Raw genomic sequence first — 72,089 nt, forward strand, 5'->3', positions numbered from 1 at the left:
AAGAGCTGTTTGCTTTTCAGTAAGTAGATTTGCCACCTCAAATTTCTTAGGAAATAAATGGAATTTATTTAAAATGCCCCCCCAAAGGTTCATCATATTTCACCAGTTTCAGGAATTGCATGCTAATGATTTTTTTTTTAATAAGGCTTGCAAGAAAACTTTTAAGGAAAGCCTGAGCACTGGCTATATAGGTCTGTTTTATATTTCAGTAAGATGGCGGACTTTCTGACCCTTGGGAAAATCTTTTAAAAAATGGCAGCTCAGAGTTTTCTCAGAGGTCAGCCATTCTGCCAGAATAATTAAATCAGTTCTACAGCAAGTGGCTCTTTTTTTTCTCTTTTCTTTTCAAATAGCAGTTGGGAAAATAATGTTTTTTCTCCTATTGAGAAATGTTAAGGTGAGCTGTCTCTTTTTCTTATTGAGATGCCCCGTCTTAATGACGCCAAGTGCTTGCAAGGGGAGGGTGAATCTCTCCCCCCCTTTTGGTAAATGCAGATTCTTTTGCTCCACCAGGGCCTCAGCCAGTGCTATGAATCAGCACCTGCATGCCAGATTGAGAGATAACAGGGCTGGGTTTAATTGCTGGCTGATTAGTTCGGTCCCTCCTCCCCCCTCCTTTTTTTTAAAAAAACTGGTCAGTTGCATCTTCTCTCAGCTTTTCACCTGGGTCATTTTGAAAGTGGGACGGAGTGGGTACTTTTCAACTTTCCGGCGCTCCAATCTTATCTTCCACTGCTTCGGGAAGAAGCAATATTTTTTGATTGGGTGACATGTTTAATAAACAGGGGGAAGCAGAGTGAAACCATCAATGTTAGTGAAACTGGTTTGGAGTTCCTGCAAAGAGATTCCCCAGAAAGACAGCTGGGAAAAAATGTTTGAAGCCACTAGGCAACCATGTAGGATTGTGATGGGGTTTACTAAATGTGGTACACAGTGGGCAGTTTCACACATCATGTTCAATCCCTAATTCTGGTTTAGCCAAAGGCCATTCTCAGCATTGTCATAAGATGCTACACCCGAAGGAAGGAACCAAGTGATGGCTTGTGCATTATATGGCTTGGCTGCTCGCAGCTAAACCATCAATTAGCCCTGATTTTAGCTTAGTATCTTTGAAGAGCCCTGCCAAAGTTTTGGTTATCTTGGGTGATTTAATAAACCATGGTTTAAGTTAACCATGGATTCATAGAACATAAATCATAATTCAAGAATGGCTCTTAATGGAACATTTCTCTCCTTGAAGCTTAAAAAATGAAGATGGAGAAACATTAAAATGTTTAATGCCCTAATCCTGTGCAGTTCCATTCTAAGTTATGTTTCATGAAGTTTACTCAAGAGAAAATAAGCTACAGAATGGACATCTAAGAAGGATTCTAGCATGAATCATTTCCAACCAATTTTATTAAAACACATAAGCTTTCACATATAAAATTTGTTAGACACTACCAGATTCTTCCTGGTTTTAGCACCAAATCTGTAAAGGGGGTTGGCGACTTGTATAGAATTGCTTTTAAAATACAAGGAAATCCTTTTACATGTTGCCTAGCAATAGTTTGAACCAGGCAAAATTTAACACTCTCTGTATGTAATTTCAATCTCATACATTCAAAGTGGAAGCAATCCTGATCCTTCATATTCCCCCTAAAGTCAGGTATAATAAAACTAACTTCCTCAACTCTCCATATGCCTTCCAAGCATGGTGAGAAGTTAGTAACTTTATCTGGAACTCAGCCCGCAAAGCTTGCAACATTTAGGAGGACAAATCTAATACAAAGTGCACTCCTTTTCCTCTCTTACCAAAAGGAAATCTGTATGTATGTGTGTGCTGATAAATCTTTCAATGGAAAGTGGTTGGTTTAAAAAAAAAAAATTCCCCAGGACCGAGAAACTACTTTCTTAATCTGTTTCCATTGATTTCAGTGCAACTCTCTTCCAAATAAGTCTACTTTGCACTGCACACAGGGAAGTTTGTATGTTTCTTTTTTTTTAAAGACAAATAAATGCAAACAGAACTTGAGTAACCAACCTACCTGTCGGTCCTCCCTGCATTTTATGGCTCCAGTATTTCGTTGAAAGCTTCTAGAGGTCAAAAGGATGGACTCTCCCCTCCTATTTTTACAGATGGCAAAACTGGGTCAGGAAAGTGCCTTGCCTCACTGTTTAGATAGACAGACAGACCCAGACAAGACAGACAGACAGCCACCTCCTTTGTAGGTTGGGAAGAGCAACTACATCTGGACTTGGGTGCCTCCACAGGCAAGCTGAACAGGCAGAATTGGTTTTTGTAAATCTCAGCACCCTCTTCCCTATGGATGGGAATATTCCCGGTGGTGGACCTGAAATGAGGATCGGGTGGTGGTGGCGGCGGCAGATTTTTTTCTTCCTTTTTGGGGGACTAAGGGAGGATCTCACTCAGTAACCAAGATCCTAAAGCTAGAGCAACTTAGCCAAGGCTTTCTTTGACTGATTGCAACTCTTGCCATTCCATCAACGGTCGGAGAGTTTTAGCCAGGTTGGCAAGGAAGGCGAGAACCCATGTCGAGAGATAAGCGGCATTTTCAGCTACGCATTTATTCCCAATAAATGAGTGAGGCGGATTCTGCGACGGTAACAAATAACATATCATACTGTAAAAACCAAGGCAGGCTTTTCCCCACCGATCTGCTTTTTCCTTCGCCGCTCGCTCGGAAGGCGGCGTGGGCGTAAAAAAGGAAGCTTTAGAATCGCTTGCCAGCCACCTCGAAGGCTTTATATTATGATGCTAAATCGATTTCATAAGGCGACGGGCGTCCCTGCAATCGCCGAGCCGCTTCGGGGAAAGGTTGACTGCTTTTTCTTTATAGGCACTACGGAGCTCCCGCTGGAGGAGTTAAACATTCATTTCTGGAGAGCAGGATCAGAATAAAAAGGCGATCGGCATCGGAGGCAACTGGAGATGGGGGGGGGGGGAGTTCCAGGAGATCCCCTTCCCACGGACAAGATTATTTTTCTAGGAAATAAAAAATAAAAAAATTAATTAAATAGTTAAGTGTAGAAAATGGGTCTTCTGCAATTCCTCCAGGGATCGGCGCCCTTTTCTTCATCTTCCCCCGGCTGAGAATCGGGTCTCCCCGAGACTTGCACCCCGCAGAGCGGATGGTTGCCTGTCCAGGCTAGGGGGGCTGAGCAAAGGAGCGAACCCGACTCCTTCCCAACTAGCGAAACGATCTGCCTCTCGCTGCTACGGAGCCCCGAGCAAAAGAGATCCCAGAAGGTGCATCGAGCTCTGCCGCCCGAACGGATCCTTTGGGAGCTTCGGCTGCACCGTTTGGCGAGGAAGCGCTGCTCCTTTACAAGGGGGATTTAAATAAAAGGGTCGCAGGGCAGCGGATACCCCCTAAACGGTTTCCAAGGTGCACAAACGCCGCGCTCCCAAACGCAGGTTGCGTTAAAGCACCAGGCGATCCGGTCTCGGGAGAGGTTTTCCAAGCTGAACTCGGGGGGAAAACGGGAAATATTCGGCTTTAGTTTCGTCTTCTCGTTTGCTGCGAAACATTTACTCGCATAGAGTTTGCGACTGTAAATCTAGACAGACTAGAATAGGATTCTTTATTGGCCAAGGGTGATTGGACACACAAGGAATCTGTCTTTGGTGCTTATGCTCAGTGTACATAAAAAGACAAGATAATACATTCGTCAAGAATCATAAGGCACAGCAGATAATGCTAGTCATGGGGTACAAATAAGCAATCTCAAAAGATCATCTCCGATTTTTATTTAGGAATTAGGCAACGAGCCACGGGCAGCCTCTTCTCTTCGTTTCCCTTATTTATTCTTTTAAATCTCGGTTTTACTACGGATAGGGGTGATCCTTGCACAACTCCCGTAAGCCGGCAGCCGGGTTCGTTCGTTTTATGGCGAGTTCGCCCTACAGATCGCGCCTCCCGAGGAAGCAAATGGATAGGACTCGCACCAGGGGCTAAACCACCCACAAAATAAAACCCACCCTAAACCGAGGTGGAGAACCGGCAGAGGCCGCTGACCCGAGTTAACGGGTCGTGTGAACGCATTGGGAGAATTTCCCCCTCTCCCCAATCACCCACCCATTCCCAAACCCCACTACCTTGGCACTCTCAATTTGGGTAGGTTAAGTTTTTTTTTTGGGGGGGGGAGAATCCCCCGTGGAGCTTGCATGCGCGGCGAGAGAGGCTTTCTCTCTCTCTCTCTCTCTCTCTCCCCCCAATCGTTCTTGAACCTGGCGGTCGTGTCTTCCCAACTCCGGTGGGTGGGTGAGTGGTGGGGGGAGAAGGGGGGGGGAGAGAGACATCCAGCCAAGGGAGCGCCTCCAAGGGGTTAAATTTTCCCCGCCGCGCGGGGGTCCAGCTGGAAGTGTGCGCCGCAGCATGGAGCTCTCCCAGCCAGGTTGCTTGCGTGCGCGCAATGGAGAGCGCTTCTAATGCCCCCCCCCCCCGCCTCCGTTGCTAGCCATGCGTGTGAGTTCGCCTTCAGGCAGGCTGGCGCTTTCCCAGGCGCGCGTGTGTGCGCTTTTGGCAAGGCTCCAAAAACAAGCCCGAGCCCCAGCGGCGGGCGGGGCTTCTCAAAGCTCACGGCTGCTTCCCCATTGGCTGAACCCGCTCGCCGCCTGTCAGGGGGAAGCCTCCTCCCCCTTCTGGGCGGAGCTATTCCAGTCCATTAAGGCTGGCGGGATGGGAAAAAGAAGACTCAGTTATTAAAATTCTCGGGCGGAATTCCACTCCCCGCTAACTTTTGTTTCTCTCTCTCTCTCTATGCCTGTCTTTAAAGCAGCTCCTTGAAGGTTGGGGGAGAGAGTCCTGCTTTTTCCAGCGCCCTCCCTCTCTCCCTCCTTGGATTTACCAATACTTGGTGGGGCTGGGCCGCTTTATGAGCCCTTCGGGTTCATATCCTTATTATAGAAATTGAACTTTTTTATTTTTTTAAACATTTTTAATTTTGGGAAATACTGGACGCCATGTTGTGGAAACTAGCAGACAATGTCAAGTACGAAGAAGACTGCGAGGTGAGAATTTTTACAAAGCTGTGCATGTGGCTAGTCCTCATTGATCAGACGGGGGAGGGAGGTGAGAGTTGCTGCTTTGATTACCGGCTTTCCGTTCGCGTCTATGTAGAAATTAGTGGGGGGGGGGAACAGGACAGATTAAGGGACTTTACGTGAACGATCGCCTTAGTTACTCGGAGCTATTGGAAGGGGAAACGTTCCTCCAGATTGTATTTGGGGGTATAGTAAATTGACTTTTAGGAGCGCTGCGTCCCGGGCATGTGTCCGGGGTTTCCTTGACATCCATAAGGCTTGATTTAGTTAATAATTGAAGGTGCAAGTCCTAAAGTACGTTGAAGTCAAGCTATTGCTTAAAAGGGCTACCTTGCAAGTTCAGTCGCGTCCTCGTATAAGGGTTCTGGGGAAATCGGATCAGCCTTATTTACTCACTCCCGGGCACGTCCTTTTTTTGTTTGTTTTAAGGAGCGCTCCCTAGATCTCATCCCCGGATCTCCGAAATGTGAGTTTTTCTGCTTTTAATCAGGTTCACTGTATTAAAGTGATGCCCACACTTTTTTTAATCCTGGTAAAAAAAATATAATGGAGACGGTGCGTGCAAAATCTCGGTGCGATACAGAACTTAAGCGGGATGCGCTTTTTCCCATGCGTTGCAAAAAAAAAGGTGGGGGGTCGGTTATTTTTTGGTTCCCCCCCGCATTTTGTTTTTCAACCCTGGGGGTGGTGCTCTCGAGGTCTTCGGCCTTGAACATTTGGCCTCTTCTGCCTCTTTCGTGGCTCCTGGACAAGTTTCCCCCGGGGTCAGAAATAAGGCTTTTAAAAAAGTTTCAGCGGGACTTTGAGAGGGAGGGGTAGGATTTCTCTCGCATCCCAGCCGGCGTCCGCTCCAAGGCGGCTTCGGGGATTGAAGAAAGCAGCTTGCTCGCATTAAAATAACTGCTTGACTTCCTCCAAAAAGTAAAGGGTCTCCCTTTGACCCTGTGCGTTGTTATCCCTAGAGGTTTTCCCACCCCACCCCAGGAGCATCCTTCGGATCCATCTCGCGTCCCCCGAAGCCCCCCCCCAGGGGGCAACTTTTTGTGCAGAGCCTGGGCCAGGCGCCCAAGGGCTCCCGCGAGAGACGGTCCAGGCGCTTATTTCGCGTGGGACCGACCGACCGGCCTGATAGCTATCGTCCTTCCCGGAGGAAGATCGTGAAAACCCGGCAAAGAGTATGGAGAAACCCTAAATTTTAAAAAAGAAAATCCCTTCTCCCTTGAGCCAGCCAGATACCAGTCTTCGGTGGCGATCGCTTTAGAGCCGCGTAAACTGGGTATTGCTATAAAATCCTTACATCGCGCGCGCGCGCACACACACACACGATATATGTATGTAGTATATATATATGTGTGTGTGTGTGTGTTTGTATATATATATATACATATGTATATAATATATATATGCGTGTGTGTATGTATGCATGTGTATATACGTGTATTTGTGTGTGTTTGTATATAATATATATGTGTATAATATATATGCGTATATATGTGTATGTGTCTCAACTTTTATTTGCAAGATTCCCGTCTGAATTAGCTTATTACTTGAAAAAAAAAAACAACGGTTTTTTGCCCTCCCCGCCCAATAACCGGGTTAAATGTGTTGTGAGAACGCAGCCGTTGGTAAGTCGGCAAAGAAGTGCTCTTGAACTCAACGTGGCTTATAGCCGGTATAGGGTTGTAAATCCCTGACGCTTCCCCACCCTCCTAGCCGATCCCGGTCCCTCTGAAGGAAAAGGAAATCTGCTTCCTTCTTTGAAAAAGCTTTTTCTTCCCGGCCTGCCCATCGCTTTTCCTCGCGAGGAGTTTGGGAAAGAGGAGGAAGGGGGGGGGGAGAAGAAAAAAGAAAAAAAGCCGTTGCTTGGCTTTTGCCGAGGAACGGAAATGATTAATCGCTGCCGGTTCTCTCCAACACCCCCCCCCCTCCAAAAATATAAAACCCTTCTCAATCCCGCCCCGCGCGGAAATCTAGGCAAACTTTTACACGCTTCCAGGCCGAGGTGCGCGCAGGGCTTCCAAGTCCTCCCACGCGGCGGGGCGGGGAGGAGGAGAAACGGGGGTGGTGGTGGAAGCGAGGGCCTGGGCGAATGGAGCCTCCGAAGCCGGCGCTCCAGCCTGTTGGACTGGTTCTACTGGGAAGGGCAGGAGGGAGCAAGAGAAGCAGCCTCGGGAAGGGCAGGAAGTGGACGATCTTGGCATCCGAAGGGCACCGCAGCGCCTTCCCCCTCTTGCGCGCCTCTTTAACTGTAGCATCAAGCAGACAAGCGCACCTGGGGGAAGGGCGAGGGAAAAAAAAAGGGGTGCCGGAGGGTTTGGAAATCCTAGCCGGACTGTTTCTCTTTGGAAAGATCCGTAAGAAATTTGGCCCTGGACTAGTTTTTACCTCTTGTTCTCAGAGGTTGCTTGCTTGCTCGCTTAGTTTGACAAGCCCTGGCCCCACTGGAGAAGGGCCGTCCCAGTGATGGACAGGACTTTCCCAAAAAAAAGCGTGTGTTCCCTCCGCTTTGGTGAACAAAAGCATCTGTCTTCCCTCTTTTTTTCCCAGTGAATGGGATATTTAAAGCCTTGTGAAAAAGAATTCGGGAGTTAATGGGTATCGATTACTCTGCAGTAGAAAAGCTTTTCTCAATCGCAGCTTAAGCCTGGCCTGGCCCTCCCTTTTGTTTCCCCAAGGTTTCTCCCCACCCAAGTAATTTATTCATGAGTAGGCCTGCTTTTGACTGCACATTTTTATAATGGGGAGGGGGAGGGGGCAAGGTAGGTTTTGGTTAAATGGAGCTTCCTGCAAGTTGTTTTTTATCAGAGATCAGCTCCACAGGAGGCTTTTGGCTTAAGCAGAAATAATAACTGGGATGTCTCACCCCCACTTCCTAAATGTCCCCTACCCCTCACTATTTGAGGAACCCAACCAGATCGCAGTCCTCTTTTCCTGGCCATAGGAAAATGAAGAGCCCCAGTGATAATGCTGGGAAAGATTGAGGGCAAAAGAAGAACTGGACCATAAGAGAATGAGGTTGGCTGGATGGAGTCACTGAAGCAGTCCTGTGAGCTTAAATGGATTCCGGGGGATGGTAGAGGACAGGAACATTGTCCATGGGGTCTTGATGGGTTGGATACAATTTCATAACTAACAAGTGATTCTTAAAATGTGCTGAGATCACACAACAGCCTTGGCTGAGATCTGACTAGCTGAGTAGTGGGTGAACGTAGACAAATGCGTAGCCATAGCAAACTATGGTTTGAGTAAGCAAGATTAGTGCATTTGTGTTCTGGCAACCAGTGTGTCTTGAGTAATTCCCCTCCAAGGTATATTTTCCATCAAAATGATGAGCCTTTTCCTTGATTAGGAATATATTTCAAGATCGCAGTGATTGTATTGGCAGGGCACGTTTACCCAAGCAAGATAAAGAGATGCCAGATGCATTTGTAGAACATTTATAGTTGATTAGTTTTTTTATGGTTTAACATGTGTGAGTGTGAATCTAACACATGTTTGATCAGTTTGTGGTTCAGCGCAAACTCACAATGAGGGTTAAATCGTTTAAGCCAGTTAAGTGTGCTGTGCTTCTGTTTGCATTTAGACACTTGAGGATTTCACAGGCTGAGCAGGGACATTTCTGATTTCTATAGTGTTGGGAGTGAGGCCAACAGGTTTGATAGAGTTTTTTTTTGCTAAGTAAATTGGGTACATGATTACAACCTCGAGTAAATTGGGGGATTCCTTCTTGATCCTAAATTCACTTGCCTTTAAGGATTATAGGGGGAAAATGCCCTGGCAAGGGAGGAGGGGGTTTATCGTGATGCAAATCAAAACAAAAACAGATTTAATGATCTGGAATCAGATTTAAGACAGTTCAAAACAAGATTCTATAGAGACAATATTTAATCATTAAAGATGCAATGAGACTGAGAAGTCAGCCCTCTGGGATAGAGACTAGCTGTCTGGTAACAGACCAAGCTAAAAAGAAGCATCGGTTAAAAAAAATCTGACAAGAAGATTAGCTCATCTTTTCTGGGCTGCAAATTACTTTTTTCTTTGTTTTAACATCTTTGGTGGAATTAAATTAACAAGTCAGAGAATCTTAATTGCAGCACAAATCTAAATATATATGTGACTGGTTGGATGAGCTTTACCGCTAGGAAAAAGTCCTGGCCTCTCTCTGAACAAGACTTATGTGACTCTAGAGCTGGCTACCCAATGCCAGTATGGGAAGATTTAAGAGTACTCAAGATTAAAAAGAGCAAGAAAATAAACCTAATTTGTTGGGTGGGAGAAGGAGAGTGATTTTTCCTATTTAAAAGAAAATCGAGGCGGGGTTAATTTAAACTTTTTTTGGGGGGCGGGTAAGTTTTCAAGATTGACATGTTGTTGGATACAGTCTGTGGCTTCTTGAGAATCTCATAGCCATATTAAATCTGACGCCTCTATTGCCCTATAGTTAATCTGTCAGAAGCCCTAGACTTTTTTCCTCTTGCCTCCATTTCCAATTTTTCCTTGTTCTCCCCCCCACTTTTTTTTTTAACAGGGAAGAAAGCTGCATAACTCCCAGCAGCCTAGCATTGAGATATTATGCTGGTTGTGCTTTTCACACTTAATTTTAACTAATTCTGTAATCCATGATTGGTGACCTGTAGCAGCCTTGAAGATATGTACCACTTGACTGGTTAGGTTTCATAGTGCATGCATTTTTTAAAACCTCTGAATGCTGGTAGACTATCGATATTAATATTATTACATATACACACATACACACATGCACTGTCTTATATGTAAAAGTCTGTCCCCCCCTTCCTTTTGATTGTGAGCCGCCCTGAGTCCCCCCAGGGAAAAGGGCGGCATACAAATAAATAAACTATAAACTATAAACTATAAACACACACACTAGAATCCTCCTATAGCTCCATGCCAGAAGCTCTGGCTAATGAGTTAATTAACTTTTCAGTTGCTAAAAGGGTGTCTAGTGTTTTATGCAGCAACGAGTGGGCAAAGGGATGGTTGTTATTGAGAGGCATAATTTTGTAAATTCCATAGTACGTTAAAAACTGATATATCTTTATTAAAAAAAACAAAATAATTTGGAAGTTGTGATTATATTTTGGATGGAGACCGAAAGCCCATTGAAATAAAAATGAGATTTGGTCCCAATATCTGTAGAATCAATGGCCAAGTTATGTATTGAACTTCTTGAATTCCATGGTACTTTATTCTGATTAATCAAAGTATATGGTTAGATTGCAAGCCAAATATTTCAGGATGATACATGCATTTCTGAATAGCTGCCAGTGATTGAATGCAGCATATCAGGATCCCAAGAGCTCACATTCTCTGTTGTAGCAGTGTCTGCCCTTTGGAATGAGATACTCTGGGTCTTATTCCCTGGAATTCGAAGGATTCCCATTCTACTAGAATTTTAAGGGACATGAAAGACATGGCTATTCACCCAGGTTTTTTTCTTTCCCCTGCATTTATTTTCTTTGTCATCTTGTTTTGGTTTCACATTTTTTTATTTTTTTATATTCTGTGTTTTTTTAATGTTTTAACAATTGTAAACCACTGAGAGTCAGGTGGCATCTACATTTAATAAATTAGTGAGCTGCCTAGAGTCATCATATGAGATAGGTGATCAATATGACTTTGTAACTCAATAAATCAAACAGTGCTGCAAATTCAGGTGGTTTCCCCCCCATTTATTATGGAGTGTGGTTTGATATTATGTTTGTGTATGAGGTATTAGATTCCCCTCCCCCCGCTTGACTGGCCCCAAAATATAGTAGCTGAAATAAAACTTGGTATTTTTGTTTCATAAAACATTTTATTAGATGAGAGAATAAAATACAATACAGCTTAAATAAACCTTGGTATTGATTGGTTTGTAATTTGTTGCATTTAAGATTAAAATAGCAGGTTTTAATTTAAGTAATGCCATATTTAATTGATCTCTGCCATAGTTGAGTACTGATCTTCCATCTCAAGTGGGATTAGGGGGCTGTCTTTAAATTGTTTACTCCAAAGCAAATGCTTTTATTTTAAAGGGAAAATACAGGAATTAGCGGAAAGTGGGAGGTCATAGTTCTGCAGTCTCATAATATTCAGAGCACTTGGTTTGGTCCTATTGAAGATACTTCCAGTTGGACTCCTTGAAGGTTGTAGCTAAATTCAGGTGTTTGGGTTTTTTTTTTCATTTATTTTGGAGTATGGTTTGATATATGTGTGTATGAGATATTAGATTTTTTTTCTCCACTTGACTGGCCCCAAAATACTTGGATAGTAATTTTCCTGATTCTTAAAAGTAAAAGAAAAAAAACCCCACCAAACCACCAGGATATATCAATGGGGCTTACTTCTCAGTCATGTCCTTCAACTGCCAGAATTTCACTAACTGGGGTTCCATTCATTTTCCCCCCTCAGGACCGCCATGATGGAAGCAGCAACGGGAATCCTAGATTGCCTCACCTCTCCGCTGTCAGCCAGCATCTCTACAGTCCAGCTCCCCCTCTTTCCCACTCGGGGACCTCTGATTTCCAGCCACCTTATTTCCCTCCCCCCTATCAGCCTCTGCCTTACTCCCAGTCCAGTGATCCTTACTCGCACCTCGGGGATCCTTTTTCTATCAATCCACTCCATCAGCCGCCACCTCCTCCTCCCAGCCAGCAGCAAACCAGCTGGCCCAACCGTCAGACCAGCCAAGATCCTTCCGGTTTATCCCACCATGCCCGCTCTGGCTTGGTGCCTCATCTCCCAGCTCTGGAAAGCGGCTCCCTTGGAGCAAGAAGGGAAACCTACAGGCGATCTGAGCTGCTCCTGCCCCACGGCCATGGGCTCGATGCTTCCAGCCTAGCAGAGAACTTAGGACTTCATGACATGGCCCACCAGATGGAAGAAGTTCAGGTAACATTTCTGGGGTCAGAATAGAATGCCATGAATGGGGAGGATAGCTACGGCAGCTTTTGCTAATGTGGAGGTCCTTGATGATCTCTGAGCTTGGATGTTTTCCTGCAGATGTTTCATTAAACCAAACTAGGGCTGATGATGTTACCTAGTTTGGGTAATGAAACGTCTGCAAGAAAACAACCGAGGTCAGAGAGCACCAAGGATCCTTCTCTTCAACCCTTAGCTACAATTATTCTCCTTCCATCAGCTTTTGCTAACTAATAGCTTGGGCAAACGTAGGCTATCTTATTAAAGAAAGCTTTACAGGTAGTCCTCAAAATACAACCATTCATTTAGTGATTGTTTGAAGATACAATGTCACTGACAAAAGTGAGTTATGTCCATTTTTCACACTTAACAGCCCTTGCAGCCTCTCCATGGTCGTGTGATCAAATTGGATGCTTTCTGGCACATGACATTCACTTCATATTTATGATGAAGCCAGATTCATTTAACAAACCACGCTACTAATTTTAACAACTGCAGTGATTCACCGTGGCAAGAAATGTTGTGAAATGGGGCAAAAAGTCACTTAACTGTCTCACTGAGCCACAGAAATTTTGGGCCCAATTGTAGTTGTAAGTCGAGGACTACATGTATTGGGAGAGGTTGAAATTCCCAATTCTGGGTAAAGCTTGCTCTATCAACCAGAATCTTGAAGTCTCTCTGAACCCTGCCCTGAGTTGAGCATTATAGCCTCAAGTTTGAGGAAAAAAAAGATGCTTAGTTGTTTAGCACTTGATTAAAATTAAAATCATTTGTCTTTGGGTTCATCCACGGATTTTGCCTTTGTGGTGACGATCTAGAGTGAATAGATTAATAGATATAAGATGTACCCAGTCAGTGCAATAACATGAATGCTAAAATAAAGGGTGGAGTTGGGCAGCACAAAGGATCCACTCAGAGAATTTCATGCTCATAAAATGATTCCTGCATGTTGTGCAAGGGAGCGGAAGGCGTTACAAGCATTTTCTGTTTGCTGAGAAAACGCTCCTAGAGAGGCTGGTAGAATGGACGGTTTTGTTCAGCCACGCATGCTTATTTTTCTTTATATCAAAATCTATATGAGAAGCCCGGTAGGGGTGAATCGAGTTTGAAACCGAACACTGCTTTCACCCTGAAGTGTGTATATCATTTGGGCATGAAAGAGGCATTGCACAAGCACCGAGGTGTGAGAATCTGTTTTTCCTCCATTGCTTCATAACCTGTGCAATCCTGTTATGGAACAATCCTACATGAATGACACAGCTTCCTACCTCTGCTTCATCATTCCAAGGAAGGAAGCTTGATTTGCTAACATTGCTTTCTCCAACCTAATGTTTCTCCAGCTGTTCTCAATCAGTTCCCAGCCAATGAGGGCCAATAGCATTCCATATTTGTGAGCCACCAGGTGTTGGGGAAAGTCATAGCAATGAGCATTTTATTTTCATTTTATTTTTCCATTTGCATCCTGCCTTCTTGGTTAACCAAACAGCCAAAGTGGTTCATTTCATTAGTTCAGAAATCCTCCATGCCGGAAGGGAAATTACCTAAGCGAATCCATTTATAGGTAGTCATCAATTTTGGGCCACAATTGAGGCCAAAATTGACGTTGCTGAGTGAGGAATTTATTAAATGAGTTTTATGCCCCATGTTATCACTTTTCTGGCCACATTTGTCAAGTGAATCACTGCAGTTCTTAAATCAGTAACACGGTTGTTCAGTGAATCCAGTTTCCCCATTGACTTTGATATAATCAGAAGGTTGGAAAAGGTGATCCCATGACTCCAGGACACTGCAACAATCGTCATAAATATGAGTCAGCTTTCAAGCATCCGAATGTAAATCACCTGACTATGAGGATTCTACAACCATCCTAAATGCGAAAAATGGTCATAAGTCTCTTTTTTCAGTGCCGTTATAACTTTGATCGGTCACTATGTGGACTGTTGTAAGTCAAGGATTATCTGTATTCAGTTTTGGTTCCAAAATAAAACTGCCTCACGGATTGCAGATTTTAACTAGTGGGATAGAAGGCCTGCATTATTAACAAGGTGTTCTTTTAGACACTTAAACTGACACTTCCCCAGCTCAGTAATCCAAGAATCACATTCTGTAGTCTTATAGTAATTTTATAGCTTGGTCCCAAAATTGTTGGTCTTTCACTGTCATGGTTAGGTCATTTTTCGTGTCCCTTTGAGTCAGGTTTTGATTCTCGATGACTGCATAGATAAGTCCCTGCACAGACAAGGGTTTTCACAAGTGAATTGCTGTTGTCTTTTTCCTCAGAGAAAATGACCGGCTCAAGGTCACCAAGCCAGCTGGCTTTGGGTCTAAGGCAAGATTGGAACTCGCGGTCTCCCAATTTCTAGCAGGGTGCCTTAACCTCTACACCAGATTAGCTCAGGTTATCTAGAATAATTCTTTGAAAATAAATACAGGTAGTTCTCAACTTACATCAGTTCGTTTAGTAACTATTCAAAGTTAACCGGTACAATGACACTGAAAAAAGGGACTGTTTTTTACAGTTAACGACCATTGTGGCATCCCAGTGGTCTTGTGATCAAAATTCAGAGGCTTGGCAACTGATTCCTATTTATGACGGTTGCAGTGTCCTGGGGACTTTGTGACCTTCTGACAAGCAAAGTCAATGTGGAAAACCAGATTCACTTAACAACTGTGTTACTAACTTAACAACTGCATTCACTTCAGAAATGTGGCAGAAAAGATCATAAAATGGGGAAAATTTACTGAATAGGTGTCTCACTTAGCAACCTGAGGCTCAATTGTGGTTGTAAGTCGAGGACTGCCTGTAGACCAGAGGCAAGGCCCAAATGCTCAGATGTTGGTGCAGTTCACACACAATGCTCAGCCTCATGATTTATTTTTGCCATGAGGCGTGCTCCCTTCCCTTGTCATCTGTAAATCAGGGTTTGTCTTGGACATCTATTCACACATCACAGCTGGTCTCAAGCAGGCTGACCATATGATAGCTTAACATGATGTTACGAACCACTTTTCCTGAACTATTTTAAGGTCAGCTCGAAAAAGTTCTGAGTTATGACGATCGTTGCCCTTTGGCAATGGAGAACTACAGATTCTGTGTTTGCACGCACCACCATCCTAAATGCCTCAGTCATGAATAAACTTCCTCACTTGCTTAACTGGGGATTTAAGTAGATCTACGAATGCCGTGACAACGATGCCCTTTTTGAAGTCAGTAGATCATAATTCTAAATATGCACAGGAACGAAGGCAGCATGTTGACTGAATAGCAGAAGTTGCTGACTTGCTTCCTTGAATAAACTGACAGGCATTGGAGCTTTTTGTATGATTATCCATCCCATTGGTCTCAATGTGATTTCAAAAAAGTTAATTTTTCTTGGTTTGGGTTGGCCTCTTTAGGGGTGTCCATTGAAATCTTTGCTCAAGTATTGGCTTTTGCTAAAGTGGCTTTTGCTAAAACGAATTAGGGGAATGTGTTAATGAAATATGTTTATATATTGAGTGGGGAAGCGGGGAACAAATTGTATTCCATTGCTGTATTCTTAAAAAAAATATTTCACATTCTCTTTCCAGAATATGGAAGATCAGCACTTATTAATGCATGACCAGACAGTCATAAGAAAAGGTCAGTAAGTTTACATTCTACTGGTTTGTTTTCTTTGGTCTTTTATAGGATGGTATTTTCACTCGTAAACTTTTTTAGGAGTTTCAGATTTGCCTTTATGTTCTGTTTTGAAAAGAGACTTTGTTTAAAACAACAATAACAAACAACTCAGGTTCTTTATATGAGCAGTCATGTACACCCACGGATATATTTTTTTTCTGAAGAAATAGGCTGTAGATATTATATTTATAAACAAATATTTTACAAAACTACATTTAATAAAAAAAAAGTATCTACATTCTGGATCTTGGCTTAATACAATGGATTTAAAATGGGTTAAGTTTCCTTCTTGGAAACCTTGTAGAAATTCTTTGGAGGTTATGTTCTGGGTTACAATGCATAATGTGTAATTTTTGGAGAAGGAGTTCCGTTTTGGTGTTTTTGTTATTATTCATTCATTGGTAGCTGTAGATGCCTTGGAAGGAAAAAAAATCCTTCATTTAAGAATTTGGGGGAGAAATGAAAGATCTCAGGGATAATATAAATATTTGTTTGAGGATAATGACCTCTCTCTTTTTTGCATTGTTATTGCTTGTCTTTTTTAAGGTGGGCAAATCAACAAAAAAATGTTCCTGCTGCAACCAACATTTTGGCCACAGCTTCAACATTTTTTAGTGGGTTTCTGTTTGATATAAAAAAAATTGAAGAGTACCCCCTTTCCTTTTAAAAAGAGGGGTCTCTTTTTTTGGTTAAATATGTGGTAGCCTTCCTTCTGTGCCACAGCAAGCAATTATATCTGCTTATCCATGAACTGCTTTTAATTTAAAGTGAGTTTAGGGCTGGTTACCAGGTTGCAGAAGGCTGTTGTATATCAACATCACAAGCTTCTACCGTTGATATTTATAAGATTGAGGTGAATATCCCTGGTGGAGAAACTGCACAGATATTTCCCTTTTGTTGTTGTGGCACAATTAACCTCTCCTGCCAACATTTTTTAGAATAAATATATAAATCAAAGGACAATTTTGTCTGTAACTTAAAAGTGACAAGAGGGAAAATGTGCCTGAGAAGAACCAGAAATGTTTTGTTGTCAGCTCATAGCTGATTTGAGAATTAGCTCATAGTAGAACAATTTTTCTGCTGTCTGTTTCACCTGCTTTTCAAAATCTTCCTCCTTTGATAAATAAAGTGTCTGGCTTAGCACTTTAACCCTTTCTTCTCCTGCCTGCTCCAACTCAAAATATTCCCGGGGAAGAGGTCAGGTTTTAATTTTTGTCAGGATGTAATTGCCAGTGGAGCATACTTACTCAACTGAACACAAACACACATCTGCTGACTTGGGTTTTCTCTGTTTTAATTTTCATAAAGTTAAGATGCCACTGCAGGAACTATCAGTCAAGAAAAAAGCATTCATTTCTTAAAAGGAATGAACTTGAAAACTTATTATTATTATTATTATTATTATTATTATTATTATTATTATTATTATTGGTTAGTGAGATTCACAGCCTTTGGGGCTGGTTGGTAGCTCAACAGCTCGAGTCCTAACCAAGGACCTAGAAACTGTTAACGTCAGAGGATATAAGCTGTTGTTATTGTTGTTGTTGTTATTATTATTATTATTATTATTATTTACTTTATTCATTAAACATGAAACTCAGTCAACTGAACATTCAAAACTGCATTACAAATACCATTGACTGGTGCTAATAGTTGATATGGGTTGCTTCCAGCGTTCTAGGTATCAACTTCTTAAGATGTATGATGCTCTGAGTAGATGATGATGATGATGATTATTATTATTACCAAATTTATTGGCTGCCCATCTCGCAGTTCTGCAATATGCAATAATATGACAGCAATTTTGTGATAGATTTATTAGCTTAGCAAAAGTTATAGTCTTGTTTGCATTTTATCCATGGTTTATGGATTTCAGAGCAAAAAGAGGAGCTTTCTTAAAATTATTCTTGGCTGGATTATAGACTATTGTTCTTAATTGCTAGAACAATATAGAATATAGAATAACAGAGTTGGAAGGGACCTTGGAGGTCTTCTAGTCCAATCCCCTGCTTAGGCAGGAAACCCTACAACATTTCAGACAAATGGTTGTTCAATCTCTTCTTAAAAACTTCCAGTTGACGCATTCACAACTTCTGAAGGCAAGTTGTTCCACTGATTAATTGTTCTGTCAGGAAATTTTTCCTTAGTTCTAAGTTGCTTCTAAGTTGCAATACAATAGATTGTATGGACATAATTGGGGAAGGCACTTAAGCAATACAATCCTAATACTTTGTTAAATAATAAAAGAACAATCTTTCCGTATAACTGCTTCATGAGTCTTCAAGTAATAAGTGGATCCTTGCCTGCCCTTTTCAGGTTAGGCCAGGAATGTTCTTTAATTGTTTAGAAAAATTTTGGATTCATTATGGAAGGCAACCTTCTTCAGCCTGGTATCTAGAAGCCTTCAGAAATACCATAATCCCTTGCTATCAGATATAGAATGACTGGGGATTATGGTAGGTAAAGTCCAATTTACCAGGACATCAAGTCGTGGGAGGCATAACCTCTTACGTTAAAGACTTAGATTTCCCAGCAAAGAAAAAAAAGATGGGAGAAATGCTCCATCGTAGTTTGTTTGTTTTTTGTATATTTTGGCTCTCCAGGTCCCATTTCACTAACGAAAAACAATGCATTAGGTCTCCCTTGCCAGAAAGATGGACTTCTGGGTGTAGTCATCAATCCCAACGAAGTATTCTGCTCTGTTCCTGGCCGGCTTTCTCTCCTCAGTTCAACATCGAAATACAAAGTGACGGTGGCTGAGGTTCAGCGAAGATTGTCTCCTCCTGAATGTCTGAATGCGTCTCTGCTGGGAGGAGTCCTCCGAAGGTAAGCCCACCATTCATTCCCTCTGCCCTTTCTCCCTTCCCCTCCTCTCCCGGGTGAAACCCTGTCCTGTTAAGGGGGCTTCCTTTGGTGTCCTGCAGAGCTGAATGGCCTGTGAACGGAATAGCTTCTTGTCTCTTTCTGGTTGTGAATCTTGCAAACAGGAGATAAAACGCTGCATCCTAATAGAGTTTATTTTGAAGCCTTGCCTTCACACTCTTTCCCTCCCTCCTTGGCACCCTTTTGCCTTTCCAGAATTGAAAAGTGCCATAACAGGATTCATTGTGCGTTCTCTTTTCCTGTGAAACAGACTCTCTACCCCACTACCCTGCATTGTAAAAAAAAAAAAAAAAGGGAAAAATAATTGAATAGGAAGTCAGGTCTTCTACCAGTTTATCCACTGCAGTCTTATGTTAAAAGGTTGTGAAGAGAAATATATGGATTGTTTTAGAACAACATCATTTCCAAATTGTATTCAGATGTTGATTGAGAAAAACAAGCCAAGTCTGATTTATTCCTGGGTTGTTTGAGGTTTAGAAATCAACAGGTGAAGCTCTTCTAAGCCCAATGATGTGGCTGCCAAAAGCATAATTGCTGGGACTCAGATTCAAAAGCAATCAGCTGTAATTTTGAAGGACAAAAAAAGGTTGTCCTTCAGTCAAGTTTGAATCGTGGGATTCTACCTGGCCATGCCCAGGTTATGTTTTTCTACAACAGTGTGGAAGTAATTGACCACCACTTGTAAGAGAAGAGCAGACAGAGCTAGGGCTGATAGAGGTAAACGTGCCATCAGTTTAGAGTCATGTTGCCACAAGAGATCCAAGTACAGCCCACTTGAATTCTGTTGATTCTTCTATATAGTGCCAATTTTTTTTTAATTGAACTTTAGTTGACCAGATTCTTGTGTATAGGGTTACAAGAATAAATCTTGTATGCTGCAATCTTAGGAATGGTCCTGATTTTATCACTTAACTTTTATCTAGTTTACAGCACTGATATATGCTAGTGGTATCCCATCCAAATACTGACTATAACTGATCCTTTTTAGCTTCTCACCCCTCCCTCCCTCCCTCCCGCCCTCTCTCCCTCTCTCCCTCCCTCCTCCCCTCTCTCTCCTTATCCATCCAAAGCTAAAAAGGTTATATATATTATGTATACTCATTCCCCGTGCAAGTAATCACAGGGCTATGCTCACAACACATCTGGGGGAAGTCATCCCAAGAAGAGGTGAGATTCCAAGCAGACCTTCTTTAAAGTGGAGGTACCCAAAGCTTTCAGGCAGTGCCCATAATTTTTGACATAGGAAGATAGGGAAAGTCTTAAGTAAGAATCTCTTTTTAATGATATTTAATGCAGATTAATAGAATGTTAAAAAAAATTGGTCTTGGAGTGCAATTTGCCAGCATGTCACTCAGAACCCAATATTTCGTCTTGAGCTGAAAACCACATGCTTTATATTAATTTATGGATGCTTTTTAATAGGCCTTATCCAACTGAAAAAATGCATCCCCACAAGAGAGAATACAAATTGACCTCATAGTTGTATCTCCTAATAAATATATAGGGAAACAAATGTGGAAATTACCACGATATGAATGCAATTCATCTCACCGTGGCGAGGAAGATCGTCTCAAATTTAATTTATGATGCACATTTCAATCTGTTACCTGAGTCTTCCAGCTTTTGATAGGCAATTTCAGCTCTTGGTTTTTTGTGTTTTTTAATTCTCCGCGGAAACCGAACTCAGATTGAGTGATGCTTCATCAAGATTATGAACTATGATCCACCAGTTCTTGAACACAAAGCTTGTTCAGCTTGTAGAAGGATTCATATCCACCCTACCTTTTGAAATAAAGTTCATATTAAGCAGTTCTGCTTAGTAGTTCTCCAGAATTGTTTATATGCATTTCTCAACCCAACCAACTTTAAGATGGGTGGGCATCCAGCTTCCAGAATTCCTAGCCAGCATGCTTAAGTTACTGAGGTTGAGATACACTGCTGTAGAGAATTGCTAACATATAGCAATTTTTCAGGAATTGGGGAATGTGCCCAATTCCCTCCACCCTCAAATGCAGTAGCGGAAGTACGGTGGACTTTTTTCTCATCATAGATAAATAAATAAAAATTAAGGCTGCATTTAATATCCATGTACTGCCACGACCAAAGTTTGTTTGATGCTCTCTCTGTTTGCAAAAGGTTTTAATTTTCATTATGTCGGTCATCCTGATTGTAATAATGCTTGATAGTGTAAACGCAGAGGCAAAGCGTATCCTTCTCTTCCTCCCTCCCTCCCCCTTCCTTCCTTTTTCATCTTGCTTTCTGATGTTCATGTGATGGAACATTTGAAAGTAGGTCAGCTCTTGTTTTTGTCACAGTCCTCTCTTCCCTCCCGCCCCCCCATCAGCAGAAGTGTATTGAATGTCAGCAAGTTGCATTTCCCAATTGTTTCAAAATGTGACCTCTTCAATGAATGCATCTAAACACCCGCCCTGCCCTTTTCTCTCTCTCTCTCATCTGCAGAGCCAAATCTAAAAACGGGGGCCGCTCACTAAGGGAGAAGCTGGACAAAATTGGCTTGAACCTTCCTGCAGGCAGGAGGAAAGCTGCAAATGTGACATTACTTACATCGTTGGTGGAAGGTCAGTTGGTCTTCTCTCTAAAGCCTTTTTCCAGGTTAAAGGACAAGGCGAGCAATTTGTGTTCGCCGATCAAGCTGTCTTCCGAAAAGGACAGTCTTCAGATATATGGATGCAGGTCTCAAAATAATGGTCTTGATTCCATTTGAAGGAGAAGAAAGTGTCCTAGTGGTAAGAACTGTTCCGCTCTGGATCCATGAGAGGTGATGGACATTCAGGGAAGTGTTAAGAGTAGAGTTTGAGCAGATTTAAACACTTCAGATTAAAGTTCTGTCTGAGTGCAAGCTTGCCTGAAGTAGGAATTTCAACTTTTCTCAATACAGGTAATCAGAATTAGAATAAGACTAGAGTTGGAAGAAACCTTGGAGGTATTCTAGTCCTGCTCCCTTCTCAAGCAGGAAATCCTATATCATTTCAGACAAGTGATTGTCTCTTCTTAAAAACCTCCAGTGATGGAGCACCCACAAATTCTGAAGGCAAGCAGTTCCACTGGTTAATTGTCCTCACTGTTGGGAAGTTTCCCTTCAATTCCAGGTTGTTTCTCTCCTTGATTAGTTTCCACCCATTGTTTATTGTCTCTTCTTCTGGTGCTTTGGAAAATAAATTGATCCCCTCCTGTTTGTGGCAGCCTCTCAAATACTGGAATACTGCTATCATGTCTCCCCTAGTCCTTCTTTTCTCTAGACTAGCCAAACCCAAATTCTGCAGCCGTTCTTCATGTGTTTTAGTCCTTCATATGTTTTAGTCCTCGAATTAAGACCACAATTGAGCCCGAAATTTTGTTGCTAAATGAGACAGTTGTTATGGGAGTTTTGCCCTATTTTATTACCTTTTTTGCCATGGTTATTAAGTGAATCACCATAGTTGTTAAGTTAGTAACTCGGTTGTTAAGTGAATCTTGACTTTGCTTGTGAGACGGTCGTAAATGGGATGCTGCAACAGTCATAAATATGAACCAGTTGCCAAGCATCCAAATTTTGATTCTGGGACCATGTGAAAAACGCTCACTTTTTCAGTGCTGTTGTGACTTTGAATGGTTGTTAGTCGTGGACTACCTGTAAGAGGTTGGACTTGAAGGTCTAAATGGCACTCTCCAATTCTGTGCCCCGGTGGGCCCCATTTTCATTCCAAAATGCCTTTTGCAGCTGAAATATGTTTATCCTGCAGAGCTACAAGTGAAGATGTCAATACTCAAACCAGAAGAGGGGAGGGAGGAATGAAGGATATGTTAGGGCATAACCTTGGAGGATAAAACATCCTTGTCATGGATGGTATGTTTGTGTAAAAAAAGGGTTTGGATCAGGAGATTTTATAGACACTGTAAAATTGGCATTTAATTTACTGCCTAGGCAGTAAAAATGGATTGTCAATTTTTTTTAAGTGCGTCATAATTGTAGATCAGTGGTGAAATTTGTTCATTGAAGTCTCAGAGATGTAACACTTCAGATGTGATCAGCAGCTTTGAATATCTCTCTTCTCCTTCCCAGGTATAACTGGAGCCATAGTTAACACTGCCAGTTATTTTTCTTTTCTTTTCCACATTTTATTTCTTTTCCACATTTTTCCAGTTAAATAACTGGTTTGTTTTTTTTTCATTATGGGTAGACGAGGACAGATATTTCTACATCCCTTGCATTAAAGATTTTTTCATTCTTTGATAACTGTGATATTTTCTGCAGAAATAACTGATTTAGAAGAATCAGATTGCCTTTTTCACATCTGTTGAATGAATCCAAACACTTTTTTCATTCTTTGATCACTATGTTTCTTGGGATACTTTCATGTGTGTGCTAACAAGCAACTTCAATTCTTGCTACACTGCCTGATTTCTAAAAAGAATTCCTTATAAAGTTGCGCTGAGTAAAGCAGAGCTAAAAACAACCTATAAAAAGCTGAAAAAAAAAGATTGGCAAGGACCGATAAGGGTTCAAAGCGATTCCTAAACAGAAGAACCCAAACCAGAGATTTTTGGATTGCTAAATCAGAAAGATAAATTGCAACAATACATGTTTGGTTAGTGGAATTCTAAAACCACCCTTTTAAAACAAAAAGCTGACATTTATATATTATAAACAAACGATAGACATATGATCTAGAAATATATAAATACTGTAAGCCGCCCAGAAACTATTTGGAGTTAGGCGTCCCTAAAATCCATTAAATTAAGGTTAAATTAAATTTAGAAATATTTGTCATGCAATGAGCTCATTGTACAAGGAATTAGGATGATACATCTCCTTTCATATACCAAATCTGTAGAATGGCAATTTGCTGTGTTTAAAAGGAACAAGATCTTCTCCTGGACTGTGTTTTCTGTCTTTTGGGGTGTTTTATTTCTAACTCATCAGTACTTGGGGCTCCCATACAACAACCTAAAACAATAAAGTAAATGGTCATAATAATAGTAATAGAGCCAATGATCAACTAGCAAATTAAAAATATGTTAATAAGATAAGTTTCAATCAAGGAGGACATATTTCTACCACCAGTAACTTTCGGAGTGAAGTCAAATCTTTGACTCAAGCTTGACTCCTCATGATGTTATGGATATACAACCACACAGTTTTCTTGGCAGTAGTCGATAAGATGTTTGCTATTGCATTCCAGGAATCTAGGGACTAGCCTAGATCTTAGGTCTTCTCAGAAGCCTCCCATCCAAATATTAACCAAGCTGGGGCTTGCTTAGCTTGACCAAAAATACAGTCGTTCCTAAAGTCAATGTTTTCAGAACTGCACTGATGAAGGTTTGTTATCTGTTGTTACAGAAGATGGAGCAAAAACCAATAGAAGAGGGAGCAGATTTCAGTTAAACTCTTAGGAGACACCCTCAAACTGTAGGATTAGTTGGCTGCAAAAAAAGAGTTTTGAGAACAATGTCTTCCTTGGCTTAAAAGAGTTTTGAGAATGGTGTCTCCCTTGGCTTAAGAAACATCTGGCTAGTTGGTTGTAAGGGATACTTGCGCAGCAAGTGAAATGAATGAGATGACTTCTAAGATCCCTTCTAATGTTTTATTTTGATGGGTGAAGGAAGATAAAGAGACACTGTAACCAAAAAAAAAAAAAAAAAAGTAGAGGGTCTTTAAACACAAAGAATATTGAATGATAATTATGTCTCCTTTAGAGGCAGGATGTTTTTTCTAAGTCTGTTAAGCCAAGTAGCAAAATGTAATGAGTTTCGTGTTTCAAACCTTCAACTTGCAAGTGTAATTCCTGTGTGGTACTTGGGAGACTTGGAATGAAAGGTTAAATTAGTATAAGGCCTATCTCTGTTGAAATGAAGTATATAACTCGATGTGAAATTTGTCTCTGTAATACTTGCCCATGCTGTTTGAGTCATAGGTCAGTAGGCCACCTTTTGCTACTGCAGTCAAAGACAAATTCACATGGGTAAAACAGTTATTTCCAAGGAAGTGTATGCATGTTTATAGTCAGAATAGCTGCATCCCACAGCTTTTGTTGAACCACATTATCAAATGGGCTGTCAGGATGAAATATAGATCCATTAAAAGTGAAGAGTTGCCTTTCTAAGTATATTGATGGGAATGTCCATGAATTTGGAGTGAGTGTATTATGGTTTAATCTGCCGACACTCATACATTCAGGAGCAGTTGGTGGAAATTCATGTTCTGCTTCACTTATAAATATCCTGCTGCTTAGAACTTGTGCTAATTCATGCTAATTATTGCCATGGAAATATTTTTGCAGTTGCTTCACATTTTGCAAAAACACACTGGAGCAAAGAGCAATTATAGGATGCTAAATATTTGTATGGTAGGACTCAAAAAGGTGACCTACTTTAAGTTAGACTATTATCATGTAAAGAGACATGGTGGCTAAGACGCTAAGCTTGTCGATCAGAAAGGTCAGCAGTTCGCATCCTTAGTGCCGCATAATGGAGTGAGCTCCCGTTACTTGTCCCAGCTTCTGCCAACCTAGCAGTTTGAAAGCAGGTAAAAATGCAAGTAGAAAAATAGGAAGCACCTTTGGTGAGAAGGTAACAGCGTTCCATGCGCCTTCGGCATTTAGTCATGCCGTCCACATGACCATGGAGATGTCTTCAGACAGTGCTGGCTCTTGGGCTTTGAAAAGGAGATGCACATTGTCCCTTAGAGTCGGGAACGACTAGCACATATGTGCGAGGGGAACTTTTACTTTATTATCCTGTAAAGTTGCTTGACTCTTAATTATAATGGAAGTGTACCGTATATACTCGAGTATAGGCCGACCCGAATATAAGCCGAGGCACCTAATTTTACCACAAAAAACTGGAAAAGTTATTGACTCGAGTATAAGCCTAGGGTGGGAAATGCAGCAGCTACCGGTAAATTTCAAAAATAAAAATAGATACCAATAATGTTTTTGAATATTTATTTCAAAGAAAAACAGTAAACTAGCGGTGTATTCAATGAAATACTTCACTCACCTCATGATGCTGATGTCCCGCTGTGATGATGATGTCCCGTGCAGCCGCGGGAGCGATGTCCCGCCTCCTATGACACACGGCACAGTGATTCCTATCATTGGATCACTGTACCAGAGGAGGTGGGACATCGCTATGTGGCTGCTTGCCATAACAAGGAGGAGGTGGGACATCGTTGCAGAGCGGCAGGAGGGGGAGGAAGGGGAATCGTAAGACAGCCCTGCATTACATTAGAACGTGAGGAGGGGGGATGGTGCGGTGCGCGCTGCGCGGCAAACTGACACAGAGGGAGGGGAAACTCACAGGGGCACTGGGCCATTCACGAGTGTCACCCAGTGGCATGGCCCCACCCCTTTTTCTCCTCCATTTCGGGCAAATTTTTCACTGACTCGAGTATAAGCCGAGGCGGCTTTTTTCAGCCCAAAAAGTGGGCTGAAAAACTAGGCTTATACTCGAGTATATACAGTAATATTGTCTATTGCTTTAAATTAACCTTCCGCTACCTGGTCTCTTTCAGATGCATCAGACTTTAATTTTCCGAATGCTTGAATAGCGTAGTTCTCAGTTTTGCTAACCGGCTATGCTATGTGCAATATACAACATAAAGCCATTATTCTGGGGAAGGTAGTTTCATTGCAACTATTGGATATCCAGAGAAAAGCTGGATAAACATCAGAATGTTACTCACCGATTAGAGGAGCTGTCTTAGGTAGCTCCACCCTCTTTAAAAACTGAAGTCAAATGGTGCTTTTATTAAAATGTAAGCTGGGGAGAAAAATAAACCTGTTAAACATATGGGCTGGTTATGACAAATGGCAAATATTGTTCATCTGTTTGTCTGCAAATAGTTATTTAAGTGGGTGTGATCTAATGAACAAATTCTTGCTCCCCCTCCCTTCTTTTTCCCTTCTGTGGTCCATTTGCAGGGGAAGCGGTACATCTTGCCCGCGATTTTGGCTATGTGTGTGAAACTGAATTTCCTTCGAAAGCTGTGGCGGAATATTTAACTCGGCCTCATCTGGGCCGGAATGAGATGTCCAGCAGGAAAAATATGCTCCTTGCTGCAAAGTAAGTATCTTTATTTGAGTGGAAAGCAATGTGTAAGATGTAGAATATATTAAAACAGTTAGAAAGCTCACACAGTGTTTGTTACAGTTTCTTTCACCATGGTCTTTAAGTGAATCATCACAATTGTTAACAGAGGTGGTATTCTTCTGGTTCGCCTCATTGCTGCTAATGTATGTATGTATGTATGTATTATGTATGTATGTATGTATTGTGTCACAACCCCTGGTATGCCCAAATATGGGAGGAAGCATACTGCTTTCTTTCTCTGTCTATCGGCTCATCACAAGAGACCATCACGACAGAAAGCCATTATTTTTACTGTTTATGTAGCTTGCCTATGTGCTTATGATCTTAATTCAAGATACCTATTCTTATTCTCCTGCCATTGGCCTTATTCATTCAAGTAATCTTTCTGCGCCCTGTAATAGATGAAGCTGAAGCAAATAGTGAATGGGAACATCCACTTTCTAACACTCCCCATCTCTCTCTCGGAATAGAAGGTTGGAAGGAGGGAATTAATGTTCTACCAAGGCCTGAACTAATCTAATGAAGAGGAGTTTTGAAATGAAATGCAAAATTATAAATGTTAGTTCAGGTTATCCATATTACTTGACTGGAGCCAAGCCTAAACTATAAATAATTATCCTCTGTCAGAATCATTGTGCTAGATCAGGGGTCTCCAACCTTGGCAACTTTAAGATTTGTGGACTTCAACTACCAAAATTCCTCAGCCAGTCAAGCTGGCTGAGGAATTCTGGGAATTGAAGTCCACAAGTTTTAAAGTTGCCAAGGTTGGGGACCCCTGAGCTAGATAGTCTAATCTGTAAAAACTGAGACACAAAAGCCATGTAAGCTTCTAGGGTAAAAGAAGATTTTAAAATATGGCAATAATTGACATGATACTCTCTCTAAATTACAGCTACCTAGTTACTCGTGGACGTTTTTCCTTAAATATATTTAAGGGAAACACTAAAACATCTCTTAGAATCTGAGAATCTCAGCAGGAGGAAATTGATAAAAAGTCCTTCGGTTTCATTGCCTTTGTCCAGTGGAAATGGAAATAGCGATAGCACTTAGACTTATATACTACTTTACAGGCTTCTTTAAGGTTTATAGAGTCAGCACATTGCCCCCAACAATCTGGGTCCTCATTTTACCCACCATGGAAGGATGAATCAACCTTGAGCTTGGTGAGATTTGAACTGCCAAATTGCAGGCAGCCGGCAGTCAGCAGAAGTAGCCTGCAGTACTGCATTCTAACCACCGTGCCACCGTGGCTCATGCAGCATTAAAATTAATTTGCTTTCCTATTGCCTCTTCCAGACATATCTGTAAAGAATTCACAGAGCTTCTCACTCAGGATCGAACCCCCCTTGGCAACGCAAGGCCAAGCCCTATCTTAGATCCTGGTATCCAGGGATGTTTGACTCACTTCAGCCTGATCACACATGGATTTGGGAGTGCTGCCATCTGCGCCGCGATGACATCGATGCAGAATTACCTGAACGAAGCTCTCAAACTAGCAGATAAATCCTACACGAATGCAGGAGATCAAAGCCCTCCAGATGGCAATAAGAACCTTGAGAAGATGGACAAGCACAGGAAGTGAGCATGGAAAAGATGACAAAGACACGAAAAGATACGGAGACACACAGAGAGAAAATAGACTTAAAAACTGTTACTGCACACAGACTTAAGATCTTCTTGCCTAGAAGGCATGTAGATATTTCTTAGACTTTGCTTTGGGGCATCTTCTTCTCCTTTTTTTTTATTTTTAAATTTTCAACCACATCCTTTTCTGGAGACATGTGTTGTCTCTTTTCTCCTCTTTAAAGCTGCTGTTATCCATTCATTTGGGACCATGTACCTGAAGGTAAACATGGATTTATCTTTTTATTATTATTATTTTTTAAAAAATTTAAATTGTAAAAGGTGGTGCTATCTCTTTTTATTTTTTCCTCGTATGGAAATTTGTTACACGCTGTACCTGGACACTTTGCAGGCAATGTTTTTTTCCCCCCTCCAATATACTTTTTGTGTGGCGGAATCTCAATGTAATTCAGCAATACATTTTGTCTCAGCAGGTTGGGAACAAATGTGCTGAAGTCACATGCTCACGGTTTCTCTCCCTCCGTGGGAAAAAGAAGCGATCGCATCTTCTCTCTGTTCAAACAAAAACCAGGGTTTATTGTTGCATCTGAAAATGGCAAACCGCGGTTTATGGAACTACCACGAGCTGCAATTTGATTCTCCTTCTTTTTAATTAGCCAAGATTTTGTAACCTTCAGATGCATCAATGAGCTATAATTAAAACAGGAAGCAGATGTTTCTGTACTCATTGCCCCTGCCAAAGGACCAGATTTCTATATGTGTTAAGAGACAGAGATGGAGAAGGGAGAGAAAAGTACATTGGCTGGACCAAGTTCATTTTAAAATTATAGTTAAACTTTTATCAGTCAGGCTGTGTTAAGAGAGTTCATGCCCATATCTTGTAGAACAGGACCAGCATGATTGTGTAGTAGTATGTAAAGTTAAATAAAGTTTTGAGAAACTAATTAAGAGGGATAATTAAAAAGTTTGAACCTGCTGTGAGATTCAGGCAAAGGCTTGATCATATTCTAAGTTGCCTCAATTGATGCTCAGACATTCCCACCTATCTAGACTATTCATGAAGAACCCTCCACCACACCGCAAACAGCAGATACCATATTCGGTCACTAAGTCAGGTGGATTTCAGTGGTCTCAGTTGCTGAAATCTTGTGACATTAATTCTTGTGGCAGTGTTGTGTTTGCAAGAAATTCCAATTTTAAACGTGCATCCATGTTGTGATTTGTGAGGTTTGACTGGGTTCCTACTACTTCATTGGAAACTCAACAGGTGGAACAGAATGCAGTATTAAGCCCTCTTTTTTGTTTTTGACAAAATACTGAGATTTCTGATTTGATTTTAGAAAAAAATGATAGGAATAAAGTGAAATAATGTAATAGTTTTGAATACGCTTGCCTTTTTTTAAAAAAAAGTTTTGATTTCCAGGCATAATTTAAGAAACACGTATTTTAATATAATGAGGTTGCAGGTTTGAAAAAAAAACAAGAGTTGCCAAGACTGAAATGTTCTGTAGCAGTTCTTTTTGTATTCAAGGAAGAGTTTACTTTGAGCTAATATTAAAACCTTAATTTTTCATCCACTTTTAAAAATATGAAAAAGAGATACTGCAACTTTATGTGCATCATCAGGTCATTTTTTTTTAATTAAAAAAAGGAAAAAAACTTGAAAATAGGCAGGTAAGTTTAAAATTTTTTTTTTGCCTACCTAGGCCAAAAAATATAAATATAAATATATGTATGTCTCCAGGGATGTTTTATGTGTATAAGGGAAAACAATGTCTTGAATGTATATATTTATTTATGTGTAATTTAAAAGGGGTTTGTAAATAATGGTGAACATTTTAATACTTTTTTTATAAATGGGATTCAGATTTTAAAAAGTTTACCCCACCCCGCAAAAAAAAAATCTAAAAAATGAAATAAATAAATAAAATACTGGCTAAACTGTATACACTGCTAGATGATGTACAGTCTGTTTTATGCTAAATATTTAAAAACTTTTTACAAATAAAATAAAATTTTCCCGTTTTGGCCACTGGAGAGTTATATCTATTTGGAAGTGTCTGTTGAACAAGCATTATAACTGCGTATTTGGAAGTATTTAGAATGAGTGCAGATGCATCCATTTGTCTGAAACGGCATATGGGATTTCCTACCTAAGTAGGGGGTTGGACTAGAACAGTGTTTTTCAACCTTTTTTGTGCAAAGGCACACTTTTTTCATGAAAAAAATCACGAGGCACACCACCATTAGAAAATGTTAAAAAATTTTAACTCTGTGCCTATATTGACTATATATAAAGTGTTTTTCCCATGGCATACCTTACACTATGTCACGGCACACTAGTGTGCCGCGGCACAGTGGTTGAAAAACACTGGACTAGAAGACCTCCAAGGTCCCTTCCAACCCTGTTTATTCTTTTCTTTTCTATCCTTTTCTATTCAATTGTATTCCATTCCATCCTACCCTACCCTATCCTATCCCCTATCTTATCTCTTATCCTATCTCCAAACCTATCCCCAATCTTAATCCTACCCCATCCCCAGTGTATGCGTGCAAATACATAGAAATGATAAAACTGCAACCACTCTTTTTTGTGAAGATTTGTAAACATTTTCTTATATTCACTATACCATTGTAGGCTACAATGCATGCAATTAATACAAACATTCTGGGCAGAAATATTGAATATTGCTTATTGGCGGAAAGTGATTTATTTATTTTTCTAATGTGGATGGAACAACAAATCGTAAAAAACTAAAGTTCAACAAACCCCACGAACAGCAAACCCTACAAACAACGACAAACCTTACTAAAGTAAGGCTCTATCTTGAGACATGAAAAACCAAAAGTACACCTATAGAACTCAATAATAGTAACTGAGAGGGATCTAGGAGTCCTAGTGGACAACTATTTAAATATGAGTCACCAATGCGCTGCAGTTGCTAAAAAAAAGCCAACTTGGTCCTAGGCTTTATTAACAGGGATAGAACTTAGAACTGAGGAGAAATTTCCTGACAGAACAATTCATCAGTGGAACAGCTTGCCTCCAGAAGTTGTGAATGCCCCAATACTGGAAGTCTTTAAGAGGATGTTGGATAGCCATCTGTCTGAAACGGTATAGGTTTTCCTGCCTAGGCAGGGGGTTGGACTATTGTATTGAATCAAGATCACAAGAACTATTCATTCATTTTTAATGCCTTGGTAAGGCCACGTTTGGAATATGTTGAGACTCTAGAAAGAGTGCAGAGAAGAGCAACAAAGATAATTAGGGAGCTGGGGGCTAAAACATGACCAGTTGTAGGAATTGGGTATGTCTAGTTTAATGAAAAGGACTACGTCAGGGTTCCAAGTAACACCCCTATCAAAAGAAGACTCCAAGACTTGAATTTCCTCAAAGTTCCATTTTTTTTTTGAGATATCATATTGGCACATCTGGGAAAACCTGAATTTGAAAGTTTCCAGGTTTTCTCAACCCAAAAGAAAGTTCAAGTCCCTGCCCAGCACGCACTTGTCTATCACATGATCCAATCAGGCACCATCCAAATCTCGAGATGCCTCCCACCTGCCTCATCACAGCTGCAGGGCAAGATGGCCTCGACTCTGAGAAATAATGTTATTTTGACTATATAGCATCCACACTTTATATAAACCCCCCCTCCCATTTTCCCACAGTAGAAAATGTGGCAACCATGAAGGCCCAAATGTAAAAGATGGTTTTCAGGTCTGACAGGCTAGGGATGACACCATAACTGTGTTCCAATATCATCTTGAGGGGCTGCTACAAAGAAGAGAAAGTCAAGCTATTCTCCAAAGCAATTGAGGGCAGGACAAGAAGTAACTAATGGATGATTATCAAAGAGAGATACAACTTAGAATTAATTGTGAGAACAATTAATCAGTGGAATGGCTTACCTCCATGTTTTTAAGAAGAGAGTGGACAACCGTTTGTCTTGAAATGATACGGGTTTCCTGCTTGAGCAAGGTGTTGGACTAGAAGACCTCCAAGTCCCTTCTAACTCAGTTATTTTGTTAAACGGTAATTTCAATGTTTGTTGTACATGTGGAGTAGCAGGGAACCTAATAGCAGGATCTCACTCTATGGTCTCCTTCCCTCACCTGCCTAACACAAAGTACATCTAAGCAAATAAAGTTGTAGGGCTACTTATAATGAATACATACTCTGGCTAACACCTTAAGTATATAACATGGATATAAAGATATAATAAGGCTGGCAAGCAGATGTCCCTTTTATCCTTCGTTAATTTAGAAGACCTTGACATAGATTTTTTTTAAAAAAATATGACAATAAAAAACCTGAAATGATTAGTATTTTAATGGGAGACAACTAGGAAATTTTAAGGTTATGGATTAAGGTGAGAAGTCGGGCCAATCAAAAGAAGGAAAGAGCCTTATGACTGTGAAGTCATGAAGAGTTGGCTTAAATGAGATTTTATGTAACTGTTCAGTTTAACTGTCTGAAATTGAAGGCTATGCTGATCATAATTAGTTACAGAGTTTGGCCAATATGTCAGAATCAAATGACTGGCCAATGGCTCATGGAAGAACCACAAAGATATCATTTCAATGCACAACTTAACTACAACCTATGTTGGTTGTCATCTTGGACAATCCCCACAAAAATCCAAATCTATAGCTAAGCAGGCTGAATCAGTTTCTACACCCTTACCATCTCTGTTTCTAAGTGTCCACTAAGACAGTGTTTGATTCGGGTAGTTTAGAAATATTGTAAAATACCTGTATATATAAGAACAGGTACCATAAACCACAGTAGTAGAGATGGCATAATGCTTAAGAATAAAAATGAAGTGCTATACAATAATCGCCTGGTATGTCAGTTGCGCCCCTTTCTGGATCGGGATGCTCTGTGCACAGTCACCCATGCCCTTGTCCTTTCTCACCTGAACTACTGTAATGCTCTCTACATGGGGCTGCCCTTGAAGAGCATCCGGAAGCTTCAACTAGTCCAGAATGCGGCTGCGTGGGTTGTCATGGGGGCACCCAGGTACTCCCATGTTACACCCCTTTTAGGCAGCCTGCACTGGTTGCTGGTTGTCTTCCGGATGCAATTCAAGGTACTAATTATGACCTTTAAAGCGCCCCATGACTTAGGCCCAGGGTACCTGCGAGACCACCTACTGCCACCGGTAGCCTCCCATCGTCCAGTGCGATCCCACAGAGTTGGCCTCCTCAGGGTGCCGTTGGCCAGACAATGTCGACTGGTGACCCCCAGGGGGAGAGCCTTCTCTGTGGGAGCGCCTTCCCTCTGGAATGAGCTGCCCCCGGAGCTTCGTATAATCCCCGACCTCCGGTCCTTCCGACGCACCCTAAAAAGTTGGCTTTTCCAGCAAGCCAGCCTGGCCTGAACAAAACAAATCAAAAGTATTGATTATTGTTAATTTGAATTTGAATTCTTTTAAAAAAATGTGTCATTGTTAATTTTAATTGGGTTTGGGGATATCCTATTTAATTTCTTTTTAACTTTTGTAGTATGTGTTTCTTTTAATGTTGTACGCCGCCCTGAGTCCTTGGGAGAAGGGCGGCATATAAATCGAATAAACCTCAACCTCAAACCTAGTGTAGGATGCAATTCCAGTCTGCAGAAGTTCATTACATGAATGCATCAGTCAATAATAATAAAGACTAACCATAATCATCATAATATCAAGTGCCTAGAAATAACAGTAGTCAGTAGAAACATCAGAAGCTTTGTGCAAAGATCAATGGCACAATGGAAGACAGTTGTTAATCAATGGTGATAGACTTGGGGAGAGTCTATTGTTTGCCATTATATTGATTCCTCTGTCAGCAATACTAAATAAATCAGGCCATGGCTACCAAGTTTGGATAATGCACATTGTGATACCTGGAGACAGTAGAAGAGAAAAAATTGGAGAAAAATCACAAAATATAAAGACCCACAAATAAAAGTAGAACTACTGTGGCAAAAGAAAGCAAAGATGGTACCAGCAGTAATAAGTGCAATTCCAAAACAGAGTCATCACTTTTAACACCATCACCTTTGACAAAAGAACACAAATCAATTACAGAAGGCAGCTTTACATGGAACAGCTTACATCCTGGGATACCTTTAATATTATTAAACAACATTTGTTTTATCTGGGGGTCCTTGGGAAGGACTCAATAGGTGGGCAAATATATCAAATTTAGTCTAAACATTTGCTTGAACGTGACCAACAATAATTTGTTAAATTTGTCTTTATTAGCCCTTGTGGGTTTTGCCTTAAAATGGATTTGAGCCATTTCTAAAACCATTTTGATGTATCTGCTTGTAATTACTAATGCTGTTTCTAAAATGCTGATATAAATACTTATTTAACTATAGATGCCAATTGAAAATGGCAAGAGAGACATTCTTCCTTTCTTAACCCAGGGCAGCATCCCATAATAATATGCTGGCTGCAGTGTCAACCATCCACCAAAGACTCTTTCTTCCTACAGGAGTTCAGTCATGCAAATTCAATAGTTAAATCTAGTGTTCTTTACTAAAATGCAGTTAACAAGATGGAAATATAATAATATTTTCATTGCTCATCATCATCATCCCAAATCAGTTCAACACAGAATGAAGACCTATGTCATTGCTTTCCAACAGTTTCAGCATGACACAAACAATTTCAAGTTAATGCCTTCAAAACAAGTTTCCCCAAACTTTGAGGTGTAGCTCTCTTGGGGTGTTGCAGACTGATAGGACAGGTGTGAAGAATCTTTCAGCTGTATGTTGTTACAAAAAATCCACCTTTCCTCAAGTTTCATTGCATTGTTTTCATTGTTCATTTGTGTTCATTTTGGTATTTGGATTTTTAGGGAAGGTGTATACATTAGGATGACACAGAAAAGAGCCGTGAGGGTAAAATATTTAGGAATATTGCTGTAAATGGTGTTATATTATCTGTCCCATGTTTCTTTGGGTAGCCAGTCTCAGCATATGAGCTGAAAAAATATCACTTTTAACACATATTTACAAAAAAGGTGAAATTTAATATTCACTTCCTTTAACCTAGGTACCTCTAGATCAGTGGTTCCCAACCTTTTTTTGATCGTGCCCCACCTAAGCATCTCTAAAATCGTGATGCTCCCTCTGTGACATATAATTCTTACTTTACTCAAAAAGTAAACTCTACTCACAGGAAAGCCTAAAAGTCCATTAGCTTGGTACGTATAAACAAGTTCAAATTTTCCCATTAAAAATCAAATTGTCCCCATTAAAAATTAAATTGCCCCCCTGTGGGATGTGGGCCCCATGTTGGGAACCACTGCTCTAGATACATTTGACTACAATGTCTATCATTCTCAGCTAGCAAATCTATTAAAAGCACCACTGATTTTACTGAAATTTACTTTTTAACCTGTATAAATTGGTGCTAGTAAACATGAATTTTTAAATGGGTTGTTATTTTAGGCAGAAGATGTGATTACGGCAAATTCTTGTGAAACAAAGAGAATGATGAAAATGTTTAATATTGTCTCTGTCCCTTGGAATGTTATTTTTTCCTTTGTGCTCAGAACCTTTGATCATGCTAAAACACAATATTTTAAATTAGCTATGCAGAATATGTAAGCGTTCCTTTTATTAATGAATCATTGGAGTAATTGCCCTCTGGGAGTAGAAACAAGCATTTTTTCACTCATTACAACATGGATCCAACTGAAGCCAGCTACATTGTCTAGTGAGATTGAACTAGTCCTTAATACAGATGCCAGCATTCAACAAATTACTTTCACTGCCTGACTAATACATATGGCTGTTTTTATGACACAGATGGTATCACAACAATGCCTAGTTTCAGTGCTTAAGAAACCTTAAGAGACTTTGGCTTCATGGAGGGAAAAGAAATAGCTGATTAATTAAAATATTGTACTTCTGGGAGTTCTGCAGAAAATGTCAAAATGGTCAGTGTTCTTTTTCCTTTTAACCCAGTTATCCATTTCACTCAAGAGAAATAATAATAGCATAATAGTAATAATTCTATCATCATCAATAAGCTGCTGCAAGAAGATTGCAGAAAGTGACATCAAGCAGCGGCATGAGAAAGTAGCAACAATGGTACATTGGAATATCTGCTAGAAGTACCTTTTGCTTGCAAGCAACAAGCCGTGGCCTCACAAAATAGACCACACAATAGAAACTAAATAGCTAAAGTGATCTTGGACTTCAGAATTCAGACAAACTGGCATCCTGCCACATAATACCTCAGACTTAAAAATTGTTGATAAGAATGACAAAAAAGTTTGGAGAGCGAACATTGCGATACTGGAGACAACAGAATAAAGGAGAAAAAACTGGAGAAAATCACAAAAGATCTGCAAATTGAAATAGATTGTGGCAAAAGAAAGCAAAGACAGAAGCATAGTAATAGGTGAACTGCAACTATTGCTGCCCGCTTGATCATGGAGGGGCTTATGATGTTACTAAACTTTGCCAGTAATCTTCTGGTGCAGGAACTCATAGGATACTAGGCACTTCCCGGAGAAAATGGGCAGTAATCCTGTTTTCAGAGTGGTGATTTCTGACCCAGATAATATGATTATGCTACCAGACCTACTAATTTGATCTGACAGGAACAGCTGCGGACTTGATTGCTTGTATTGTGGGAACAGAACATGTAAGTATCTCAGAAGTGTCAACAGAAGGATGTCATGATTTGTTCTGTATTGCCTCAGAATGAAGGACATCGAAGAATAACCTTAATGTACAAGAAAGTATGTTCTGGGTGAATGATTAGGAAAAAGATTCAAATAGTAGGAACACATTAACATTTGGAGACCTTTGCAGAAGGAGGTCTAAGTTTGCCATTGTTGGATTAGAAAGGGGTTGGACAAGACATTTGCAAATCTTGAACAGTTGCTGCTACTACTTTTGTAATCCATGGCTGCTGCCTCTTGGTAGGATTCTGGAGAGGGTTATTTATATTTCCTTCCTTCCTTCCTTCCTTCCTTCCTTCCTTCCTTCCTTCCTTCCTCCCTCCCTCCCTCCCTCCCTCCCTTCCTTCCTTCCTTCCTTCCTTCCCTCCCTGCCTCCCTCCCTCCCTCCCTCATTCCTTCCCTCCCTCCCTCCAATCTACAGATGCCTTGGTTTGATTTAGGTTTATTAGTCTGTTTTGTGTTAGCCATGGTATAGGAAAGAAGGAAGGAAGGAAGGAAGGAAGGAAGACAATATAAATAACCCTTTCCAAAATCCTTTGAGCCAGAAACAACAGCCATGGATTACAAAAGTAGAAGCACTAACTGTTCAAGGTTTGCAGAGATCTTGCCCAACTCCTTTATAATCTGGCAATGGCAAACTTAGACTTCTTTCTGGAAGTGGATCCAAATGTTGATGTGCTCCTACTATTTGAATCTTTTTTCCCCTAATCATTCACCCAGAACTTACTTTCTTGTAGATTGAGGTTATTCTTCTATGTCCGTCATTCTGAGGCAATACAGAACGAACCACAACATCCTTCTCTTGATACGTTTGAGATACTTACAGGAAAGCCAACACAATTTTGTTCTATAATACTTTTATTTCCTTTAACTAGGTTCCTATCTGGAACCTTTTTCTCATGCTATTCATTTTTTTGGTTTGTTTGACCTTTCCATGCATATATACATTTTTAATTGGTTACATCTTTTTTTTTTTTGAGGTGGGGTTGTTTTATTTCCCTTTTTTCCCTATGCCTTGAGTATAAGCAGAAATAAGTGATTTTTCATAATCAAAGCTTCCAACTTTTCAACTCAGAATGTATTAAGAATTCCGTTGTTTGGCTTTACTATTAATTGATGAATCATCTAATGTCACATTATTCTTAAGACATACTCTGCAAGGAAATCATTCCAACGTGATCACAGTTGCCCCTAATTCTTGTAGTATTAACACCGTGCTTTGTACTGCCTGCCAAGTGTTTTAAGGCATTATCAAACATAGTTTCATGCCTGCATGGAGAAGAATAGAGGTCCTTCTCCCCACCATTCAAAGGTATTGCTGAATATTTTGCCTGCCTGCCTGCCTGCCTGCCTGCCTGCCTGCCTGCCTGCCTGCCTGCTTATTTATTTATTTATTTATTTATTTATTTATTTACTCACTCCATTCATTCATTCAATTGCTACAGCCTCTCAACTCAACCAGGGCGGCTTCCAACTCCAAAATTATAAAACAATTACGCACATTAAAAGAGTAAAAACATCCACAAGATAAATAAATAGAAAGAGCAGCCATGATGATTAATTAATTAATAGTAAAGCCAAACAATGGGACCTTTAATACATTCTGAGCTCCAAGCCTGGGTACTTACTGTATTTTTTGGACTATAAGACACACCGGAGTATAAGACACACCATGATTTTGAAGAGGTAAATTAAAAAAAGGTTTTTGCACTCTGCAGGCCTCCCAAACCCTCTGCATGCCTCATTTTTTGAGGAAAAAAAGGGGTAGCATTCAGAACTTTGGGAGGCTTGTAGAATGCTCCTTAGGGGCTGGGGGAGGGCAAAAAACTTGCAAAAAACCAGCCCATTTTTGCAAAAAAAAAAAAAAAAAAAAAAAGAGGACACGCAGAGCTTTGGGAGGCTTGTAGAGTGCTCCTGAGGTTTGGGTGGGGCAAAAATGAGCAAAAACGGCCCATTTTGTGCTCGTTTTTGCCATTCCCAGCCCCTAGGAGCACTTTGCAGGCCTCCTAAAGGCTATGCATGTCCATTTTTGTGAAGGGGGTGGGGTTTCGGTAGGCCAAAAATGATGTATTCAGTATATAAGACGCACCCAGATTTTCACCCTCTTTTGGGGGGAGAAAAGGTGTGTGTTATACTCCAAAAATATGGTGGCTAGGGTTTTTTTAGTATTGGGAATGGGCAACAGGGTCACCATCATTCTAATCACCAAAGGGAAAATATTTCACAAGGTTGGGGCTACAGCAGAGAAAGCCTATCCTCCAGATTCCATCAGTTGACACTCTTTGAATGATGGGTTCTAAAGCATCTGTTGGATTGGGTTGGGCAGGTAGAAACTCTTGGAAAAAGAGGTCCTTTAGGTAACCCAGTCCCAAGCCATGAAGGGCTTTAAAGGTGACAATCAGCACCTTGAATTGCACCTGGAAGCAGTGCAGTTCAAGCAGTAGTGTTGTTTACATATGCTGTATAGCCAGAATAATTTATTACCTGCGCAACTGCATTTTCCATCAGTTGAAGTTTTCAAATGCTCTTCAAGGGCCACCTCATATAGAGCACATTGCAGTAATCTATGTGAGAGATTACAAGATCATGGATGATGGTGAGCAGGGCCTCCCGGTCCAGGTTATACAAATGCATTTCATTTTTTCCAGATTCCAGTTCCTTTAGCTGCCATGGTGTAATCAAAGATCTTTAATAAATCACATCCTTTGTTGTGAAAATCTTGGCCTGCTCAATGGCATACACTTTATATTTTGATAATTTGCTACTCAACATCATTAATTCATGGTTATTCCTTGTTTTTCAGACTTGCCCCTTTGCAGCTAAATATTTTCCAAATCCCGTATTTGGAAAACATTTTGTGGGGTTAAAAAAAACAGGAGATATTTATATTGTGCCTTGATAGTATCGGAAAATCACTCCTGAGATGGCCTTGTGGTTTTTGACTGCATCTGCCCGAAACTTAATTCTGATTGGGATGGCAAGACTACGTCAACAACCCTTCCAGTCAGTAGTGTGGTTAGTATTTATTAACTCATCATAAGGCATCAGAATTTTTCTACTGTAGAGTTTCCTCCCCAGGAATTTAATAAACTGCAGCCCAGTAACAGGTCAAACAAGAGAGTAATTTTTAATCTAACTGGGTGTGTGGGTGCAAGAAGCCACATCTGGTGAATTTGATGTGACTCTGATAAACATCTCATGGTGTATCATCTATTTTCAGTTTCCACTATGTCATTTCCATGTACTTTTCTAACTACAAATATTAAAAATCAGACTGTGCATTATCATTTATTTATTAAATTTATTATACTTTGTATACATTATTGTAGCTAATTAACTCCATCAAACTCTCATTTAAAGTCAAGCATAAAAAAGCACCAAAGGTGCTTTTCAAGAGGCAACTGGACTGTCTTGGTTTTTCTTGAAGATCCATCTGAACTAAAGAAGCTTCATGAAATTGAAATGTCTTCAATGTCCAGTTGCATCTTGAAAAAAACACCTTTGGGAAAACCATGATGTGGATGACTGAAACTTTCCATGGACCCAAACATACTATAATCTTTAAAATAAAAGGGGTACCCTTAGTGATAATCAGGTTTATGCATTACCCAACTTTGAACATTCACAATAATAAAACCACTGTTTTCTTCAAAAATGACTCTTTTAATAGTAGCTTTTGTAAAAGGATCCAGGAAAAGCAAATTGCAAGATCTGACTGAAAATATGATTAACAACCAAAAATAAAGTGGGTTTGTTTTTAATCCAATTCCAGAATCTCTTCATTTTAAGCCTAGGTTTTTCAATTTGACCTTTGAAATCTCCTTTTTAATTCTGTGAATATTTCAATCCTAACTGAATTCCAGTTATAAGTAATATCATGCTACCTTTTCTCTTGTGCTTAGAAATAACTAATTACATGGCAAATGTTGAGTTTCAACAATTCTATGCAATACCTTCATTTTAAGGTTTAAAATGCTAAATTTCCTATTCTGTTGAATCAGTATTTTATTTATCTATTTATTTAGCTCAACTCACACAATGTGATATCAGGTGGCTTACAAAAAATTAAAAAATCCACCATATAATATGAAACCTTTAAACCCATTTCACCCCACCACCCATGGCAGCAACAACATAATAACATCAGACACTTGTCTCCATTTGTGGTTCCATGGCCTACTGATCTGTTTTTATGGATAGTTGCAAACCACCATTAGATTTTGCATGCATTAAAGGGTTTTAATTAAATTTGACAAGAAATAGAAGACACAAGGGCAATGTCCTTACTATCACCAAGGAATGCTGCAGGTGCCATTGATGCAACTAAGGCTGATGGACTAATGTGTACTTTATCTTACTAATAAGCATATTGTGGAAGCCTCAGTTGCTTAAACCAAGTAGCAGAGATAAACATCTGTGGCCCCATCAGGTAATCATTAAATTGTATGAAAATTTCAATTTGGAATATTACATGATTAAATGGCAAAGATTATTTATGCATGAAATGAAAGAAAAAATAGATACGTATCAGTGAAATGATTAGAAAGAGGAAGGCTATCTTACCTCCGAATGAGGATCATGTGAAAGTTAATTAGAGTGGGAAGCACAAATCCTGTGTGAAAACTAGATTTATCTTCCAAAGATAAGTTAGAAAGAGAATGTGGCAGATGCTTAAAGAGAGCAGAAAGAATTATATTTCAACAGGAATGTGTGGAGTTATTGCTGGTGGCAAGTATGAAAAAAGACAATTGGTAAAATTATGAAGTTGAAGCGACGCTGGATGAGGTCACAAATAGCGTTTTTCAACAAACGCTATATGCATTGTGTCCTAATCTATAGTTTTTTCCCCACACTTCATTATTTGAAATTGTCATGGGTTCTTTTCAGTATACCTAAGTCAGTGGGCTCCAAAACCCCAGAGAGCCAACATAACCACACAGGCCTCTAGGCAGCACACAAACATACACACATTCAAATACTCAAAAGCCAGTACTCAATATTTACTAATGTTTGCTCCATTCTTTGTTATAATTTCATACTCAGCCTATTAGCCAAGTTGTAGAGATTCCATTTGATTGACTAGTGGGCTGATTTTGCAAATGAGAGTATACGGATGGGTGCATTGGTGGTTAGTGATGCAAAAGCCAATAAGTGGTGAAAAATTTTGGTGGTTTGCGTTTTATCTGGGTAGAGATAAGAAAAGCAGACATAAACCAGTATATGACCAATCACCATAAATGACAACAATTATGCCACACGAAATGCCTAAAATTGCATCAATGTTTTCCTTCTGTAGGAAGTTAAAGCCTACCCCTCTCCTAGAAAAATGAAATATCCTGGGAAATATTGAAAAGGCAGAATATTATATTTCCCTGGATAAGAAATGGAGAAATATGTTTTTAGGCAGGAAGCAGACTCACTCGCACCTTTGTCAATGGACCATTTAAAAAGCCTGGGCCAGTCTATTCTGCATAACAAGGATCCCCCTTCAGCTCCAGGGTGACGTGACCCGTCAAAACCGTGCTCGACTAAGCCACGCCTGATTAAACCGCGTCACTGATGTCATCAACAGGGCGACAACAGCCAGCGCGGAGAAAGAAGGGCGCTTTAAATAGCGCTTTGAAAGCAAGCCGATTCAACTTAAGGTAAGGGTTAGGTTTAGGGTTAGGTTTAGGATTAGGTTTAGGGGGGTTAGGTTTAGGTTTAGGGGTTAATTTTAGGTTTAGGGTTTACAGCGTGCTTCTGTCTCCGCGCTGTTGTCGCCCTTTTGATGACGTCAGCGACGCGGTTTAGTCGGACGCGGTTTAGTCGAGCGCGGTTTTGTGGTGGAACCCAGGGTGATGGGATTAAGGCATGATAGTATTAGTCCTTTACCATTCTCACCATAGGGCACCTGGGAAGAAATAGTGTTCAACCAAACTTGGACTCAAAGCACAACCTAAAGAGTTGCCCCTGCATGGCCCCATGGGAGTCTCACAACCAATCAGAATACAAAATCAAGATCAAAGGCCAGAGAAGGCATAAAGCAGTGGTGGGTTGCAGGCGGTACGCCCTGGTATGGGCGTACCGGTGCCTGCTGAGAGCACTGGGTACCATTCTGGTATGGTGCTCCGGAGGGCCCACCTGCCATCTTTACTTGTATTTGAGCTCTTCAGCTCTTCTACGCACGGAGCGTACGGTGCCTGTGCGATGCTCCGCCAAGCAGCTGGAGCATCGCAGAGGTGTCATGGAGCGTCTCAGGAGGTAAGGACGCATGTATGTGCTACGTGCGTGTGTGGGCATGCTGCACAGATTCATGTTGTGGACGCCGGGCCCCGTTGTACCGTATCGTACCGGCATAAAACAAGGAATTTTCAGCATCTCGCTCTCTTTTCTTCTTCACCCAACATCCGGAAGCATGTGACCCCCCTTTTCTGTTCAGGAGCTCAAGCCATGTGACCCTGTCCACCATTAAACCAACTTTCCAAGCAGCCTCCATGTTTCCAGTGTCTTTTCCCCCACTTGGAGCTGAACCCAGAAGGACATTTCTTCCAACACTTCTTTAGGAAGGTAGTTGCTATTGTACAAAGCTGTTTACTCATTGAAGCGACAGATTTAGTATTACCCAGAAAAGCTTGTTTTAGTATTTCTATTTTATTGACTTCCAATGGCAAGCTGGAAAGCAGAAGGCACCTGATTCATACATCTGAGCTTGATAGTTACTGAATTTATTTATGTAGCTTCTTTCAGTCTCAAAGAGATTTTGTTATCCCCCCCCTCCGCCTTTCCCCGGGAGCCTGCTTTAGACCCTTAGTTATAATGATTAGATTGTGAAGGATGCTGTGTTATAGAGAAACTCTGTCCCATAATAGCTTCGTTGCTGTGGAAAATCTCATGTTATTTGGCCATTTGCTTGAAGTTTTCTAAGCAATCAAGACATGTGCCTCAAGGCTGCAAATACAAAGCTACAGGCAAAACCCTCTGGACATAATGACTGGCCATTTATGCAGAACTAAAAACTGGAACAGCTGAGCCGTAGATGTATGAATAGCAAGCATGCCTTCAAGCACAAAAGATAGCCCTCTGCAATAAAGGGATTTATAATGGTTCTGACATCCTGTACATCAAAATCACACAAGACAGTTGGGTTGTGAGTTTCTCTCCTTTTTTTTTTTTTTTGTAGGTTTGAGCCATGTTTGCAGAGGGGCCTACAATTAAGAATGAAAAATGGCAAGAAGGGAAACGTGAGCATGGCTCTGTCTGCATGTCGGTTTGTGTCTCTGTGTACTCAATGATGCTTCGGTTGAAATTCTGAGAAGGTATTTTCTCCTTAATCAAGTAACTGCCGTTCAAAGTGATCCTTCTTCTCTTGTTTTCTTACTTCTTCCAACCCACTCCCTGCTTCTCTCGGCTCTCCCTTAAGGGGTTGATTTGATGACTCTGAAAAGAATCTTGACATTAATATTAACTGAAATGTCTTCCAATAGAAGAACGCACACAAAATTGGCCCTAAGTAACATGGCCAAAGGCAGAGAAAAACAACATTCAGAACAACTCAGATCACTACGCTGTTCAGGGCACTGAGAGATGAGAAATGGAAGTTGATGGTGATATGTCCTAATATAATTGTTAAAGTCCTGGAAAACACTCGGAAATGAAGACTTCTGACATGGGACTTGTTATATTTCAACTGTATTTTTGAAAAATCCTAAAGTTCTTTGGTTAACTTTTTGGAATGTTGCAGTGAGAAGGCCATCAGGATGGGCATACTTTCTCTAAAGGCAAATCTGTTCATGGTTTCTACATTTCTATGGGATTCCAATGGAAAATAACATTTGTAGTTCAGGATTCAATTGTGGAGTTCTTGATTGCTTGCTTGCACGTTTCATTACCCAGCTAGGTAACGTCATCAGTGCAAGTGAGATGGAGCTTGCCGCCTATTTATAGATAATACTTTCTCCTGCTGGTTTTGGCGGAGATACGGTTTCCTCCTTGGGAATTCTTTGATTAGAGTATTGGTTTCTGCCCAATTGCTTGCCTGGTGTAAATACCTGCTTATCTGAATATTGGCATCTGGAAGACACAAGTTCCAGTCTTTTTTGTTTCCTTTCTAGAGGAATTTTTTACAATATTTTCATGTATTAAGAACCACAATCTCCATTTACAAATGCTGATGTCAAGAGCCAGGGTATATAACTTAGTATCCTCTAGATATTCCCCAATAATGACAGCAATAATAGTTAATAGTAAAGATGGAGAGGAGTTATAGGGTGACACATCTTGAGGACATTGTTTTGCCTATTTCTCTGAAGTCCAGTAAACTGTACAGATCTCCATACACCTAAGGCCTAAAATGTATTTTAGAAGACAACTTATAATAGAAGACAACTTAGAGTTAGTTTTTAGAGAGGTAAAAGTCCCCCACCCCGAAAGTACAGAATCCAGGAATCACAGCTTTACAACTATTTTCCAGTGTCAAATAATAGTCAGTTAGTTTAAGGGATGTGATGACTCAATGACTAAGATGCTGAGTTTGTTGATCAGAAAGGTCAGCAGTTCAGCGGTTCGAATCCCTAGCACTGCATAACAGAGTGAGCTCCTGTTACCTGTCCTAGCTTCTGCCAACCTAGCAGTTTGAAAGCACTTAAAAATGCAATTAGAAAAATAGGGACCACTTTGGTGGGAAGATAACAGTGTTCTGTGCACCTTTGGCATTTAGTCATGCCAGCCAGATGACCACAGAGACATCTTTGGATAGCGCTGGCTCTTCTACTTTGAAATGGAGATGAGAGCTGCCCTCTAGAGTCAGGAACAACTAGCACATATGTGCGAAGGGAAGCTTTACCTTAGTTTTAGACAGCTAGTGCAGAAATATATCTCCTACATTTTGTCCTACCAGTTGTCTTTCAGTTTGGTGGGGGAAAAAATGCTTCTGACATTTATTTCAGAAAAGAAAGGATCTGCAGTGAAACTCTCATTTGTGGAATCTGCGATGAACCAGCCATGGGGGAAATTCATGAATGTCTTGTCCTTCATTGCACAATAAGCAGCGATACAAAAGGAAGCCTCTCATCAAGTCTCAGAGTGGGACTTTGAAAAGAAATATCTCTCTCTGAGTTTGGGAAGATAAGCAAACTCAATGGATTCCAACCAGAGGTGGGTTGCTGATGGTTTGGCCCGGATTGGCCAAACCGGTAGTAGCAGCAGTGGGAGGCTCTGCCCACCTGCCCAGACACTTCTGCGCATGCACAGAAGCATTGTGTGCATGTGGGAGCATGCCCGAACCGGTAGTCAAAAAATTAGCAACCCACCTCTGATTCCAACAGCTAGAAAGACATAGTGATGAAAACAATGATTCTTCCTGCAACCTCAACCAACCAAATATATACAAAACGCCATCAACATTCTCAGAATAAAGGAGAACAGCAGAAGCCCAGTAGATTCAGGAAGCATTTGTGAAGACAGATTTTGATGCAATACTATTAAAGACTGAAATGGCTATATGTAATGAGTCTGAGCCAGGGGTATACACTTACTTTCCCTACGGATTCGTAAATGTGACCTCTGCATTTTTAGCAAAAAAAGGGGCCAAAATGGGATGCCATAGAGGCAGGCACAGGTGGGTGGAGCCATCTGCGATTTCCGCTATTGGTTCGGGCGATCTAGAATACCATCTCTGGTCTGATCTGTTAATATAAGATCTATCCTTCCATGGCTTCAGCAGAGTGACTTGCCTGGCTGACTGAAAAGCTAAGCAGGGTCAGACTTGGTTACTATTTGATGGGAGTTCAAGAAGTCAAAAAACAAACAAAAGCAAAAAAAATATATATCCCAAAAACAAGACAGCCTTTTGTACTGGGAAAAATTCATGTCCAAGTTATAAGGAATTTTGCTCCACTTGAAAGAAACGTTACTTGTATCTTGCTTGAATGTCACCAAAACTGAACTTTCATGGACCTGAGCAGAAAAAAGAATCTAAACATTTCCTTAATCACATCAGAAGCAAACATATCACTGGGAAGATTCCTTCTTTCTCATCCCCGTTTCCCAAACAAGCCAATCCCATGAAAAGGATACAGATTTACTAGGATTTATTTTCTAATCCCACTTAACCTCTGAGATTCTACGGATATCTAATTAAATGTCACCCCTTTACTCAATTGTTTGCATTCAGCTTACAACAGGGGCAATGCCTTTTGAGTAAATTAATATTGTCAGGCTTCTACCCATGCCCTTTCCCCTCTCTCTTACCTCTCCCTCTCTCTCTCCCTCTCCTTCTCCCTCTCTTTCTTTCTCCCTGTCTCTTTCCTTTTCTCTCACCCTCTCTCTCCTTTTCTCTTTCCCTCTCTTTTTTCTTCCTTCCTTCTTTCCTCCTCCTCTTCCTCCTCCTCCTAGTAGGGCAGCAGTGATGAGAACCAGCTATTGGAATGATCTATTTTTCTTTTGTTAATACTTTCTTATGAACTTTATACTCCATGAACAAGAAGTATTTCATCCAATGCTAAGAACTGTTATACCCAACTAATATGTAAGCAAAAAACTATATATGCCCATACATGGATATAGCAAGTTTTAAAAAGGCTACGAGTTATCTTAAAAGAGTTGTGATATTTCTGTTCAAAAGGCTGCAGCTTCATATTGATCACTTGCAAATTTTCTGGAGCTACCCTCTAAAGGAAGTGGAAACCTAATTTTCCCTGGAGTTCTCCAAAATATTGAACTATAATTCCCATCACTGATCATGGTTACACTCATTTTGATTAAAGTACATTAGAGTACAGTACAGTCCAAAGATCTGAACTATCAGGTTGGTTGTAGAAAAACATATTTCATAGCCACTCACCCCCCATGCTGAGTTTTCCATTAGCTTCATTGTCATGGCCAATAGTTGGGGTTTTAGAGGGAGGGGTTATAAAAAGTCTAAGACACTTTAAAGTTGAAGTTGATTCCTTTTTAAAATACATTTTTATGGAGTTTCACCATAAAATAAAAATATAGAAGAAATAAAAGAAGAATAAAAAGGAGAGAGAAAACTATAGAAAGAGGGGGGGGGGAGTACTGTATTTTTCAGACTGTAAGATACACCGGTGTATAAGACACACCAAGATTGCAAAGAGGTAAATAAGCCAAAAGGTTTTTGTCCTCCCCGGCCCCCAGGAGCACTCTGCAGGCTTCAGCAGGGCTGGGGGAAGGCAAAAGCACCAGTTTCTTCAAAAAACGGGTGAAAAGGGACTGGTTTTCAGAAACATGAAGGCATTTTTCCTTTCCCCCAGCCCTGCTGAAGCCTGCAGAGTGCTACTGGGGACAGGGGGAAGGCAAAAACGCCTCCATTTTTGCAAAAGATGACCTGTTTTTCACCAGTTTTTTGCAAAAATTGGATGCAGGTGGGGCTTCAGAAGGCCAAAAATGGCTGTATTCAGTGTAAAAGATGCACCAACATTTCCATGTTCTTTTTTGGGGGGGTGTTATATTCTGAAAAATACGGTAATGACTTCTGACTTTCTTTGGTGCAGTAGATTACAAAAATAATGCAATAGCTTTAAATCTCACAATATTACATCTCACAATATTTCAAGTCACTTCTAAAGTTACAAAATCATTCTAATCATCAAAACCTAAAATCCAAGTTTCCCTTTCCCCCCCTAGTGTTGAGCAAAAAGTCCATAAGCAGTTACCATGTGGAAACAAAACTGGACAATTTCATTTCTTTAATTAAAACAGTGAAGCTTGGCAACTCCGCTACTCCATCACTGAATTTCACTGACAGGGATTTCATGTCATTGCTCATGTTGTTATTTAGCAAATGGACAGCAGTGATTTGCCTTTGTCTTCTTCTGAAATGGTTTTTTTTGACTACCCAGACTGGCTTCCATTTCTGTTCATCCACCCAACTTCTTCCATCCAGGTCAAGGCTGCTTAGCTTCTGGATCCAGGCAAGGCCATTCTCGAGTTGTGATCAGGGACGGGCATTAGTTTAGCAGCATCTTGATGAAGTGGCTCTTTTCCACATTAAACACACCCCAGCAAAGCAGCAGCCTGGAAACTCCATAATAACTATGTAGCTTAAGTTCTTATTTGCTTAGTGATTGTGGCTAAGTCAGTTGCAAAACATCTTACCTACTGATTAAAGGAATTACCAGCAAGGGGAGAGGGATAATGTTTGCACTAATTGTAGCTGTTGGAATCTTAACACAAAGGAAAATGAAAAGAAAGCCTGCCATTTACGGGCCTGCCTGCCAATTAGGAGACAAACCAATATTGGTGAAACAAAAGCCAGACTTGAAAGAGGGTTCATTTGCTACTTGGTTAGGTTTCCACTGCAAGCCTTCACTGCACCATTTACCGTATTTATCAGAGTATAAGACGCACCTTTTTCCCTCAAAAAAAGAGGGTGAAAATCTGGGTGCGTCTTATACACTGAATACAGCATTTTTTGGCCTCCTGAAACCCCGCCCCTTCACCAAAATGGCCGTGCATAGCCTTTAGGAGGCTTCCAGAATGCTCCTGGAGGCTGGGGAGGGCAGAAATGAGCAAAAAATGGGCCGTTTTTTGCTCGTTTTTGCCCCACCCCAGGAGCACACTATAAGTCTCCTAAAGGCTATGCATGCTATTTTTTTGACCAAAAACCGGACATGTTTTTAAAAAAGTGGGCCATTTTTTGCTCATTTTTGCCCCTCCAGTCCCCAGGAGCACTCTATAAACCTTTTAAAGGCTATGCATGCCCTTTTTTGACAAAAAATGTGCCCATTTTCACACAAAAAAATGGGCCATTTTTGGGAGGTCTGCAGAGTGCAAAAACGTTTTTTTTAAAAAAATTGTCTTCAGATAGAGATGTAAGCAATATGATGATGATTATATATTAGTATTAAGATGACCACACTCAATAAAATATTATGTTTTCATTAGAAAATATGTTAAGGGGGGAAATGAATAGGTAGTTATAATGCTGATTATTAATATTGTAGGATTAGAGAATTATCATTAATACAATGAATATTGTAAATCTTGATTGTAATTGTACAGAACACATTTGTACTCAGACGAGACACTGTTTAATGGCCAAGATGATGATGATATGTTCAAGTTAAAAAAATAAACATTAATTAAAGATAAATATATAGGATTCCATTTCTCCATTTATGTTATAGATCTGTGATGGCGAACCTATGGCACACTTGCCACAGGTGACACGCAGAGCCATATTTCCTGGCATGCCAGTTGTCATCTGATTTTCAGCCTTCCAGAGGGACAGGGAAGACCGTTTTTCACCCTCCCCAGGCTTCAGGAAAGCTTCCGGAGGCTGGGGGGGGGTGAAAAACAGGCCCAATGGGCCAACTGGAGGTTTGTTCCTGAACTTCCGGTTGGCCCGTTGGTGCCATTTTTCGCCCTCCCCAGGCTTCAGGAAAGCTTCCGGAGGCTAGGGAGCGTGAAAAACGCCCCCAATGGGCCAACCGGAAATTTGGAAAAGATCTGTTTCCAGCTTCTGGAGGGCCTCTGGCCCCTGCGGGGGGAGGGGGGCAGGGGTGGGTTTCAACCGGTTCGCACCGGTCCCTGCGATCCGGTTGGTCGCCGAACCCAGAAGTAAGTAACTTCCGGGAACGGCGAAGCCCCCCCCCCACGCCCGCGCGCGCCCGCACACCCGCGCCCGCTCCTTACCCGGTTTTTACGAATTCTGCGCTTCCACGCATGCGCAGAATGCATACAGCGCCTGCGCGATCCTCCAGGAGCAGCTGGAGCATCGCGCAGATGCTAGTACGCATGCGCGCGCCACATGCGTGCGCAAGGACGCCGCACACGTGCGCGAGGATGCCGTCGGCCTCGTTCCAACCGAACCAGTTGGAACGGGGCGAGAAACCCACCCCTGGAGGGGGGCATATGTGCATGCGCAGGTGGCCAGGGAGGATTTAATTGGTGTGAGCATGTGGGTGAGCACGATAGCGCGCACTGACTCAATTTTTGCACGCCATAGGAAAAAGGTTTGCCATCACTGTTATAGGTTCTTCTTTCATAATAGCAGGATGCAAATAATAAGGGGAAACTACCTTTGAGGAGCCATGGTTTATACAGGACATCAAACCATACCCACGGAGGAAAGAATTGGAAAACCAGAAATATTTTTTTAAACCATCTTTATTTCAAGTCTTAAAGTTGCCAAGGTTGAACACCCCTGCTTTAAATAATTGCTGTTTGTACAGGTATAAAATGTATATACAGGTCTAAAATATGTACAAAAATCAAAAGCTACAATGAAAGAGCTCGGGTCTTCATTTAATAGCTGGATTTGTACAATATGGAAAATCATTTTTTAAAAACTGGGGTTTTGGGTGGGGGGTAGGAAATCACAGCTCACTGACTTTAAATAACATGCTTAGTGATGCACAATCATTTACAAATTTCAGATAAATAGTTATAGTCACATTATATACTGAATCAAATCAATCAAACCTATTTCTTCTTTATGGCAATCTTTCTATACTGTCCAAACGTCTCGTAAATCAAAACAGGTTACATAACCTTGAAATGAAGCTATGGAGAGATTTTATCAGCCTGTGGCCTCTCTAGGCTGTAACTCAGTGGCTTAGCTGATTGTTGTTTCATATTGTTCTTTTCTTCTTTTTCTTGGCCAAGGGAACTGCCTCACACATCTATTTTGACTTTCTAAAAGGCCTTGAGGATTTATTGGGCCTTATGAGAAATTGGAATGGTTGCTTGGAATGCTTCTATATCCAAAGACACCAGATGGAAGGCAGCTCCCGTTTCTCTGGGTTCTGTGATGGAGCCAGCTTGGAAATGAGGAAAGATCACATAATGGATTAACAACAAAAAACCCAAAATACTTTGAATGAATCAGGGCTTTTCACCCAGGCAAAAACGTTTCTGCAGAAAGAAGCATGCTTGATTATAAGGGGCATAAATCCCTAGAGGCTAGAACTGAACATCACCACTTCACTTTGAATCATTTTACTTTCCTCCATGTAAAGAAACTATGATTTTTTGTTCACAGTTGTTTACAAGAAGCCACAATGATGTTGCATGTGTCGTGACATCTTCATGTAAATGATACATCTTATGTAATTTGTGTTGGTTGCAACACATTTGCATGATGACGTTGTGAACTACAATATATTGCTTCTGTCTCTTCTGCTCCCAGCCGTACAGATTCCAGTATTTTCTAAAGAACAACATTTTCACATAAATGTTGCTAGCCTAACTACTTCCTATGCGTGTCTCGTTAAGTAGGTGGACGGTTTACTGTACCAATAAAGGAAAATATTTGTAGCTCAGAGTTGACATGAGGGGTCCTTGGTGCTCTCTGAACTTGGTTGTTTTCTTGCAGATGTTTCTTTATCCAAACTAGGTAACTCCACCAGTTTCAGTAAGGAGTGGGGCTTGCTGTCAGTTTATATTCTAGTACCGTGTCCTGTTGGGTTTTTTCCCCTACACTGCTTATATAATTTGTTTATGACGATGTATCTATAGATGGCTATTTTTCAGAGTGCCAGGCTTCTAGAAATTCCCTGGAATTTTTCGATTTGGCTTGGTCTAGGATGGTCACAGGCTCCCAGTTGAAATTGTGGTTAAGTCTGTCCATAAGTTGTAAAATTAAATAGTTCTCATCATGTCTTCTGACTGCTAGTTGGTGTTTATGGATGCATTCTGCCAGTCCCCTGCCTGTTTGTCCTATGTAGGTTTAATGTGAGACTGCAGTAGGTTCCTCCAAATTAAAGGAAGGGATGGGGAAGAGTTATATTTAAATTAACACTCTATGCCGGATTGCAGGAGTCTTCTGACATGAACATGATTGGAGCATTTTACCCCTGTTTTCAAGTCTAGTGCTCAGAGAAAAGGCAATCAGTGCTAACTTTCTCTTCTTCCAGATGATCAGCAGGAAAATGCAAAGAACTTCATCTAATCTGGGCCCTGACAAGGGGTGGTTGCTGCCGGCATTACTGCCAGTTCGGTGTGCATGCGCAGAACAGAAAATCAAGATGGCAGCCCCGAGGATAGAACCAGTTCAGCCTCGTGTCCGGCCGAGTTACTACCTACTCGGCTGAACTGGTCCAAACTGGTAGGAACCAACTTCTGGCCCCGACTCCTGAAATATTACAGATTTTGAAGTCACAAATATAATGCCAGCCCAGTTCTTATCTTTGTAAAGAGGCTCAACAAAATACGTCCCCATTCCTGGATACAACAACTTACGGTTTTCAAAGATAAGTACATATCCTAAAGCTGCGGTCATTTTTCTACAATACAGTAGTTAGAATTGGGCAGTGAATACAATTATAAACAATATACACACAAAGAGAGAAGTTCCAAGAACAGGACTCTGCATCGCTGGAGAAAATGAAGAGATAGAAGCCTGATTGTGACTGCTGTGTAGTGCTGACTTGAGCCTAGGAGCTGGGAGCTGTAGTACTGCAAGATTATTCCTCAATAGGAAAAGAGACCTCCCACAACAATTGTAAAACTTCATCTGGATTTACATGCCAAAGCTGGAGATTGTGCAATTCCAAAGGAAAAGTAAATTCAAAATCGATTAGTTGCAGTGTCCGAGGAACAAAACCAAAGTGAGAAATAAACCAACTTCATTCCCCAACAATGTTTTTAGAACAGTTCGGTCTTGTGCTGATCTCATAGTGGGTCAAAGCCTCCTGCTGCCACTACTACCAGTTCGCCCAATCAAGGCCGAACCAGCAGCAACCCACTTCTGCTTTTAAGGCATAACCACCCTCCTTCTCCTTCTCCTCCTCTCCTCCTCCTCCCTTCTCATTCTCCCCCCACTTAAAATATTGTGTTTATTTAAAAATAAAAATAAAAAGAAATATGTATTTTTGTTGGTATGCCCAGTCATCTGTTGTACAGGAAGTCCTCAACTTACAACCATTGCTTTAGTGACTATTTGAACTGACTTACAAGTAGTCCTCGTGCTTACAACTGTTGTAACATCTCCACAGCCACATAATAAACGTTCAGGTTCAAGGTTCATTTTATTTATATGCCGCCCTATTCCCGGCGGGAGTCAAGGAGGTGCTTGACTCCTGTTGTGTATTTATGATGGTTGCAGCATTCTGGGATCATGTGATCTCCATTTGTGACTTTTCCAATCACCTTCCAACAAACAAAGTGAAGGGGGGAGCTGTATTCATTTAACAACCACATGATTCATTTAATAGCCATGGCAGAAAAGGTCCTAAAATTGGGCATGACTCACTTAATGCTTGACTTAGTCACAGAAATTCAAATCTCAATTGTGGTCATGAGTCTACCTGTATTTGTCAGCTCTTGAATAAAGCAACACAGAGATGTGTATGGCTGTGTTGTAAGGAGTTGGGCTTGGGGAATTATTGTATTAGTCACTTGCAGGTCTGTGACTTGGAATAGAGTTGCCTGCATCTTGAGGAACCAGAAGAACATTTGGTCTGGCTGACAATAATGTTGAATCAAGATCTTCATCATCTTCTTTTTGGAAAATGAAAATTTACTTTGCATTCTTTGGGTTACGTTAGACCACATATAACTATAGATGCTTCCATGCTATCCGCATTTCAAGTTCCTATTTCCCCAGAAAGTTTGACAATGACTTCTGCCTGTGTTCTTGCGATACCTTGATTTCTATACAAAGCATTGGTATCATATTGACACAGGGCAGGGGTGGTATTCACTTACCTTCCCTACTGATTCGCAAATGTGAGCAAGCATGCATACAGCCTTCCGTGCATGTGCTTTTGGTGGAAAAAGGGCCTAAATGGGATTCCGTAGAGCCGGGGCGGGTGCGTGGGGCCACTCACGATTTCCTCTACCGGTTCCGAGCTGGTGGAATAAGACCTCTGACACAAGGTTGCTTTCATCATTTGACACCCCCCCTCCACCTTTATGGATGCCTCTATTGTCCTAACTGAAAGAGATTTGCAATCCATATATTTACAAGGGTCATTCAGTTTAGCTCTACGGGACCCTCATACTGTAAGCAGAGATTACCTATAACGAATTCAACAAGCTACAAATGAGCCAAGTACATACATTCTATTATGTTGCTTTTGCCACTTAAAAGTGGGCCAAAAGCATAGACTTAGCATGGAGTGAACCTGTTCACCTTTTGCAGGTTACAACTTGGTTGCTCAAGAATTAGTAAGAGGTAAAGAAAAAAAACAGCAATAGGTGGAACTAGTTGGCTGGCTCTGATCCACCACTGCTCCCTAACTTTTCTAAGGAGAAGAGGGGGAAAAAAGGGAGGAATGGCCTGATGAAGAGATTAAGATCTCTAGAATGTGTGAAAGAAAGGTGCGTGTCTCCAAAAAAGAAAGCAGCCTTTACAAAAAGAACTGAGAACTCATGTAACTTTACTCAGGTGATGAAACTCTTACCTATAACACAGAAGGAACAGAAAGAGACTTCAATCTACTCGTATCTTTGAGACAAAGAATTGTCCATCAGGGCAGTGAAACATTCATGCACTGTGCAACCACACCTCTATGCTTCCACCTATCTTGCAAAGGAGTAGTAAATTCAACTCCTACAAAGCATGATTAATAAATTAATCATAAAGTTCTACTCCCAGCCACTTCATGAAATATCAGACTGGCTGACTGTTCAGATTAAACACTACAGTTCCCCTGCCCTGTGCAGCTAATACCCATCATTCACTAAAATGATGAGGAGCACAGTAGAAAGAAAATGCTACAACACAGAACTCTACACCCCATATCTCAGTGATTTCTTCATTAAGACCAATGGAAATCACATAAAAGGGAGGTTCTCCAGAAATCTTTGTCAGGTGTTAGCCCTCCTCCACCAAAAACCACTCAAACCTCAGGGCTAAGGGATGGAAAAGAAGCAAGAAAGACCAAAATAGGGCCAGACATTTAAGTCACGAGGTCTATGGTTCCAGAACAATCCCAAGAAGGATTTTATGAAGTGAATGCTGAAGAGTTTTGCTATCTGATGATAACCCCTCTTAAGGGATAAGGAAAAGATTCTTCTTGAACTCTGAAAATAGAAAAAATATACTGGTACATAGCAATAGAAATAGCACTTACACTTATATATCGCTTCATATTGCTTTACAGCCTTCTCTAAGCGGTTTACAGAGTCAGCCTATTGCCCCCAACAATCTGGGTCCTCATTTTACCCACCTTAAAGGGATGAAAGGCTGAGTCAACCTTGAGCCTGGTAGATTTGATCTGCCAAATTGCAGGCAGCCAGCAGGTAGCAGAAGCAGCTTGCAGTACTGCACTTTAACCACTGTGCCACCGTGGCTCTCATCCCCATTCTTTCTCTTGTCACAGGCAGTATGGACAGGCACCCATAGATGACCTTTCTCAGATCCACAAGATCAAAAAGCAATATTGGGTGACAGTCCAGTTAAGAGTCAATTAAGCCCAAATAATGTAGCATTACCTAGCTGTTGGAAGAAACCCTCAAAATGTATAGATTAGCCAAAGATTTAAATTTAATATTTTCTTGCCCAATACCAGATGTACGTAATCTAATGATTTCTGTCCTTCAATCTCTTTTCTAATACAGTATGTGTGACACCACATTGACTGGAAGATTAGGGATCAGGAAACCAATGTAGTCATTGAATACCAGGTTGAGAAGAAACCTGCTCTCCAGTTTTCACAGTTCTCCAGATGAGAATGAAATAATTGGGTTTTTTTCTCTGCCGCATCCCCAACCAACAAAGGGGAAAAAAAACATTCCATGTCATAGAAAAGGGCATTTTAAGTACGGTAGTCATTTATTCGCTGTCTCTTTCAAACACTCTAATGGTTGCACCATAAAATGAGCTTCCTATGAATTCTTTTCCCCACTGTTGAGTTGAAGTAAGAGCCGAGGTGGCGCAGTGGTTAGAGTGCAGTACTGCAGGCCACTGACTGCTATCTGCAGTTCAGTGGTTCAAATCTCACCGGCTCAAGGTTGACTCAGCCTTCCATCCTTCCGAGGTGAGTGAAATGAGGACCCAGACTGTCGGGGGCGATATGCTGACTCTGTAAACCGCTTAGAGAGGGCTGAAAGCCCTATGAAGCAGTATATAAGTCTAACTGCTATTGCTAAGTATACCCCCATTCATTTTTGAATTGGCAAAAATCATACAGGCAGAAATTTTGTTGTTCTATTGCCAACCTCTCTCCTGTTCCTGTTGCCTCTCTTTTTCGGTCGTTGCAGTTGACCTGACTTTACTCCAATTGCCATGAGGCTTCCCAATTGATAGTGTTGGAGTAAATGGAGAATTACTGCCTTAATACTTTAGGTAGTCCTCAACCTACAGCCATAACTGAGTCCCTGACCACAAGTGTTGCTAAGTGAAAAAATTGTTAATGAGTTTTGTCCCGTTTCATGACTTTTCTTGTTACATTTGTTAACTGAATCACTGCAGTTGTTAAATTAGTAACATGGTAGTTAAGTGAACCTGGTTTCTCCATTGATTTTGCTTGTCAGGAGGTCACAAAAGCTCATCACATGACCCCATGACGCTGCAACCATCATTAAATATGACTCATCTGTCAAACGTCTCAACATCAATCATGTCACCATGGGGATGCTGCAATGGTCATAAGTGTGAAAAATGGTCGTAAGTTACTTTTTTCAGTGCTGTTGTAACTTCGAATGGTCACTAACTGAACTGTTATAAGTCAAGGAGTAACTCTACTTAACATTAGAATTAAGGATAAATTAATCCTGTTTCACCCATATATTTAAGTCAAGTTAAGTTGACTTAAACTTAAGTTGACTTTATGCTATGCTTAGATATAACAGAAGACATGTCCTAAACAAGACTGACTGGATGCAAGAGAAATATAACCACCCATAGCAATAGCACTTAGACTTATATACTACTTTCACCATTCTTTTTACAGACCTCTCTAAGTGGTTTACAGAGTCAGCATATTTACCCCCAACAATCTGGGTCCTCATTTTATCCACCTTGGAAGGATGGAAGGCTGAGTCAACCTTGAGCCTGGTAAGATTCAATCTGCCAAATTACAGGCAGCCAGCAGTCAGCAGAAGTAAAATGCAGTAATGCACTCTAACCACTGCACCACCATAGGTCATTATAAATCAGGGGTGTCAAACTTGCATCATAATGGCAGTGTCACATGACATATCAGGACTTTTCCTCTCTTCACTAAACCAGTCATGGATGTGGCCAGCATGTGATGGATCCGGCCTGAGGGCCACGAGTTTGACAGCCCTGCTATAGATAGATGTATTTTATGTGCATGGGCCAGGTCATTTGCACATCTATCAGTGGAATATGTGAATGTGACTTGGATGTTGCTAATACCTGGATCATATATATTGAACAACAAATGACTAATTCCACCCAAACAGACACACTTCTGAAGACTGATGACTGTCTTTCTTTTCCTACCTGAGAGCAAAACCAGATTTGCTGTGAAGTAGATATTTATTTAAAGCTTTGTGGATCTTTTAAATTCTTACTCCAGGCTAGATTGCGAAGGCTATAAATCAGGGATGTGCAAATCTTTCTATTGAAAGATATATTAATCTGTTCTGTGCAAAATAGTGAGGGAACAAAAGCCAAAAGTTGGTGTTACGAATGGGAAAAAAAAGGTGGGATGTTCATTCTGTCTCTTAAATATCTCCTTTTCTTTGTAATGTCCTTTACTCCTTTTTGAGATTTCCTCTTTTCTACTGGATTTCCAAGTGGATGTAAAAGAGAAGAGACCCCTCATATAGAGGCGGGCAATTGACATTTGAAATTAGGGTAGAAGACCCTACTGGTCTCAAGGTTTACCAGTTAACCATCACACTCAAAGGCAGCGGTCACCAAATGGTTGTCTGTGGACCACTGGTGGCCCGTGAGAAAATTTTGGTGGTCCGCAGAAATATTATTTGCATTTTTTATATTGCACTAAATCAGGGGTCCTCAAATTATGCCCCCTGGCTGGATACGTGCAATGAATGTTTGTGTTGCTGCAGAGAGTCTCTCCCTTTGGGGTCTTTTCCTGTGGGTTGGAGGGGGGCAGAAATTCCAACTTGGGGGTCTGCTTCAGCCTCCTGGTGTGGGGCTTTGGGCGAAGGCTGGAGGGAAGTGCCGCTGGTGGCAAAGAGCTGCCAACTCTTTCTCACGGTGGCTGCTTAGCTCCAGCAACTGCTTCCTGTTGGGGCTCTAAGGAGCCTGGGTGGGCAGGTGAGGAGTGGGAGGGAAGGGAGGGGCTAGTAGAGGCTGGCAAGGAGCTAGTGACATTGAGTTGGCCACACCCACCCAGTCACTTGACCACCTTGCCACGCCCACCCATCCGGTGATTTGGCAGACCCTATTAGTGATCTGCGAGATACTATATTATGAATTTAGTGGTCCCTGAAGTCCAAAAAGTTGGGGACCCCTGCTCTAAAGATAAAATATCACTGTTCCCTGACATGTCTCTGATCAAATAATTTGTACAGTGTCAAAGCTGGGAAATCTAGAAAAAAACAGATTTTATCTAATGATAAGCAGAGGTCATAGGAGATGCTACCCTTATTTGGTTGCCTTTTAGATTCCCTTCTCTTGCATTTGAGGGTTGCTGTGAAGATAAAATGTTACCCTGGGTTGCTTGAAGGTAAGGTGGGACACAAATTCAGTACAACAAAAAAGCCATCACTCAAGTAAGATGGCTCAAAATTCGATAGTGTGAAGATTCTAAAGGTGGCAATTAAAGCAGGAATGAACTAATTAAAAATCATGGGAATTGCTTTAATTCGTACTCATCCCAGAATGCAACACAGAATGTGCGAGACCTTAGCAATTTATAATTGCAGCACTTTTTTTTTTTTAGTTTTGTGGGAAAGAGGAGAAGGAAGAAGAAAGGGAAAGAGACAATCTTTTGCAATGCAACAAACAGGCCTAAACCTGTGAAGCTAAATGGTGGAAACTGTTTGTGATGATTACTGTTTCTTAATTGATTACACACAAACAGGTGTGACTAAGGACAGGAAGGCTTTTTTTAAAAAAAAAAACCCAAGACAATTCCAGGGTGAAAGAACAGAGTTTTCCCTTTAAGGTAATTTGAAGTGTCCTCTCACAAATCTCTCATGTCAAGAGATTTTTAGGGGGGCGGAAAGTTGCTTCTCATAAGATGTGGATTAAGGGAATGTTCATTTTTTTTGTACTAAGACTTCCCCTGAGTACATGTGATCAGAGTACATTTTGAGTACATGTGATCAGAGTACATTTTGAGTACATGTGATCAGAGGTGGATTTCACATACTCTTACCACCTGTTCGCTGCGTGCTGAAAATGTGAGCGTATGCTTGCGTGAGCTGGCTGTGCTCGCGTGTGTGCCTTCAACACATGCATGTGGCCTTCTGTGCATGCACTTTTCTCATGTGTGTGACTTGCATGCATGCACACAGCTTAGAAAATGTGGCTAAATAGGACAGCATAGCGCCAGGGCGCTTCGGGTTCACCTGAACCGGTCCAAACCGGCTGAATACCACCATTGCATGTGATGCATTTATTCAAGACAAAACTCCACTCCCTTCCCTCTACTACTTCTCCTCTTCCAATTTCTTTTCTGTGTAACAGTAAGATCAAATAAATACTAAAGCATGAAGGTGTGTAACATGATTGTGCTTACAGTTAACAAGAGAATATACCATGAACATTCGTGTGTCAATAAACATGTTAGACTTTACAACAAATATCTTTGTTGGTTTTGCTGCAGCAGACTCTCGTGATAGTTGTTAAGAGAAAATATGAATAAGTATAATGGAATTTGAGGATGACTGAGGAAGGAGGGGAAGAGATGCTGCCTGGAACAGAAGAGAGGCGGGAGCCCCTAGTGGCTTAACAGTTAGAGAAAGAACCTTAGGAAGAGTTAAAAATTGTGTTGGGAAATTTGTACCTTCAAACTTGATATCAGCCCTCTCAGGTAAACTAGTGAGGAAACATGACAAGATGAACTAATTCTTCCTTATTTTAAGACTACATTAAAATAATGTTGCAATTCTGAAGATACAAACTTTCTGTAACCACTTTTAACTTCCAAGTTTCTTCCTCTGACCATTGAGCCACTGGGATTTCCCCCATTTTTTTCCAGACAGTTTTCTAGAGATCTCTCTTCTCCTTCTTCCTCAAGATCATCCACACATTATATTGCAATAATTTCAGCTTAGCTGAAACAATTTCATATTCTTAAAACGTTCACGTTCTTGAACACATATTGAAAAAAATATAAGAAGCCATTATTTGAAACCAGTTGTTTTCATCAAAGCCTAAAAGAATAAAGACCCTGAAGAATTCATATGTGTCATCAAGCCTCAATCAACTCTTGGAAACCATATAGGTAGATCTTCTCCATGATCATCTATCCCCAGCCTTGTCCTTCAGGTTTTCCAATTTTCCAACCCATCAATGCTGTAATCGTCCATCCACCTTACTCTTCTTTTTCTTTTTCTTTCCACCTTTTCCAGCATTATAGACTTCTCAAGAGAGATAATAGGCTTGGACACTGGGCCCTACCCAACAAAATGTCATTTGGGGCGAGAAAAGTGAGTTTTTACACTTAGGAAAGAAAAACAAAATGCATAAGTATAAAATAGGTGGTAGCTGTAACTATGAGATGGATCTAGGAATCTTAGAGTATGTTGTAGCTGCCCCAAAAGCAAATGCAAGCTTAGGCTGCATCAACAAAAGTATCAAGATTACACAAAGGACAATTAATCAGTGGAATGTCTTGCCTCGAGAAGCTGGTATGCCCTCACTGGAATTTTTAAGAAGAGATTGGACAGCCAGAATCGGTAAAGGGTCTCCTGCTTGAGTAGGGGGTTAGACCAGAGTTGGTATTCAGCTGGTTTGGACTGGTTCGCCCTAACCGGTAGTGGAAATCGCGGATGGGCCTGAATTCCTACTGATTGCAAATTGGAAGGTTGGAAAGTAAAGACACAGGAAACAAAAGAGAGAATTGTATCTGCTATCCCCTTACAGGAGTAGTAGTATTATTTTATTATAGGCAATGAGAGATAATATATTTAGATTGGCTCTAAACCTGTTTACGTTAGCTTCTTTTGTTTGGGAAGCATTTCAGATCTAAAGCTTTTCCTGTTCTACCAATTGCCAAAACCTCACCATCCTGTCTTCTGAGGATTACTGAAGACAAGAAAGCCAGTCTTGTCTTGGGGGGTTGGTGAGTAATAAAAGATAAATCTTAGCCTGTCACTCCTCTTCCAAAATCTGAGCTTCATCTCCAATTTCTGAAATTAAAAAAAACACTATGATCCCTAAGAAACTATCTCAAGGGCTGCAGCAAATTTACACAAGTTTCCTCTATACATTCTCCTCTTGAGGTATTTGTAGGCATTGCTTTTTTGCAATATGATTATAAACTCGGTTGATTTCAAATAACTAGTGGACACAAATTAATTCTTGTCCTTAAGGCTTTATACTTTGCAAGACTGTAAAATGAGTTAGCAATGTTGACTAATTCAAAGCTTTATGGTTTTTGTGTCTTTTTTTGTTCCTAAAACTAAAAAAAAAATCCGTAGAAGAAACTATGAGTCCTGTAATTTGAATATTTATTTATTTCAATTCAATTATTTCCTATGTGGGAAAATTGCTAATTCTCATGTCTTCCATATCTTACAGGGATAACATGGCAAATATTTATTTTACTTGATTTTACCTATCTAATTTTTTTTAATGTCTCATTTCTGCTGAAATTAGTGAAAATGGAACAAAAATTAAAATACAGGAAAAGGGTTTTCAAATCACATCCAGCAATTAGTCATAATTAAATACAATATAAACCACACAGTTCAAAATGCTGAGGAGAAAACTATGCCACCCCCCCCCCCCCAATGCAAAGGATCTTTTGTGATTGCTAATTAAGTTGTAGTATGGCTGTTTTCTACTGAAAATTTTGAGTAAAATCTCCTCATTTTGTGCTACACCTCAGTTTGCATTGTTGGATGGCAAATGGCATTTTTACTCTCTTTAATGTTTTGAAATCTTTAAATGTTCAACAGAGACTTTTCCAAGCTGATCCTATCAAATCTGTTGGATACTAACTCCTTTACCTTCCAAAGGCCATCCAAAGGATGGTTGATGAATATAGGCAGTCCTCCTTTAGCAACCATAATCGCGACAGAAATTTGTTCATTAAGCAAAGTGAAAACTTTTGACGGTGTCTGTTCTTTACAATTTTACCTCAGTTTTCTTTTGCTTCTTGCTACTTCCTTTCATCCAAACAGAGGTTCTTTCTCTCTCCTGGAAGACATCTTTGTATAGGGTAAATGAGCAACTGTAAATAAGAGCAGAGAGATGCTGTCTAGGCAAGAACTGGTCACTAAATTGTTTTTTTTAGCATCATTATAACTTTGAATGGTCACTAAAAAAGAAGTAAGGACTACCTGTAAGCTATTGGTAAGTATTGGGCAGAGCTGATTTACCAACATGCTGCATAATAACTCCCATAGCTTAAACTTTAAATTGTCTACCATGGACCTCATCTCATTCCTAAGAGGTCCATAAAGGGGGCGTGCATAAGCGCACCAGCGTGCCTACCATCCAGAGGTGGGTTCCTACCAGTTCGCACCTATTCGGTAGAACCGGTTCGTCAAATCTACCAAACCGGTTAGAAGAGGTTCCACCAGTGGACCCGGAAAGCAGGCCAAACCTACAGAAGAGGTTCCAAATTTTTTTGAAACCCACCACTGCTACCATCCCTGTCCTACTGTCCCCATTTATTTGTACACATTTCATGTCCATGTTCATACTTATACCTGTTATCTCGTACATGTTTGACAAACTAAATAAAATAATAATAATAATAAAGTATACTACAAGCTGATTAAGAAACATATAATTTCATTAACAATAAGGATATGATACTTTTAAAAGCGTCACAATTACACGTGTTTTTATCTAAAAGGATAATTTTCTTGTATGCTTTCCTATAAAGGACTTTAACTGTGCTCCAGCATATTAAGGAGAATGTTACAAATGAATTTAGACTATCAGTCACCTAAAATCACCCTAAACAAAAATGTATCATGAACAAAGCCAGAATCTCTACGTTTCTAAGTTCTTTGGCTAAGCATTTTGAAATTTTATTTTAAAAATCAGAAGGAAATATGGAATTACAATAGCTTGCTCTAATTCTGTATTTTCCTAGTCGGCGTTTGAAAATGGTAGTTCCTGTTTTCTAAAGAATTGAAATGGTTTCTAAAGATAATTTTGTATTGCTGCCTATTCACACAAGAAAATAAAAACAGCATATTCAAAAATAAAACTAATAGAAGAAAATAAATAATAAATTAATAAAATCATATAATACCCCCCCCGCTCCCCCCCCACGGCGACAACACATCACATGAGCCATTTAATGGGCTCCATCCTGCTCTGGCAGAACCAGGCCTTCAGCACCCTCCAGAAGAGTTCTAGAGTGGGGGCCATTGTAATCTCTGGGGGGAAGATGTTCCAGAGAGAGGGAGCCACCACGGAGAAGGCCCTTTTTCTGGGCCCTACCTTGTGTATCTCCCTAGGGGATGGGTCCCACAACATTCCTTGCCTCTCCATTCTAATTCATGTTAGCATTTGACTCTCTTGTTAGTGATCAGATCCGGCTTTTAAGGTTAGAATCACATTGCTGATAATCTTGGTTTTGTCTACTTTTCTAATCATTTCCGTCAATTATTTTCAGATCAATGCTGCAATAATGGAGAATATACTGTGCTCAGGAGTAGGGGTCTTGGTTTTCTCTGAGTTTGGCATTTTCCTTGCAGACATTTCTTTACCTTACTTGGTAACATGCAAGGAAAATGTTTTCCTCAGAGAACATTATCAGTGCTTTAAATGTCATATTTAGTCCAATGATTTCCAGTTTTATACCTTTTTCCCCCTGAGATAACCAAGGACATGTGGTACTCCCTATCATGATCCGTTTAGTCATTTTATCATGGATGACATTGTATGTATTAAATTTGAATATGGAGCTTTTGTGATTTTAACTAGATTGCCCTTCCCATCTCTCTTCCTCCGTTGTTTTCAGGGCCTTGAATTGGTTCTGCTATCAAGGTCTTGCGATATTTATAACAATAACTACAAGAGAGCATCATCTTAGGATCTAGCACTACCTGTCCACTGCAAATTTCTTAGGTCTTGGTAATTCCTCATCTGAACAATTGCAAAAGCTACAGATAAGTCTTCCATTGTCCTCCATTATTCATTGATCCTGATCCAGAACATTGTAATGTGCATTGTTCTGGACCATTGTTCATTTATCTCATGTCTCCTTCCCCTTTCCCTTCACCCCCTCCTCCTCCTCCTCCTCCTCCTCCTCCTCCTCCTCTTCCTCTTCCTCTTCCTTTTTGGAGGGGGCATACATTAGCTTCCTATAATGATTAGAGTTCAATGTTTTGCTTTTAGTAGTAGTATTTAAGGTGCTCTATTTAGCCATTCTCTGTTACCTCTCCCAACTCTATTTATACAACCTGGTCAAAAATACAGGGAGCCCCTTGACATTCCTTCTTCATATGCTGTTCCACCCTATTTGCATGTGTTTCTGAACTGGGATTCCCAGTTATGAAATTCTCTTCCCTTTCTATTCCAGTCTCATACAATTTTGGAGGGTTTTAAGAGAGGCGTGAAAATGTATCTCTTTAATAATCCAGATGGAATTGCAAGGGAAATGTGAGTAGGTGTTGGGAATAGTGCTTAATACAATTGGAAGGTAGGACTATTCTGTTGTAAAACTTACTAATAATGTCAGATTGCACAGCATCAGTTTATAGATAATGTGGACACTATTTTATGGGTGCTATTTTAAGGTGAAAATTTCATAACATTCCATATGTGGAAAGGTTCGGCCCTTGTAAAGATGATAATATCCAAACATGAAGTCATATTCTGTTATACTGTGATTTCTACTGAGATATACACAAAGAGCTCTTAATTTTCCTTCTAACTCTATTTCCAAGATGAATTGGAAACTTTTAAGTACCATTCTTAGTAGCAGTTAATTATTCTTATTACCTAATAAAAACTTGAAGTAATTTTTGCCATTGTTGGGAATAGTGCTTAATATTCAGCTTGTAAAATTTGTACATTCCTGATAGCAAAATAGTGCAAAATAGTGCAAGCATGTTTTCATATTTTTGTCATAAAAATTCTATTTTGTAATACTGTAGGTTTTATTTACTATGTTTATAGTTTTTATTTAGTATTTTTAAAATTTTAGCTTGGGTTACTGATCTCTAATTAACAAAATGGTTTAATACCATGAGAGGTATTGATTTTATAGTGTGGGTGTAATTTTTAGCTTCAGTGCTCATTTTAACCATAATTGATTTGCACACCAGTGGGGGGCAAGTTACAAATAATTTTCTTGTTTGCTTGTTTGCATTTTACAGTTGTCTTTTTCACAAGATTTGGTTCTCACAATTGCCTTGACGAGTAGCAGCTGAGAGACGGACATATGCCATGTTTTCTGGCCTGGCTGATAATGTGTGGGAACATCAGCTTGTACATATGGTATTTGTTTCCGTGTCTAATCTCTCTGTTGTTTAGCAAAAGCCAGAAGTGAAAATTGACAGGCTATGATCAAGCAACTTAGTGAATCAGGCCAGTTAAAGATCGAATGAATGGATTTGCATAAGTGGAAATACCTGGTCGCTTTTCATCTGGGTTAATTTTGGTGGACTGTGTGTGTGTGGGGAGAAAACTTAATATAATATATAGACCCAATCTGCTGTCTTTGTTTAAGATGCAAATGTTTTGTGCAAGTCAACTAGGTATTTGTTAAGTATGTTGTATAAACTCCAAAGCTGAGTCTATCAATACATATAATTGGTATTTTTTTTAAAAAAAATCTCTCTTACCTACCCAATGCTGCTATGGTGTCAGGCAGCCTTAAAACATAAATACATGCTTACATATATACTGTTAATTCAGTACTTTCAATGCTGTCCAGCAGGAGATCTCCAGAGTTTCAGCCAGAAGTTTTTCCGTGTTTTATGGAAATTGGACTTGAGATATTTTCATATAACAGCTATTTAAAGAAATGGAGGATCTGACTTCCCCCCACTTCAGGTGCCAGGATCATCTACAGCAAAAAGAAAAAGAAGGAAGGAAGGAAGGAAGGAAGGAAGGAAGGAAGGAAGGAAAGATAGATAGATAGATGATAGATAGATAGATAGATAGATAGATAGATAGATAGATAGATACATAGATACATACATACATACATACATACATACATACATACATACATAAAAGAGGAAAAAAGAGCAACCCCTCTATCAGATCATCATTGTTTAAGAAGGAATTGTTGCAAGTACAGGTAGTCCTCGAATTACAGCAGTTCATTTAGTGATAACGGCACTGAAAAAATAACTTATGACCATTTTTCACACTTACAACCATGGCAGTCTCCCATAGCCATGTGATCAAAATTTGGATGCTTGGCAACCGATTCATAGTTATGACACTAGCAACATCCTGGAGTCATGTGATCCTATTTTGCGACCTTCTGACAAGCAAAGTCAATGGGGAAGCCAGATTCACTAACAACTATCTTACTAACTTAACATCTGCAGTAATTCACTTAATAACTGGGGCAAATGGGGCAAAACTCACAGAAAAAAATGTCTCACTTACCAACTTAAATTTTGGGCTTAATTATGGTCGTAAGTCAAGGACTACTTGCATAGCAGTTAAGAAAATGGGCTGGAAGTGAGGAGTTCTAATCCATCTTTTGCCACAGAAATTTACTTATTATTTTTTAAAGAATTTTTATTTTTAAAACGAACATACAAACAACACATAAAACATTAAAAAAAAAATCTTCCAGTTACATCCAGCGTGTCAGTTGGTTACAAAACTTTTGTGCATCCTCTCCTTAGTCCTCACAATTTATATAGAATCTCATATTATCAATCTAATATATATGTATGCATTATTATCATTGTTAATCATTTATTTGACTATAACTATTATTCCTTCATTTTATACGAGATATTCTAAATTTTGAATGAATTTATATTCTAACAATTCATTACATCCTCCTAAATCCATCCAATAATAGTACATCTTTATATTATATTCCGCCACAGAAATTTACTTATTGAGTTTGGGCCCATCACGTTCTTTTATCCCAACAAAACTCACAAGAGAGCACTGACAGCATAAGCCACCTTGAGTTACTAAAGAAGAGGTGGCATATAAACAGGTCACAAAGAAGTCAAAAGACCAGATTTAGAATCTAATCATCTGGAGAAAGAGATTTAATTTTGGCCTATTTTTTTGAAGACAAATCTGGACAATATTGATTCCATAGTCCAGATGAACCAACCAACGCCACTTCTGGGGGGGGGGGGGAAAGGGTGTGGGGAGTAATTCTCAGCTCAAATAATAAAGCATAGGGAGAACGCGTCTTGGTCAGTTGATGGCATCTGAGTCGTTCCGTGGGAATGTCACTGTCTGTTGTCACAAGCATCTTGCACATGGAATAGCTGGCCTTCATTTTCTGGGTAGCACCGTTAGCAATTACTGCCTCCTTGCAGTATATGACAGATGTTACGATTCTGAGGCCAATTGTCCTAAATTCAAATCCCATGCTTTCTGAATTGGAAATGATTCACTAATTGGTCACTCTCATTACTTGGATTTTCTCAGGAAAGCAGGAAATGGAAGCCTTGGGTTCTCCTTGCCTTACTGAATCGCCTTGATGGAGGGTCAGTTAAAGATAATGTGTCTTTCAAGTTGAAACTGAATCCCAGTAATTTTATTGTCACATCATTCTTGCCAACAATACAGAATTGCTTTGCCATTGAAGCAGAAGTTGCTACTGGTTTGGGCGAACCGGTAGTGGTATTTTGGCCTTGGTCTCAGAACCGGCAGGGACCCAGGCTGGCCATGCCCCCAAACTGGTTCTTCAGTCGCCACTGCCATTGCCGGCAGGTTTTTTTAGTAATTTTTTCAATTCTGCACATGCGCAACCCACCCTCTGCATTGAAGCTAGAACGGGATCCTCAAATTATCTGGTGTCCTCCCATCCAAGTAGTAACCAAACTGAGCCCTGCTTAGTTTGAAGCCCCCTGCCAAAGACCAACCAGCTTCCAGGATATGTAAATGCTTCAGTGAACTTCCTAGGGTTTTTAGTAAAAATTCAGCGATTCAGTACATGGCTCACTGAGTTTGCATACATTCCTATTATAGTATGCTGACTGGGGAATTCTGGGAGTTGAACACTGCATGATAAAATGAGTTTGGATAGCTTGCGATTTAGCATTTCTGTCTTCCTGAGTTTTGTGAATCAGGTCATTGTGGCATATTGGCTGGAAAAATAACAGCAGCATCTGCAGCAAACTTCAATGACTTCAACAATATGTTATGATATTATTATATAAATGATTCATCTTTTCCTTTCCTTCCTTTTCCTTCCTTTTCCTTCCTTTTCCTTCCTTTTCCTTCCCTCTCCTCTCCTTCCCTTCCCTTCCTCTCCCCTCCCCTCCTTTCTTTTTCCTTCTCTTTCACTTCTATGCTATTCAAATCTATTTCCTAGTCCATTAATCACCTACAACACGGAGTGCCCCAGGCCAATAATCACAGTCAGTTGTTTAGGCTCTTAGAGAAGACCAGAAGGATGGGACTAGATCTCACCTCAAGGGATATGATCTTCCAGAGGGTGGGAACCATAGCAGAAAAGGCCCTTCTCTGGATTTGCAACATGCCATTCCCACTGAAATGAGTTGGGTGGAAAAATCCCATTGGGGTGAGATGGTTCTTGTAGTTTATTGTCTTTTGTCGGTCAGTTGAAAAGATCCAGTGGTAGAGATGAAGTGGAATTGTTTGTTTGTTTGTTTTTAAATACATTCAAACTTTGCCTTATTGTTGTCACCAAAGAAACAAGGAGGTTCATCTGTAAAATCTCAAGATGACATTACAGAATTTGGCAGACTTTGATCTATGAGCACAAAGCAATTAATGGGATTTTTTTTAAAAAAAAAAAATCTAGTACTAAATAGGCATACAGAGAAAATTCCAGCAGTCATGAATCCTTCAATATTCCTGTTTGGAGCTTCTTAGTTATTATAACAGATTCCTGCCAAATGTAGCCATCATACTCCACCCCTCAATAGCGTCACTACAAGTAGGGAGGAATGGCTGTTGGATAGAATAGTGTGACCAAGCCTTCATAGAAAAACAAAATAAATGTTGACATCAGACAGACTGCAGAGTTGTTGGTCAGCAAACCTGGAAAGTCACTGATCCCCTTTTCCTAGGCAAAGCACAATTCAAGGTGTACAGTATTCCTTTGATGTGGAAAAATGCAGTTAGGAATTTGATGAAGAAAGAGTCTCTTCTCCCTTCTTTTTCCCAGTAATGAAAAAAGATTGCACTGGGTGTGCCTCAAGAAGCTTCTATTCCCATGACTGTGCATGATAATTTCTGGGGACTGGTTCACACAGGTATGTGCACTAGTTGATTGCATTTGGATACAGCTGCTCTCCAAAGAGATCCGTTGAAAATACCTTCAAATGAGCAACCAACAGCAACATGTGCTGTTGGTCTGTGATGATGCATTCACATGGTTCAATGGTGGTGTATCATGAGTAGAGACTGATATCACAACTGTAATTTTTATTCTATCTATCTATCTATCTATCTATCTATCTATCTATCTATCTATCTATCTATCTATCTATCTATCTATCTATCTATCTAAACAGCCAAATACCACTCACTCATCATGAAATCTTCAGAACCGTAAAGCCTAAAAACTTGAAATTTGTCATGTATCTTCCTCTTGGCTTCTAGGTGCTTGCTAAGAAAGAATTTTTCAAAATGACCATCAGATCATTAGTATTTCTTATATAGTAATTAAAATGCTCTGATGCTAAGGAGTTCCACTCCCCCTCCCCACCTGAAAAGAACTCTGTTCCAACTGCCAGTTGCTTCACTTTCTGTTACCTCAGTTCAAACTGGCAGACAATCCACTCCTTCACTCAGGAGTGGTTTGTGGCTCCTTACATTACTAAATGTTGCTCCACCTCAACAAAATATCTACACCTTCCACCTATGGAACTGCTTCCAGATTCAAGGCGGCTGGAGTGATATTCCCTAATCAATTTAAAGCTGAAAGGATATTAGACTGGGTGGTCATATCATTTCACCCAAGATCATATGTTCCATTCATCCAGGTACAGATAATAACCTAATCAAGGTGTTTGCAATGGATTGCACTTTTTGATTGCAGTCATTTGAGTGTATGATGATGATCCAGCTGGGCCTAACCTGTCCTTTCTAGACCTATTGCTGGGAAAACACCTATTATTAATAGTGACAGTTGGTTTGTCTATCTAGTTTTCTAAAGAACCTAAAAAGAGTGGACACTGATCTCTCCTTTAGCCTTATAAAATACCTGCAGTTTAGATTGCATTACTGTCTTCCACCTCAAGCAGGGTGAATAGCACTTCAACTCAACAAAGTTGATGACAAAGTCACCCAGAAGATTCATTATTGAGAAACAATTTCTGTTTCCCCAGTCATGTTCTCCAGTGATGGATTCAAATTTTTTACTTCCGGTTCTGTGGTTGTGGCATGGTGGCTGTGGCATGGCTTGGTGGGTGTGGCAGGGGAAGGATACTGTAAAATCTCCATTCCCACCCACTCCGAGGGAAGGTTATTATAACTACCATTACTTTGTAATTCCTGTTACTGCAACTTGTAGTACTGCAACTACTACTACCATTTCCTCTGATCAGCTGGGACTATTCTCTGCTGGGAGGCAGAGAATAGATGGGGGCGGGGCCAGTCAGAAGTGGTATTTACCAGTTCTCCAAACTACTCAAAATTTCCACTACTGATTCTCCAGAACTGGTCAGAACCAGCTGAATGTTCTCCATTGTCAACTCTGCACTGTACCCATGTCTAGCAACTCTTGAGTGACAATTGAATTTTTTCTGCAACAATAACAATAACTCCAACACCAATATTATATATGTAAATGAGATATTTTTCCAAGGCAAAAAAAGGGGTTATTAGAAAGAATTAGAAAGATAGAACAGGAAAACCAGTACTTTATGTGATTTTAGAAAGATTAAGGAGCATTGGAGGTTTTTTCAGTTCAGAGTGAAGGACAAGAAGGAGAACCATAGAAGAGGACTATATAATCAAGAATGATATGGAAAGTATTTTTTCCCTTTTCTATAATGTTGGAATTTGCAATCATCTATTGAAACTGGACAAGGGACAACTTTCTGCAACACGTATATAATTAAGCAGTGATA

General features: G+C 40.4%; 1 protein-coding gene across 1 annotated transcript; it reads left to right on the plus strand.

Moving 5' to 3' along the window:
- Positions 1-4,966: 4,966 nt before the first annotated feature.
- TFAP2C (transcription factor AP-2 gamma) lies at positions 4,967-28,185 on the plus strand. Its single transcript, XM_032218804.1, has 7 exons — positions 4,967-5,014; positions 11,459-11,938; positions 15,539-15,590; positions 18,233-18,455; positions 20,973-21,091; positions 26,435-26,576; positions 27,900-28,185. Exons 1-7 carry the CDS (start codon positions 4,967-4,969, stop codon positions 28,183-28,185), a joined length of 1,350 nt encoding a protein of 449 aa, XP_032074695.1.
- Positions 28,186-72,089: the final 43,904 nt, after the last annotated feature.

Source organism: Thamnophis elegans, chromosome 5 (genome assembly GCF_009769535.1).
Source record: "Thamnophis elegans isolate rThaEle1 chromosome 5, rThaEle1.pri, whole genome shotgun sequence".
Classification (NCBI taxonomy): domain Eukaryota; kingdom Metazoa; phylum Chordata; class Lepidosauria; order Squamata; family Colubridae; genus Thamnophis; species Thamnophis elegans.

Excerpts from the sequence above, each read along its gene's own strand:
- TFAP2C (XM_032218804.1), top strand. The coding sequence starts at position 4,967 with ATGTTGTGGAAACTAGCAGACAATGTCAAGTACGAAGAAGACTGCGAG. Across the intron at positions 11,939-15,538 it reads ACCAGATGGAAGAAGTTCAG|AATATGGAAGATCAGCACTT; the intron begins GTAACATTTCTG and ends TTCTCTTTCCAG. Across the intron at positions 18,456-20,972 it reads CTGGGAGGAGTCCTCCGAAG|AGCCAAATCTAAAAACGGGG; the intron begins GTAAGCCCACCA and ends TCTCATCTGCAG.